A 72,089-nucleotide genomic window follows, 5' to 3' on the forward strand; every position below is an offset into this window, starting at 1 on the left:
AAACAGGATTTAGACCTTGTTTTTGAAAAAATGTTTATTTCTGTATTTCATGATTGCAACTTGCTGAAAAGTGTCAACAGTGTTCCTTTCATCGAGTTTAAACAGTACAACGAAATGGTACTTAACAGAGTGACCTTGTTTTTGAAAAACGGTTTATTTCTGTATTACATGATTGCAACTTGCTGAAAAGTGTCAACAGTGTTCCTATTATCCTGATTAAGCAGTACAGCAAAAATGGTACTTACAGAGTCCATCAAACATGATTTAGGCTTTGTTTGTGAAAAACTGTTTATTTCTGTATTTCATGATTGCAACTTGCTGAAAAGTGTCAACAATGTTCCTTTCATCGAGATTAAACAGTACAGCAAAATGGTACTTAGAGAGTGAATCAAACATGACTTAGACCTTGTTTTTGAAAAAATGTTTATTTCTGTATTTCATGATTGCAACTTGCTGAAAAGTGTCAACAGTGTTCCTTTCATCGAGTTTAAACAGTACAACGAAATGGTACTTAACAGAGTGACCTTGTTTTTGAAAAATGGTTTATTTCTGTATTACATGATTGCAACTTGCTGAAAAGTGTCAACAGTGTTCCTATCATCCTGATTAAGCAGTACAGCAAAAATGGAACTTACAGAGTCCATCAAACATGATTTAGGCCTTGTTTGTGAAAAACTGTTTATTTCTGTATTTCATGATTGCAACTTGCTGAAAAGTGTCAACAATGTTCCTTTCATCGAGATTAAACAGTACAGCAAAATGGTACTTACAGAATGACTTAGACCTTGTTTTTGAAAAACTGTTTATTTCTGTATTTTATGATTGCAACTTGCTGAAAAGTGTCAACAGTGTTCTTTTCATCGAGTGTAAAGAGTACAGCAAAATGGTAATTACAGCGTGACTCAAACATGATTTAGACCTTGATTATGAAAAACTGTTTATTGCTGTATTTCATGATTGCAACTTGCTGAAGTGTCAACAATGTTCCTTTCATCGAGTTTAAACAGTACAGCAAAATGGTACTTACAGAGTGACTCAAACATGATTTAGACCTTGATTATGAAAACCTGATTATATCTGTACTTCATGATTGCAGCTTGCTGAAGTGTCAACAATGTTCCTTTCATCGAGTTCAAACAGTACAGCAAATGGTGCTTACAGAGTGACTCAAACATGATTTAGACCTTGTTTATGAAAAACTGATTTTTTCTGTATTTCATGATTGCAGCTTGCTGAAAAGTGTCAACAATGTTCCTTTCATCGAGTTTAAACAGTACAGCAAAATGGTAATTACAGAGTCACTCAAACATGATCTAGACCTTGTTTATGAAAAACGTTTTATTTTTGTATTTCATGATTGCAAATTGCTGAAAAGTGTCAACAGTGTTCCTATCATCCTGATTAAGGAGTATTTGCAAAATGGTACTTACAGAGTCCCTCAAACATGATTTAGGCCTTGTTTGTGAAAAACTATTTATTTCGGTATTTCATGATTGCAACCTCCTGAAAAGTGTCAACAATGTTTATTTCATCGATATTAAACAGTACAGCAAAATGTTACTTACAGAATGACTTAGACCTTGTTTTTGAAATACTGTTTATTTCTCTATTTCATGATTGCAACTTGCTGAAAAGTGTCAACAGTGTTCCTTTCATCGAGATTAAACAGTACAGCAAAATGGTACTTACAGAGTGACTCAAACATGACTTAGAACTTGTTTTTGAAAAACTGTTTATTTCTGTATTTCATGATTGCAACTTGCTGAAAAGTGTCAACAGTGTTCTTTTCATCGAGTTTAAACAGTACAGCAAAATGGTACTTAACAGAGTGACCTTGTTTTTGAAAAACTGTTTATTTCTGTATTTCATGATTGCAACTTGCTGAAAAGTGTCAACAGTGTTCCTATAATCTGGATTAGGCAGTACAGCAAAAATGGTTCTTACAGAGTGACTCAAACATGATTGAGACCTTGTTCATGAAAAATTTATTATTTCTGTATTTCATGATTGCAACTTGCTGAAAAGTGTCAACAATGTTCCTTTCATCGAGTTTAAACATTACAGCAAATGGTACTTACAGAGTGACTCAAACATGATTTAGACCTTGTTTATGAAAAACTGATTATTTCTGTATTTCATGATTGCAGCTTGCTGAAAAGTGTCAACAATGTTCCTTTCATCGTGTTTAAACAGTACAGCAAAATGGTAATTACAGAGTGACCCAAACATGATTTAGACGTTGTTTATGAAAAACTGTTTATTTCTGTATTTCATAATTGCAACTTGCTGATAAGTGTCAACAGTGTTCCTATAATCTGGATTAGGCAGTACAGCAGAAATGGTACTTACAGAGTGACTCAAACATGATTTAGACCTTGTTTATGAAAAACTGATTATTTCTGTATTTCATGATTGCAACTTGCTGAAAAGTGTCAACAATGTTCCTTTAATCGAGTTTAAACAGTACAGCAAAATGGTACTTACAGAGTGACTCAAACATGATTTAGACCTTGATTATGAAAACCTGATTATTTCTGTACTTCATGATTGCAGCTTGCTGAAAAGTGTCAACAATGTTCCTTTCATCGAGTTCAAACAGTACAGCAAATGGTGCTTACAGAGTGACTCAAACATGATTTAGACCTTGTTTATGAAAAACTGATTTTTTCTGTATTTCATGATTGCAGCTTGCTGAAAAGTGTCAATAATGTTCCTTTCATCGAGTTTAAACAGTACAGCAAAATGGTAATTACAGTGTGACTCAAACATGATCTAGACCTTGTTTATGAAAAACTGTTTATTTCTGTATTTCATGATTGCAACTTGCTGAAAAGTGTCAACAGTGTTCTTTTCATCGAGTTTAAACAGTACAACAAAATGGTACTTAACAGAGTGACCTTGTTTTTGAAAAACTGTTTATTTCTGTATTTCATGATTGCAACTTGCTGAAAAGTGTCAACAGTGTTCCTATAATCTGGATTAGGCAGTACAGCAAAAATGGTTCTTACAGAGTGACTCAAACATGATTGAGACCTTGTTCATGAAAAATTTATTATTTCTGTATTTCATGATTGCAACTTGCTGAAAAGTGTCAACAATGTTCCTTTCATCGAGTTTAAACAGTACAGCAAATGGTACTTACAGAGTGACTCAAACATGATTTAGACCTTGTTTATGAAAAACTGATTATTTCTGTATTTCATGATTGCAACTTGCTGAAAAGTGTCAACAATGTTCCTTTAATCGAGTTTAAACAGTACAGCAAAATGGTACTTACAGAGTGACTCAAACATGATCTAGACCTTGTTTATGAAAAACTGTTTATTTCTGTATTTCATGATTGCAACTTGCTGAAAAGTGTGAACAGTGTTCCTATCATCTGGAATAAGCAGTACAGCAAAAATGGTACTTACAGAGTGACTCAAACATGATCTAGACCTTGTTTATGAAAAACAGATTATTTCTGTATTTCATGATTTCAACGTGCTGAAAAGTGTCAACAAGGCTACTTTCATCGAGTTTAAACAGTACAGCAAAATGGTACTTACAGAGTGACTCAAACATTATCTAGACCTTGTTTATGAAAAACTTTTTATTTCTGTATTTCATGATTGCAACTTGCTGACAAGTGTCAACAGTGTTCCTATCATCTGGATTAAGCAGTACAGCAAAAATGGTACTTAGAGTGACTCAAACATGATTTAGACCTTGTTTATGAAAAACTGATTATTTCTGTATTTCATGATTGCAACTTGCTGAAAAGTGTCAACAGTCTTCATATAATATGGATTAGGTAGTACAGCAAAGATGGTACTTACAGAGTGACTCAAACATGATTTAGACCTTGTTTATGAAAAACTGATTATTTCTGTATTTCATGATTGCAACTTGCTGAAAAGTGTCAACAATGTTCCTTTCATCGAGTTCAAACAGTACAGCAAATGGTACTTACAGAGTGACTCAAACATGATTTAGACCTTGTTTATGAAAAACGGTTTATTTCTGTATTTCATGATTGCAACTTGCTGAAAAGTGTCAACAGTGTTCCTATCATCTGGAATAAGCAGTACAGCTAAAATGGTACTTACAGAGTGACTCAAACATGATCTAGACCTTGTTTATGAAAAACAGATTATTTCTGTATTTCATGATTGCAAAGTGCTGAAAAGTGTCAACAATGTTCCTTTCATCGAGTTTAAACAGTACAGCAAAATGGTACTTACAGAGCGCATCAAACATGATTTTGACCTTGTTTATGGAAAACGTCCAGAGAACCGGAAGTTTCGTGACTGATGCTGTCTGTGCAAGGAACAGGACCCCTCAACAAGCTCCGGCTGGCCTCCTCCAACCTCCAGCTGCCCATCCCTCATCACATCTCCGTGGACTTTGTCACTGGTCTCCCCCCGTCTGATGGCAACACAGCCATCCTGACCAATGTGGATCGCATTTACATGGCTGCCCACTTCATTCCTGTCTCCAAGTTACCCTCTGCCAAGGAGACGGCCCAGCTCATGGTGCAGCATGTCTTCTGGATCCATGGACTGCCCGTGGACATGGTCTCTGACCGCAGCCCTCAGTTCTTGTCCCGGTTCTGGAAGGCGTTCTGCACCCTCATTGGGTCATCGGCCAGCCTGTCCTCCGGGTTCCACCCCCAGTCTAACGGCCAGTCGGAGCGAGCTAATCAGGACCTCGAGACCACCCTGTGCCACCTGGAGCCAGCAGTTGGTGTGGGTGGAATATGCACGCAACACTCTTCCCTGCATAGCTCGGCAAATTTGTCAGAGGAGCGGCAGACGGGGTGAGAGAGAATGAGAGAGCAGCATCCTGGAGTGCTGGATAGGAGGGCGCATGTAAATGATGCGCTGAATGCACCATTTACCACGGCAGAGATGAAAAGGGCAATAGGTAAGGCTGGGTTACCTTCACCTGGGAAAGATGAGGTGTGCTATGTTATGTTGTCCCATCTTAGTGATGAGGCACTGGATAAGGCTTGGGTGTTGAACAACACAGTGTGGGAGGAGGGGAAACTACCAGGCAGTTGGAAGGAGGCAGTAGTGGTACTAATCCGGAAGCCAGGGAAGGACCCAACGATGCCAACAAGCTATTGGCAAATAGCTTTAATATCACATGTATGTAATATTATGGAATGTATAATTACAGAGAGGCTCTTGCTTCCTGGAGAGCAGGGGGCTAGTATCGCCACATCAGAGTGGGTTCAGGAAGGGAAGGGGAACTATGGACCCAGTGCTCTGCTTAGAATTATTATTATTTTTTAATTTATTGAAACTTTATTTAACTAGGCAAGTCATTTAAGAACAAATTCTTATTTACAATGACGGCCTACCCCGGCCAAACCTGGACAATGCTGGGCCAATTGTGCGCCACCCTATGGGACTCCAAATCACGGCCGGATATGATTCAGCCTGGATTCAAACCAGGGACTGTAGCAACACCTCTTGCACTGAAATGCAGTGCCTTAGACCGCTGCGCCACTCGGAAGCAGAGGTCAGGAAGGCTCAGGTGAACAAGGAGACTGTTGTAGCTGTCTTTTTTATGTGGAGAAGGCGTATGATATGATGTGGAAGGAGGGATTGTTAATCAAGCTTGATATCAGGGGGTTGGAGGAAGAACGTACAACTGGATAAAGGATTTCCTGTCTGGAAGGTCTATCCAGGTGAGGGTGGGAAAGTCACTATCAGGCAGCTACTTGGTGGATAACGATACACCACCGGGGAGCGTGATTAGTCCTCGGTTGTTCGCAATCATGATCAATGATGTTTACTCTGAGGTACAGCCAGATATTGGTAAGTCATTATTTGCATGGGGCCTTATGGAAGAGGGGAAGAAATGTGCTATACATAGTCAGGAAGGTACAGGAAGCAATTGATGAGGTAGAGTGGTGGGCATTAATGTGGGGATTTAGGTTCTCTGTATAGAAAACTCAAGACAGTGTTCTTTACCAGGAGGAAGGTGGGAGATGAGGTATGCTTGAGGTTATATGGGAGAAACTTGGAGAGGGTGGGGACCTTCAGGTTCCTAGCGGTATACTTTGACACTAGACTGACAGGGGCAGAACACATTGAGAGAGTGGCGGGAAAGTGTAAGAAGGTGCTAAATGTGATGCGCTCTCTGACGGGGAAGGAGTGGGGGGCTGGGCGTTCCTCATTGAGGACCATGTATGTTGCATTGATCAGATCTGTAATAGACTATGGCAGTATAGCATATGGTTTGGTAGCCTGGACATCATTGAAAAGGCTAGATGTCATACAGGGGAAAGGACATGAAGTGGGGCGGTTCGGACGTCCCCAGTGGCTGCAGTACAGGTGGAGATGGGGGATATACCATTGGAGATTAGGAGACAGCAGCTGGCAATGAATTATTAGGTCAACCTACAGGGACATGGGGTGTCTCATCCTGCAAAAAGGATTTTACAGGCATGCTGGGAACATGAGCGAAGACAGAACACGAGCTTTGGGTGGGTGGGTAATATCCAGGCCAAGGAGATGGTACTGTATGGAAGGGAATTCAGTCCAACGGTAGCTATTTTTGTAAATCCACTGTGGCTACTCCTGCCTCCAGTAGTTGATCTAGAAGTGTTGGAGAGACTACAGAAAGATAGGGAGGGTGTTGCTCCATCTGATTTGTTTAAGAGACGTCTGGATACTGTGTATTAGGATTTTGTGGCCATTTACACAGATGGTTCAAAAGATCCAAGGACAGGACGTACTGGGTCAGCATTTGTAGTGCAGGAATGTGGGGTGGAAGTCAGAAAACGTATTACAGATCCTCTGGCTGTATATACGGCGGAGCTGATGGCCATACCGTTGGCCTTGCAGTGGGTGGAGGAAGTCAAGCCAGACAGAGTAGTTATTTGCTCTGATTCATGTGCAGTGTTAATAAGTCTCCAGTCCTTTAGGTCACGTAGTAGACAAGATCTGTTTTATGAGGTGCTACAAACCCATGGCAGGATTAGACAGATACAATGTACTTGGGTCCCAGCCCATGTGGGGGTGGAGGGGAACGAGGTAGTTGATGTACTGGCTAAACAAGCACTTAGAAGTGGGAATGTTAATGTTGTAGTTTCAATGAGCAAGGCAGAGGAAAAAAGTATGCTATGGACAGTGATGGTGCAGAGATGGCAGGAGCAGTGGAATAAAGATACTAAGGGCAGGCATTTATTTCAAGTACAGAGGAAAGTCGGGAGGGGACAGAAGAGAGGAGGCTATTTTTACAAGATTAAGGGTGGGACACAGCCAGTTGAATAAGTCCTTAAATGTGATAGGGAAGCATCCAACTGGAAAGTGTGTTATCTATTTTAAGAGCAACGGGGCTGGCAGGTAGGATTTAGTTTCTCCCTATCGCTGGCCCACACTCCAGTACAGTAGGTGGCGGTAATGCACCATAACGTTGGATGCCAACCGCCGATACAAATTGAAAGAAGAAAAAACATGGCGGACAGCCACTAGCTCAATCCACAAACATTTCAAAGCAAGGTAAACAGACTCTAATATATTGTTTACACGCTATCCTCTTTTTAACAAACACATGTTTTAGCTGGTATTTATTGATGCAGGCCAACGACAGATAGCTAACATAAAGTATTCCCGTTAGCATGCTGTGTTGACGGAGCTAGCTATCTGTTGTTCGAGCATGCCCATGTTATTAGCTTGGAGGTAGGTACCTCTTATCCTCACTCTTAAATACATATATTTGCTGGCTGAATTTCTTGCTACCGTGATGATTTGCTTGGCTTTTGCCACTGGGGAGTCCCATGTGTTGGCTTTGTGTTTTGAATGGAACCATTTATCTTATCCTAGCTAGGCTAATTTAAAAATCGGTATTTTAGTCATATTAAACGGACAAATGATGGTAGCCAATTTTCCTTATAGATAATACAGCATTGACGTGGGTCATTATCAATAATAGTGGTAGTAGAAGCGAGCTGGTCTGTCCTACCTAGTAGTTAATGACGCTATTTTTTTTCTGGGAAGGAAAAAGGAAGGAGCTGGTCGACATCCCCTTGACGCAATGAAAAAGGCGCACTTCTATTGAGAGAACCAACTGAATACACGTTTGAAGACTTATGATCTTTTAAGGTTTTTAATTGCATATTATGATTATTGTTTTTTGTCTCATTCTCCATTTCTATAGCCTAGTATTACATATTTGAAACCGTTATAGCCTAGTATTGCATCTTTTAAACCGTTATTTATGACCACTTGTCAGTCCAATGTAAACTTAGCTAATGGTAGCTAGCATGCACACTTACAGTAACCGAGTTTATGCTTAATTTAGAAGTCTATTTGATTGCCTGCTGAAATGATGTAGCTAGCTACTTTGCTAGCTTGATACACTTACTGATGCAGTGCTGCTGGTGTGTATGAATAGTCAGCAATCTGTTATTCTAAACCAATTAAGGAGAAAACTGAAAGGCTGCATATATCTTGAAATGGTTGATGTGTTTAGTGTGGCTACTTGGTAAATATGCATTAATTAGTCAATTTGCCTTTATCTGCTATTAATTTCAATGTCCTGGCTGCATGCATTTTATAAACAGAGGATTTGTGAGTAGCTATGACTGCTGTGTTTTGATGCTAAACAAATCTAGTCTACTTTGAGGACCAATATAATTTCAGCCACTTGTTTGTTTGTCTGACCTAATGACCTGTGTGTCGTAGCCAACTGGTAGTTAACCTAGGCTCAGGGTTAGGGGCCAAAGCCTCTCAAGTCAAGGAAAGCCAGCCAGACATCCCCTGCCTGGTCACCGTTGTAAATAAGATTTTGTTCTTAACTGTTAGTTAAATAAAATAAAATTCATTCAAGGTGTACTGTGTCATAAAAAACACTGACTTTAGATTATTTTTAAGATCCAAAACAGATGGTGACCACTTGAAATGAATACCCTATATTGGCTATAATGTTACCCATTCTGTTTTTCCAGTCTGGGTCCTCTTGTTTTGTCAATACCCCAACAGGGGTGAGTTTTCTGATTCTCCCAGAGCTGCTGTGTCAACAGTGATCCCTGAGTGTGTTTGGGTGGGTGACTGAGGTCTGCTGACAGCTGGGGCCACCTCTTTGTTGTACCCTGTCATCTGCCTCCAACGCCAACCCCCTGCCTGGCCGACAGAAGGGGAGAGCGTTAAGCGCGAATCTGTGGGGAAGTCAACCTGAGCATCCACAAATGAAGTTAGTCATTTCCAAATGAAACACGGTCTATATGTTGGAGTTCATGTTTTTTGAAACGTATAAGTAAGAAATTGTATGAATTTTGACCATTACAGGAGGCCAAGTGACAAAGATATTTCAGTCAATTGTATTTCATGGCTTTTCAAAAGGGGGGGGCATGGCCTAAGGTTGGAAGGTATCCAGAGTTTTATACTGTCAGTGTTTCCCTTATATGCATTCAGCAGCGAGTCAAAACTGCTGCTAAATCGTGGCCGCCACTGCAAAAAAAAAATACGTTTATTACATGCATGAGCTGAAATAAAAGATCCCAGAAATGGTCCATATGCACAAAAAGCTTATTTCTCTAAAATGTTATGGACAAATTTGTTAATATCCCTGTTAGTCAGAATTTGTCCTTTGCCAAGATAATCCATCCATCCACCTGACAGGTGTGGCATATCAAGAAGCTTGCAGTACGTCCAACCGGCCTCAACCACAGGCCACATGTATTGTGTCGTGTGGGTGAGCGGTTTGCTGATGTCAACGTTGTGAACAGAGTGCCCCATGGTAGTGGTGGGGTTATGGTATGGGCAGACATAAGCTACGGACAACAAACACAATTGCATTTTATCAATGGCAATTTGAATACACAGAGACACTGATGAGATTGTGAGGGCCATCGTTGTGCCATTCATCCGTCACCATCCTCTCATGTTTCAGCATAATGCCTGGCCCCAGGTTGCAAGGATCTGTACACAATCCCTGGAAGCTGAAAATGTCCCAGTTCTTCCATGGCCTGCATACTCACAGGACATGTCATCCATTGAGCATGTTTGGGATGCTCTGGAACGTGTATGACAGTGTGTTCCAGTTCCCCGCCAATATCCAGAAACTTTGCACAGCCATTGAAGAGGAGTGGGACAACATTGCACAGGCCACAATCAACAGCTTTATCAACTCTATGTGAAGGCGATGTGTCGCGCTGCACACCAGATACTGACAGGTTCTGACCCACGCCACTACTTCTTTTTTTTTTAAGTATCTGTGACCAACGGATGCATATCTGTATTCCCCGTTATGTGAAATTCATAATTGGGGCCCAATGAATTTATTTAAATTGACTGATTTGCTTTACTGTAACTCAGTAAAATCTTTGAAATGGTTGCATGTTGCAACCATTTACCCCATTACCCCACCACCACCACCTTGTGGCACTCTGTTCACAACATTGACATCTGCAAACCGCTTGCCCACACAACGCCATACACGCTTGTCTGCCATCTGCTCGGTACAGTTGAATCTGGGATTCATCCATAAAGAGCACACTTCTCTGTTGTGCCAGTGGCCATCGGAGGTGAGCATTTGCCTTCTGAGGTCGGTTACGACGCCGAACTGCAGTCAGGTCAAGACCCTGGTGAGGACAACAAGCATGCAGACGAGCTTCCCTGAGACGGTTTCTGACAGTTTGTGCAGAAATTCTTTCTTTCACCAGCTGTCCAGGTGGCTAGTTTCAGACGATTCCACAGGTGAAGAAGTCGTGGGCTAGCGTGGTTACACGTGGTCTGTGATTTGTGAGGCCAGTTGGACGTACTGCCAAATTCTCTAAAACAAGTTTGGAGGCAGCTTATGGTAGAGAAATTAACATTAAATTCTCTGGCAACAGCTCTGGTGGACATTCCTGCAGTCAGCATTCCAATTGCACACTCCCTCAACTTGAGACATCTGTGGCATTGTGTTGTGTGACAAAACTGCACATTTTGGAATGGCCTTCTATTGCCCCCAGCACAAGGTGCACCTGTGTAATGATCATACTGTTTAATCAGCTTCTTGATATGCCACCCCTGTCAGGTGGATGGATTACTTTAGCAAAGTAGAATTGCTCACTAACAGGGAAGTAAAACTTGTGGACAGAATTTGAGAGAAAAGCTTTTTGTGCGTATGGGTAATTTCTGGGATCTTTTATTTCAGCTCATCTTTTATTTCAACACGTTACATGTTGCATTTATATTTTTGTTCAGTATACATGTCATTTCTCAAAATCAATATCTATCTTACATATTGTTTTATGTCCTCCGGATTTGAGAAGAAAGATAAGTTCAACAGTGAGCCTGTCAGTTTGCCTTAGTTCTCACACAGCATCCACCCTAGCTGACGCGATGCTATTTTCAAGATTTTTTTAGCACATTTCTTCTCTGGCCATTTGTTGATTTAGTTACCCTAATCTTGGTCATCCTACAGGAGTAAAAACTCCAACAACCTTTTAATGGATTATGATAGAGACGTGGTTTGGACCATTGGCTTTCTTAGGGGAGTATACACAAGTAACATACCCATTGGTCAAAAGATTAACCTTTTATTGGACACCATAGACTATAACATCCATAACTGTAATTTTTGCTTCATTTCTCCAACATGCCAATATTTAGAAGTCAGTTATTTCGGGGTTATACACTTCCCCTAAGGGGTACTATAGACATACACATCAAAACTTTCATTTCTATTTTGTTTGTCCATTCTGTTAGAAATTAAATTTATATTTTTGCGTGCAAATGTAATGTCCATAATGCTGGAATCACCCTTAAAAGGCTAACCAGGCTAGCACTAGTATAGGCTACACCAGACTGGCTTCTTGAACACAATAATGTACAAGAAAGGTCCAAATCACACCTAACATGAAGAGGGAAGTATCAAATGGTTTGTGTTTGCTTCAATGTTTTTTCCCCTCTCGTTTCCCTTTAGAGTGGACTATTGTGTCTTGAACTTAGTCAGTATTACTGGAGCATGAAGAAGCCAGTGCCACAAAAAGGTAATGTCATGTTAAGAAATGGAATGCAATTGTCCATTTGAAAAGCATAATCTACATCTTCAAAGGATGCTGCTCAAGAAGGGTCCTCTATTAAGCCTACTTTAATGTGTGTATAGACGTCTCAGATGCTGATGTGATACTTTGGCCTTGCACATCTCATTGACTGTTTTTTCTAGTTATGAATAGATAGTTTCATTGAATGGTGTCGGCTAGCCTTTGAGGTTAAGTGTGTCTCTGAAATGTTGTGCCCTGCTCTCTCCTCTAGCTATTGAGTGGAAAGATGGCAGGCGGATCAAGCATGCCCGAAGTGGTCGTCCCTCCCGGGTCCCATCGCAGTACCAAGGAGGTACATTACCACACACACCAACTTTCTCAGATGAATCACTGCTGAATGAAAACAACATTCTGAATCAAACACATTCATATTCAGTTATAACCAGGGGTTGGAACCAAAATTATTTTCCAATTGTTTCGTTCTGAACAGCACCACCATTTTTTTCGTTTTCATTCCACTGTTCCGACCAGCAAAATAAAGTTCTGAACTGGTTCGAATCCCCAAAAAATACTGCTTTATATTGTTATTTTCTGTTCCTTTTTTAACCTGTTAAATCTTTTTATTTTTTTTACATTTAGCTCATTAAATTAATGCGACTGAAATTTTGCGGGGTGGGGAGAGAGCAAGAGAGGGTTGAGGAGGAGGCTTGAAGCGCTGGGCATCTTATGACATGCATTATCTGGGTCCCCAGAATTATTTTTTATTTATTTATTTCACCTTTATTTAACCAGGTAAGCAAGTTGAGAACAAGTTCTCATTTACAATTGCGACCTGGCCAAGATAAAGCAAAGCACTTCGACAACATACAAAAACACAGAGTTACACATGGAGTAAAACAACATACAATCAATGATGCAGTAGAAAAAAAATAAGACTATATACAATTTGAGCAAATGATGTGAGATAAGGGAGGTAAAGGCAAAAAAGGCCATGGTGGCAAAGTAAATAAAGTATAGCAAGTAAAACACTGGAATGGTAGATTTGTACTTTGAAGAAAGTTCAAAGTTAAAATATAAATAATATGCTGCAAAGGAGCAAAATAAATAAAATAAATAAATACAGTAGGGGAAGAGGTAGTAGTTTGGGCTAAATTATAGATGGGCTATGTACAGGTGCAGTGATCTGGGAGCTGCTCTGATAGCTGGTGCTTAAAGCTAGTGAGGGAGATAAGTGTTTCCAGTTTCAGAGATTTTTGTAGTTCGTTCCAGTCATTGGCAGCAGAGAACTGGAAGGAGAGACGACCAAAGGAGGAGTTGGCTTTAGGGGTAACCAGAGAGATATACCTGCTGGAGCGCGTGCTACAGGTGGGTGCTGCTATGGTGACCAGTGAGCGGAGATAAGGGGGGACTTTACCTAGCAGGGTCTTGTAGATGACCTGGAGCCAATGTGTTTGGCGACGATTATGAAGCGAAGGCCAGCCAACGAGAGCGTACAGGTCGCAGTGGTGGGTAGTATATGGGGCTTTGGTGACAAAATGGATGGCACTGTGATAGACTGCATCCAGCTTGTTGAGTAGGGTATTGGAGGCTATTTTGTAAATGACATCGCCGAAGTCGAGGATTGGTAGGATGGTCAGTTTTACGAGGGTATGTTTGGCAGCATGAGTGGAGGATGCTTTGTTGCGAAATAGGAAGCCAATTCTAGATTTAACTTTGGATTGGAGATGATTGATGTGAGTCTGGAAGGAGAGTTTACAATCTAACCAGACACCTAGGTATTTGTAGTTGTCCACAAATTCTAAGTTAGAACCGTCCAGAGAAGTGATGCTGGACAGGCGGGCAGGTGCAGGCAGCGATCGGTTGAAGAGCATGCATTTAGTTTTACTTGTGTTTAGGAGCAGTTGGAGACCACGGAAGGAGAGTTGAATGGCATTGAAGCTCGTCTGGAGGGTTGTTAACACAGTGTCCAAAGAAGGGCCAGAAGTATACAGAATGGTGTCGTCTGCGTAGAGGTGGATCAGAGATTTACCAGCAGCAAGAGCAACATCATTGATGTATACAGAGAAAAGAGTTGGCCCAAGAATTGAACCCTGTGGTACCCCCATAGAGACTGCCAGAGGTCCGGACAGCAGGCCCTCCGATTTGACACACTGAACTCTGTCAGAGAAGTAGTTGGTGAACCAGGCGACGCAATCGTTTGAGAAACCAAGGCTACTGAGTCTGCCGATGAGGATGTGGTGATTAACAGAGTCAAAAGCTTTGGCCAGGTCAATGAATACGGCAGCACAGTATTGTTTCTTATCGATGGCGGTTACGATGTCGTTTAGGACCTTGAGCGTGGCTGAGGTGCACCCATGACCAGCTCTGAAACCAGATTGCATAGCGGAGAGTGTGCGGTGGGATTCGAAATGGTCGGTAATCTGTTTGTTGACTTGGCTTTCGAAGACCTTAGAAAGGCAGGGTAGGATGGATATAGGTCTGTAGCAATTTGGGTCAAGAGTGTCACCTCCTTTGAAGAGGGGGATGACAGCAGCTACTTTCCAATCTAATGGTATCTCATACGACACGAGAGGTTGAACAGGCTAGTAATAGGGGTTGCAATAATTTCGGCAGATAATTTTAGAAAGAAAGGGTCCAGATTGTCAAGCACAGCTGATTTGTAGGGGTCCAGATTTTGCAGCTTTTTCAGAACATCAGCTGAATGGATTTGGGAGAAGGAGAAATGCGGGAGGCTTGGGCGAGTAGCTGTGGGGGGTGCAGTGCTGTTGAATGCAGTAGGGGTAGTTAGGTGGAAAGCATGGCCAGCCGTACAAAAGTGCTTATTGAAATTCTCAATTATAGTGGGCGTATCGGTGGTGACAGAGTTTCCTATCCTCAGTGCAGTGGGCAGTTGGGAGGAGGTGTTCTTATTCTCCATGGACTTTACAATGTCCCAGAACTTTTTAGAGTTTGAGTTGCAGGAAGCAAATTTCTGTTTGAAAAAGCTAGCCTTGGCGTTTCTAACTGCCTGTGAGTATTGGTTTCTAACTTCCCTGAAAAGTTGCATATCGCGGGGGCAGTTCGATGCTAATGCAGAACGCCACAGGATATTTTTGTGTTGGTTAAGGGCAGTCAGGTCTGGGGAGAACCAAGGGCTATATCTGTTCCTGGTTCTAAATTTCTTGAAAGGGGCATGCTTATTTAAGATGGTGAGGAAGGCATTTAAAAAAAATAACCAGGCATCCTCTACTGACGGGATGAGGTCAATATCCTTCCAGGATACAAGGCCAGGTCGATTAGAAAGACTTGCTCGTTGAAATGTTTCAGGGAGCGTTTGACAGTGATGAGTGGAGGTCGTTTGACCGCTGACCCATTACGGGTGCAGGCAATGAGGCAGTGATCGCTGAGATCTTGGTTGAAAACAGCAGTGGTGTATATTGAGGGCATGTTGGTTTGGATGATATCTATGAGGGTGCCAGTGTTTGCGGCTTTGGGGTTGTACCTGGTGGGTTCATTAATAATTTGTGTGAGATTGAGGGCATCAAGCTTGGATTGTAGGATGGCTGGGGTGTTAAGCATGTCCCAGTTTAGGTCACCTAGTAGCACGAGCTCTGAAGATAGATGGGGGGCAGTCAGTTCACATATGGTGTCCAGAGCACAGCTAGGGGCCGAGGGGGGTCTATAGCAGGCGGCAACGGTGAGAGACTTGTTTTTGGAGAGGTGGATTTTTAAAAGTAGAAGTTCAAATTGTTTGGGTACAGACCTGGATAGCAGGACAGAACTCTGCAGGCTATCTCTGCAGTAGATTGCAGCACCGCCCCCTTTGGTCGTTCTATCTTGTCTGAAAACGTTGTAGTTAGGGATAAAGATTTCAGAGTTTTTGGTGGACTTCCTAAGCCAAGATTCAGAATCAGCTAGGACATCCGGGTTGGCAGAGTGTGCTAAAGCAGTGAATAAAACAAACTTAGGGAGGAGGCTTCTAATGTTAACATGCATGAAACCAAGGTTATTACGGTTACAGAAGTCATCAAAAGAGAGCGCCTGGGGAGTAGGAGTGGAGCCAGGCACTGCAGGGCCTGGATTCACCGCTACATCACCAGAGGAGCAGAGAAGAATAAGTATGAGGGTACAGCTAAAAGCTATAAGAATTGGTTGTCTGTGACGTCCACAATAGAGAGAAAAAGGAGCAGGTTTCTGGGGGTGATAAAATAGCTTCAAGGTATAATGTACAGACAAAGGTATGGTGGGATGTGAGTACAGAGGAGGTAAACCTAGGCATTTAGTGATGATGAGAGAGATATTGTCTCTAGAAACATCATTGAAACCAGAAGATGTCATAGTATGTGTGGGTGGAGGAACTGAGAGGTTGGATAAGGTATAATGAGCAGGGCTAGAGGCTCTACAGAGAAATAAGCCAATAAACACTAACCAGAACAGCAATGGACATTGCATATTGACATTAAGGAGAGGCATGCTTAGCCGAGTGATCAAAGGGTCCAGTGAGATTCAGACAGCTAGCCGGGCCATAGGTAGCAAGCTGGTGGAAGATATGGAGGGAGGTCTGTTTTTAGCCACGTGCGTTTCCGTCTGTGGGTTAGTGGGTTTCCGTGTGGAAGGGGGGACCTGTCCAAGTTGGCAAAATAGTTAGTTATAGTGGCCCAAGAAAAATGTCCGATAGACCTATTCAGATCGCAGCCGATAAGACAGCTAACGATTAGCCGGCCGCAGATGGGCGATCAGGTTACGTGGCGACGGAGGGGCCAGTTGGATAACTCCCTCGGGCAGATAACGTCGGTGGTCCAGTCGTGAAGACCCGATGGGGCTCCGCATCGGCAGTAAAAAGGGTCAGGATAGGTGATTGTAGCCCAGGAGACACTTCAGCTGGCTAGCTCAGGAAAAGCCCACGAGTGGCTGACGGAGCTCTTCAGCTGGCTAGCTCCGTAATAATGTGTGTTAATTCCGTGACCGACGTTGCCAATAGTCACTCAGGTAGCAGCTAGTTAGCTGCAAGATCCAGGTGTAAATGTCCAGAGCCTGCGGTAGAAATCGGGGAAAGGAGAGAGAATAGGTCCGGTATGCTCTGGTCTGAGTCGCGCTGTACAAAAACTGGCGATAGCTTTTCGAGCTAATGGATAGCTGAGGACAGCTAACCGTGGCTAGCTGAACTCCAACGTTAGCCAGTGAAAATGGCTAACCTCTGGCTAGCTTCTGTTGTGGAATTCAGATGAGGTAAATAATACTTAATTTTTTTAAATTGGTGAGGCGGGTTGCAGGAGAGTGCTTTGAGGTTGAGTTTTTAGAAGAAAAAAATGTAAAAAGATAAGTGAAGAAAAATATGTAAATATATATATACACGGGACACGACAAGAGGAGGATAGGGGACGTCTGAACTGCTACGCCATCTTGGATCAAAAAAAATTATACTTAGGAGGAGCGGCTTCTATAGAGGAACTTTGAATGTCCTTTGACCTATATAGCTAAAAAGCTTGAGCTAGATGGTTAACAAGCTTGTGTGCGCAAAGCGGCACCAGAATTAAAAACATGTCTTACCTTTTTTGTAGTTAATAAATCTAACGCGAAACGTGATAACTAGGCCTATAGTATCCTTATCTAGCATTGGAAAAAGTTAATCTGTTCTTCTCTTGCTAATTAAAAATCTATCTCCCTATCATCTGAATCACGCTTGTAATGTCAGTACAGTAGCCTATGCTTCGGAGGGGCAGGTAGGCTACTCACACACAGGCAAAGATTTTCAGCTTGCAAGCAGATACTGGAATATGTTTTTGAGTGACTGAGTGAGGGCTTTACTTAGATTGTTTTGAAATATTGGTTCTGTTCCGGAACAGTACGGATCACTTTCTAACCCGTTTCTGTTCCTTGAATGTCATTGTTTTCGGTTCTGTTCCCTGAACCGGTTCCAACTCCTGGTTATAACACTGTTCTAAAGGCGTCAGCATGCTTCAGTTCGGGCTGGCGGCTAGCCGAAGTCAGCTAGGCGAACCGAACAAGTGTGCTAAGCATTTTACCTTAAAATACCTTTGCTTGAAAAATGAGAAGAAAGCGGCTGTTTGTACTGTTTGTCCATTTTGAGACGCTGTAGCCAGTATACACTTCCTCAAAAAAAGTCAGAATTAGTCTAAGTTAACTCAAGAAATCTGTAATTAATTTCAATGTTTTTGCAGAGGTGATCTTAGTCACGCAATTTTACATCTAACTAAGATATTTGGTTCAGTATTTCTCAATGAAAAAGTGTGCATGAAAATGAGTCGTCTCTCGTTGAATGACAGCAAAGACTACTGAAGAATCCCTACTGTTCACCAACGAAGGGGTGTAGACTTTGGCTACCGACTTCGGCTTGCTTCAAGAAAAAAATGTGCCCCCGAACAAAAAAACCTTACTGAAGTTCAAAACGAACAAACACGTCCCAAAATGTTGTCATAATATATGCACGAACTCTTCCGAAACGGTTTCGGCTGGGAAGGATGGGGACACCTTAACACTAGCCCATACCATAACACTGAACCCCAAAACCCCACCCATTCACACAAAAACAGAACGGTAGACAACATGAAGCAGCCATTGTGCTTTTTCTGTTCCACAGGGCACTTCAGTTGGGACAAATACCTGAAGGAAACAGGTGCTAGTGCTGCACCTGCCCACTGCTTCAGACAGGTAAGCCCCCCCCTAATCAGACTACAGTATATCCTCCTCACCAAAATCTCATGTCAGGGCATGCTACTACCCTATGTGAAACTTCTGCTCCTGAAATTATTTTAAGCCATTCCAAACCAGGGCATTTACAGAGTTTGTAAGAATTATGACCAACAAGCAATATGAGATATAAGTTAACCCTGGCAGCCAAAGTCTCACCAGTGACAATGAGCAGCATCTATATGTAGCTCAGGAAGACCAACATCTTAACCAATGTTCCCTCTAAGCTGCTTGACCCACAAATAGCTAATTTATCAGCAATGGGGGAGTGATCCTACAAGAGCAAAAAACCTGTATATTTCTAGTCTTCTTTGAAAAGTGGGTCAGTGTTGTATTTTGAGACGGGCTTGAATATGCAAAGAAGCTAATGGGTGGCCTGCGTTTTTGTCTGGTTCTCTGTATGGTAATAATAATTAATTAATGTTATTTTGTAAAGTGGTTTCTTCCATCATGCAACACAATGTTCAGTCACCTATTTGGTGTTTAGGCTACAAACCATTATTTGGTGACTTGAGCTTTTGGACGGGTACAAAATCTGTCCTCCTGGTCTGAAGGACAAGTTGCTAAAAGGTTAATGTCAAGTCCTATGACTGTAGGATATATATAATATAAGAAATCAATAGCTATTTCCATGTTGCTCCATTGGTTTTGTTTGTAGGCCTTTTTGATAGGTCTATATTATGCCCTAATAGCCTGCTTGGCCACTGACTAAAACTGTAATTAAAGCGGGTACAGCCAGTGTTCACAGTAAACGTGTGCAAGTTGCACAGAATGCTCACAACATTCACATTTCCACTCACAAGACCTGAAATTTGCTAAGTGGCGGGATTTTTTTTAGGGAACCATTAGGCTAAGAAGAAATTCCCTCTTGGGTCGAGGGGTGACACTGATTTCAAGTTGCGTGCAGGGCTACCTCATCACCACAGCGTGAGTTCAACTCACCTTCGATACTTAGTCTTGCTTGATGCTGTCTTCCTATCTCAGCATGTTGAATCTGTCCAGTATCATTGCATGCCTCTGACATTCCCCTACCTCTCCAGGGTGCAACTCCTCCAGTGAATGAGTTCAAGGCGGGCATGAAGCTGGAGGCGCAGGACCCTCGGAATACAACGTCAACCTGTATTGCTACAGTGGTGGGCCTGACGGGATCGCGTCTGCGTCTGCGCCTTGACGGCTCCGACAATAAGAACGACTTCTGGCGCCTGGTGGACTCGTCTGAAATCCAGCCTATCGGCAACTGCGAGAAGAACACGGGCATGCTGCAGCCGCCATTGGGTGAGGCGGAGAGAAAAACACATTTTCACACAGTCTCACATACACACACACACAGTCAGACACTCGATACTACATACCCATTATGGATATGATGCACCCTATTTTTTAAAATCTTGGATCTTTAAATTGTTTGCTATCACACAGTGCTACTTATCTTCCTCAGTTAGGTTTACACCAGACTGATATATACTGGGGTCTATTTATTAGTGCACACTGTAGCAAAATGTTTTGCAATGGAAAATATTTTTGTAAATAAACGAGAGTTTCTTATTGGACAAATTAATGTAAGTCCCTCCCTGTTTTGGCCCATTTGCATCCATTTGGTTTCTAGGCTGTATTTATTTTTCAGGCTGTATCACAAACGGCCGTGATTGAGAGTCCCATAGGGCGGCGCACAATTGGCCCAGCGTCGTCCGGGTTTGGCCGTTGTAGGCCGTCATTGTAAATAAGAATTTGTTCTTAACTGACATGCCTAGTTAAAAAGGTTAAAAAAAAAACTGAGTCTGTATTTCTCCCACAGGCTTCCGTCTGAACGCATCCTCCTGGCCCATGTTCCTTCTAAAAACACTCAATGGAGCCGAAATGGCCCCAGCACGCATCTTTCACAAGGTACCTGTCACAAAGCAGCACACGCTCTCCATATTGACCTGTTTATAAGGCATACCTGTACACATATACACACTCCCTTTCCCAGCATATACACCTATGTAGCTAAACTTTCCATTGATGGCCATTTGTATTTATGGCTGCAGATAACCTGATTAAAGTTAACGGTAGAATTAACACAATAACTGGCTTATGGAAGCACTTCTCTAAGTGAGAGGTATATTATATATTTCTTGTATGGCTTCCAGGGCGAACCCCCCACCAAAACAAATCACCATTCGGCACTAACTAATTTTTATTCAAGCATTTGGAACAACACAAATAAATAATCATACCTTTTAAAACTATATAAATCTAAAAATATATACAAAAATAAGACTCATAAATATCAAAAAGAAGTAACAAAGACAAATGGAAACAAATGTGTGTTGATTTGGCACTCGAGCATCAATACATTACCCATCCCCCAACACTGTCAACCAAGAGTCAAGACTTAACCAGTTCACCTTGGTGGTGTGCAGACTGGTTTTATATTATTCTTAACGATTTCGCATAAACCAGAAAAAAATGCAACAATATGTCTGTGAAACTATATATTCACAGTATAATGAATGAATTGTGGTTTAATTGGTAGCATTTCGTAGTGTGACTGATTTGACTAATTACATTATTACTGTACAAAGTTAGAGGTGCGCTATTTGATAGATTCCCCCGCTCCCCCTACCTCGGGCTTCCAGTGGGGAGACCTGAGGTCAACCTACCCCCGCCTCTCTCCCCATCTCATACTTCTGAGCGGGAGACCTTCCCAGGCAGTAGCCTGCCTAGCTAACAAACTAGAATCAGGGCGCCCACACCGACAAGGTTAATTGACACACAGTCCCACACGGTGACATGTATTCTTGGCCATCGTGCCATGGCTGTGTCAGAGTCGATTGTAAGTTAAACTTGTGTATTCCTTTATGGGTAGTGTGATGCCCAAGATACATTTTACTTGCTGGCATTAGCGGCCGTTAGAATCTGTTTCTTTTTCCTTTGTATTTTTGTCGGAATTAAACAGGATATAATGATGACTACATGAAATATGTCCTGCATGTAATGGACATTAAGAACTGGTCTTGCGATTTTATATATATATATCGATTTTATATATATGCGATTTTATATATATATATTTTAATTCCATAGGGTTCACATACTTTTTCTTGCCACTGTATATGTGTATGTATGTATGTGTGTATATATATATATATATATATAAAATACAGTGGCAAGAAAAAGTATGTGAACCCTATGGAATTCAAATTTTAACAGATCTTCATCTAAGTCACAACAATATAGACAAACACAGTGTGCTTAAACTAACACACAAATTATTGTATTTTTGTTGTTTATGTTGAATACATAATTTAACCTCTCTAGGGGAGGTGGGACGAAATCGTCCCACACTATTCAACAGCCAGTGAGAAATCAGAGCGCCAAATTTAAAACCACAAAATGTCATAATTCAAAGTTCTCAAACATAGGACTATTTTACACCATTTTATAGATACACTTCTCCTGAATCGAACCACGTTGTCCGATTTCCAAAAGGCTTTACAGCGAAAGCAAAACATTAGATTATGTTAGTGTAACCGATGTGAAATGGCTAGTTAGTTAGCGGTGGTGCGCGCTAATAGCGTTTCAATCAGTGACGTCACTCGCTCTGAGACCTGAAGTGGTTGTTCCCCTTGCGTTGCAAGAGCCGCGGCTTTTGTGGCGTGATGGGTAACGATGCTTCGTGGGTGTCAGTTGTTGATGTGTGCAAGGGTCCCTGGTTCGAGCCCAGGTTGGGGCGAAGAGAGGGACGGAACCTACACTGTTACATTGGTGCCGTGACCCGGATCATTGGTTGCTGCGGAAAAGGAGGAGGTCAAAAGGGGGGTGAGTGTAACCGATGTGAAATGGCTAGTTAGTTAGCGGTGGTGCGCGCTAATAGCATTTCAATCAGTGACGTCACTCGCTCTGAGACCTGAAGGGGTTGTTACCCTTGCGTTGCAAGGGCCGCGGCTTTTGTTGCGCGATGGGTAACGATGCTTCGTGGGTGTCAGTTGTTGATGTGTGCAAGGGTCCCTGGTTCGAGCCCAGGTTGGGGCGAAGAGAGGGACGGAACCTACACTGTTACATTAGGAGAGTACATAGACACAAATAATCACACAGCCATTTTCTAAGCAAGCATATATGTCACATAAACCCAAACCACAGCTAAATGCAGCACTAACCTTTGATGATCTTCATCAGATGACACTCCTAGGACATTGTGTTATACAATACATGCATGTTTTGTTCAATCAAATTCATATTTATATCAAAAACCAGCTTTTTACATTAGCATGTGATGTTCAGAACTAGCATACCCACCCAAAACTTCCGGTGAATTTACTAAATTACTCATGATAAACGTTGACAAAATACATAACAATTATTTTAAGAATTATAGATACAGAACTCCTTTATGCAATCGCTATGTCCGATTTTTAAAATAGCTTTTCGGCGAAAGCACATTTTGCAATATTCTGAGTACATGGCTCGGCCATCACGGCTAGCTATTTTGACATCCGCCAACTTCGGGGTCACCTAAACTCAGAATTACTATTAGAAAAATTGGATTACCTTTGCTGTTCTTCGTCAGAATGCACTCCCAGGACTTCTACATCAACAACAAATGTAGTTTTGGTTCCAAATAATCCATAGTTATATCCAAATACCTCCGTTTTGTTCGTGCGTTCAGGTCACTATCCGAAGGGTATTTCGTGACAAAAAAAATTCTAAATATTCCATTACCGTACTTAGAAGCATGTCAAACGCTGTTTAAAATCAATTTTTATGCTATTTTTCTTGTAAAATAGCGATAATATTCCAACCGTGCAACGTTGTATTCATTTGAAGAGTGAAAGAAAAAAATGGAGAAGTCTCGTGAACGCGCATCTCCAGTCTCACTGTCCCCAGGCTGACCACTTACAAACTCTGCTCTTATACTTTGCCCAGAGACAGCAGACACCCCATTCCACTTTCTGGCGGCTTTAGAGAGCCAATGGAAGCCTTAGAAAGTGTCACGTTACAGCACAGATGCTGTAATGTAGATAGAGATGCAACAGAAGGACAACAAATTGTCAGACAGGGCACTTCCTGTATGGAATGTTCTCAGGTTTTGGCCTGCCATACGAGTTCTGTTATACTCACAGACACCATTCAAACAGTTTTAGAAACGTTAGAGTGTTTTCTATCCAAATCTACTAATTATATGCATATTCTAGTTTCTGGGCAGGAGTAGTAACCAGATTAAATCGGTATGTTTTTTATCCGGCTGTGAAAATGCTGCCCCCTATCCCAAAGAAGTTAAACATTCACAGTGGAGGTTTTAAAAAGTATGTGAACCCCTAGGCTAATGACTTCTCCAAATGGTAATTGGAGTCAGGAGTCAACGAACCTGGAGTCGAATCAATGAGACGAGATTGGAGATTTTGGTTAGAGCTACCCTGACCCATAAAAACACTCACAAAATTTGAGTTTGTTATTCATAAGAAGCATTGCCTGATGTGAACCGTGCCTCGAACAAAAGAGATGTCAGAAGACCTAAGATTAAGAATTGTTGCCTTGCATAAACCTGGAAAGGGTTACAAAAGTATCTCTAAAAGTCAGTCCACGGTAAGACAAATGGTCTATAATTTGAGAAATTTCAGCACTGTTGCTACTCTCTCTAGGAGTGGCCGTCCTGCAAAGATGACTGCAAGACCACAGCGCAGAATGCTCAATGAGGTTAAGAAGAATACAAGAGTGTCAGCTAAAGACTTACAGAAATCTCTGGAAGATGCTATCATCTCTATTGACGAGTCTACAATACATAAAACACTAAACAAGAATGGTGTTCATTGGAGGACACCATGGAAGAAGCCACTGCTGCCCAAAAAAAGAAACATCTGAAGTTCGCAAAAGAGCACCTGGATGTTGCAAAATATTCTGTGGACAGATGAAACTAAAGTTGTTGTTTGGAAGGAACACGCAACACTGTGTGTGGAGGAAAAAAGGCACAGCACACCAACATCAAAACCTCATCCCAACTGTAAACAATGGTGGAGGGAGCATGATGGTTTGGGGCTGCTTTGCAGCCTCAGGGCCTGGACAGCTTGCTATCATCGATGGAAAAATGAATTCCCAAGTTTATCAAGACATTTTGCAGGATAATGTAAGGCTATCTGTCCACCAATTGAAGCGCAACAGGACAACAACCCAAAGACAGAAGTAAATCAACAACAGAATGGCTTGAACAGAAGAAAATATGCCTTCTGCAGGTCAGTCTGACCTCAACCAGATTGAGATGCTGTGGCATAACCTCGAGAGCGGTTCACACCAGACAACCCAAGAATATTGCTAAACTGAAAAAGTTTTGTAAAGAGGAATGGTCCAAAATTCCTCCTGACTGTGCAAGTCTGATCCACAACTACAGAAAACATTTGGTTGAGGTTATTGCTGCCAAAGGAGGGTCAACCTGTTATTACATCCAAGGGTTCACATACTTTTTCCAACCTGCACTGTGAGTGTTTACACAGTGTGTTCAATAAAGACATGAACAATTATAATTGTTTGTGTTATTAGTTTAAGCAGACTGTGTTTGTCTATTGTTGTGACCTAGATGAAGATCAGATACCAATTTATGCAGAAATCCAGGTAATTATAAAGGGTTCACATACAATTGTATCCATTAAACTGAGCAGGCTGGGCTGACATGCTTATAGCCTTGCTAGGACTTTCTAAATGTGAGCATGCATTTATAAGATTGTGCTGTTATTATTTCTATTATCTATTATTGCAACTTTTTTTCTGACTGTTTTCCCTGTGTTATTGGTTAGTTCTCTTAAAAAGCACCCTCATAGATATTTATGTTATCATGGGACTACCCTCATTTCCCTCTGGCCAACGCCAGGGTGTGCATTAGGGTGCAAAACTGCGTCATGAGTCAGGGAGATGGTCCGATGGTCTTAGTGACAACAGACCTAGATATGGGGGGAGGTTTTAGTGGATGGAATATTAGGACAATTGAAAGTTTACAAAGTTGCAGCTACGGTATGCTTAACAATGCAAATATTATGGTACAGCTATATTGACACTTAATCATCATGGTGCTTTTTAATGGTAAGTTTACAAACATTGGTTGTGGTATAATTGAAACTTGGGTATCATTATGGTAAGTGGGGAAATGAGTATAGCCAGTTATAATTGTAATGGCTTAGCAGATCATAAAAAATATATGTTTTTACATGGCTAAAAGAGAAAGAAACGCATTCTACAAATATAGATGAGGTTGGGTGGAAAATATGCTATTGGACCAAAAATAGATATGTCTAATTCATCTATATGGGGCAAATAATGATGATCCAAACTTCTTTGAAAATGTATACAATAATCTATTCAGCTCACAAGCAACAAATTAATCTATTATTATGGTGGGAGGTAATAATACGGTTTTAAGTACCTCAATGGATCGTACAGGAAATCACTCTACAAACTATCCTCCTCAAGCACTTAAGGAGACCTGAACTAGTGGTTTGAACTAGTGGTTATATGTAGGCTGAAAAACCCTGACCTAGTGAGATATACATGAAGGAGGCTTAATCAAGCTAGCCGTCTTGATTACTTCCTAGTAAAAGTTTTGAAAAAAGTGTTAATAGGAGAACGAATGCAATCGGACCTCCATCTAATTGGCCTCCTTATAACTCTACAGAATTTCCACGTGGACAGGGATATTGGACATTTTATCAAAGCCTATTTGATCATTTGTTCTTAACTAAGACAAAATAATTCATAAATGACTTTTTTTTCACAAAATAGGTACGGCAGTTCCCTTACTGTATGGGACACTTACATGTACCTTTAGAGGCCATTCAATACAATACTCATCATTAAAACAAAAGCAGTTTAGGTCAAAAGAGACTAATAAAGGAAATAGAGAAAGTAACAGCACAGGCATATGGTTATGGACACTGTACTATAGAGGCACAAAAGGAAAAACCAAAAGAAATGGAGGTAGTTATTCAAGAACGATCAAGTGTAATGTATTACAAAAATATAGCGAATTGGATGGAAAATTGTGAGAGAAAAAAGATTGAATCTTCAACATAGAAATGCTACCAATAAGAATTTAAAGAAACTCGTTACAAATGATGGAGTCATCCATGATTCACCAAATTATATTTTGAAAGAGGAAGCAAAATATTTTAAGCAAATGTTTTATTTTCAGTCTCCTCCATTTCCACTGAATGATGTTAACTGTAAGGATTTCTTTAATAATAATAATAATGTAAAATTAGGAAATTTACAGAAAGACCTGTGTGAAGGCCAACTTACAGAAGAGAAACTTTTTGAGACAAAATCTTTTCAGTCAGGAAAAACACCAGGGCTTGATGGTATACCAGTAGAGGTATATCAGACCTTTTTTTGATGTCCTCAAAGATCCATTATTAGCATGTTTTAATTACTCCTATACAAATGGTAGACTTTCAGGTACTCACCAAGAAGGTCTGATTTCATTACTACTAAAACAGGACCAAGGTGGTAAGTATAAAGATCCAGTCCATTTAAAAAACTGGAGGCCTCTTACACTTCAATGTTGTGATGCGAAAATCCTAGTGAAATGCATAGCACATAGAATAAAAAAACTCGATCAGACAGGTATTTTTACATGGACAATATATTGGAGATAATATACAACAATTACTTGAAACAATTGAACATTATGAAACATCAAAGATACCAGGCCTGGTCTTCAGAGCAGTTTTTGAAAAGGTGTTTGATAAAGTACGACTAGAATTTATAAATAAATGCCTGGATTACTTTCATTTTGGTGAATCTCTTATATAATGGGTTAAAGTTATGTACAGCAACCCCAATAGTAGATAATGGTTACTGCTCAGAAAGTATTGGGCTTTTAAGAGGAGTAAAACAAGGCTGTTTTTTGTCTCCATACATATTATGGCCATTGAAATGCTAGCTATTAAAATTAGATCCAACAACATCATCAAGGGGATAGAAATCCAGGGGATAAAAACAAAAGTGTCAATGTTTGCCGATGACTCTAGTTTTTTCTTAAGTCCGCAATCTGGATCCCTACACAGTCTCATTGAAGATCTTGATCACTTTTCTATCCTCACTGTAATAAAAACTAATGACAAGTGTTGGATATATTACGTTTTGGATCGTTAAAAAAATTGTGTTTACACTACCTTGTAGTTTACCAATAAAATAGATGTACTTGGTATTCACATCTCAAAAAATATAAATTAACTTACCACAATCAATTTCAATAGAATGTTAGCAAAAATAAAGATTCTGCAACTTAGTTGCCTAGTTAAATAAAGGTTCAATAAAATAAAATATGGAGAGGTAAATACTTGGTTCTATCGTAGTTTACTTACTTACTTACTAATGGCACTGCCTATTCCAGACGACTCGTTTTTTAAATCATATGAAGAAAAACATTTATTTTATTTGGAATGCTAAGCCAGACAAAATTAAACGTGCCTATTTACAGTTGAAGTCGGAAGTTTACATACACCTTAGCCAAATACATTTATACTCAGTTTTTCACAATTCCTGACATTTAATCTCAGTAAAAATTCCCTGTCTTAGGTCAGTTAGGATCACCACTTTATTTTAAGAATATGAAATGTCAGAATAATAGTAGAGAGAATTATTTACTTCAGCTTTTAATTATTTCATCACATTCCCAGTGGGTCAGAAGTTTACATACACTCAATTAGTATTTGGTAGCATTGCCTTTAAATTGTTTAACTTGTGTCAAACGTTTCGGGTAGCCTTCCACAAGCTTCCCACAATAAGTTGGGTGAATTTTGGCCCATTCCTCCTGACAGAGCTGGTGTAACTGAGTCAGGTTTGTAGCCCTCCTTGCTCTCACATGCTTTTTCAGTTCTGCCCACACATTTTCTAGGTTTGAGGTCAGGCCTTTGTGATGTCCTCTCCAATACCTTGACTTTGTTGTCCTTAAGCCATTTTGCCACAACTTTGGAAGTATACTTGGGGTCATTGTCCATTTGGAAGACCCATTTGCGACCAAGCTTTAACTTCCTGACTGATGTTTTGAGATGTTGCTTCAATATATCCACATAATTTTCCTTCTCATGATACTTACTTACTAAGTAAGTATCATTAGTTATTTTGTGAAGTGCACCAGTCTCTCCTGCAGCAAAGCATCCCCACAACATTGTCATGACGTTGGCCTGTGGGTAGGGGTTATGACCCCCCCCATGAATACCTTTCTCCCCTCTCTCTCTTGACTCTATTTGAAGGACTCTTGAATAGCCTTTGTTAAACATAGAGAGTCTGGGAACATCAAACGGTGGGGGGAAAATGCGTTGGTACTTAACCTCTCTGGGCTAGGGGATTCGTGGCGCGTTATTCAAATACCTTAGAAATGCTATTACTTCAATTTCTCAAACATATGACTATTTTACAGCATTTTAAAGACAAGACTCTCGTTAATCTAACCACACTGTCCGATTTCAAAAAGGCTTTACAACGAAAGCAAAACATTAGATTATGTCAGCAGAGTACCCAGCCAGAAATAATCAGACACCCATTTTTCAAGCTAGCATATAATGTCACATAAACCCAAACCACAGCTAAATGCAGCACTAACCTTTGATGATCTTCATCAGATGACAATCCTAGGACATTATGTTATACAATACATGCATGTCTGTTCAATCAAGTTCATATTTATATCAAAAAACAGCTTTTTACATTAGCAGGTGACTAGCATGTGACTAGCATTCCCACCGAACACTTCCGGTGAATTTACAAAATTACTCACGATAAACGTTCACAAAAAACATAACAATTATTTTAAGAATTATAGATACAGAACTCCTCTATGCACTCGATGTCCGATTTTTAAAATAGCTTTTCGGTGAAAGCACATTTTGCAATATTCTAAGTAGATAGCCCGGCATCACAGGGCTAGCTATTTAGACACCCAGCAAGTTTAGCACTCACCAAAGTCAGATTTACTATAAGAAAAATGTTATTACCTTTGCTGTCTTCATCAGAATGCACTCCCAGGACTTCTACTTCAATAACAAATGTTGGTTTGGTCCCAAATAATCCATTGTTATATCCAAATAGCGGCATTTTGTTTGTGCGTTCAAGACACTATCCGAAAGGGTAAATAAGGGTTACGAGCACGACGCATTTTGTGACCAAAAAATTCTAAATATTCCATTACCGTACTTCGAAGCATGTCAACCGCTGTTTAAAATCAATTTTTATGCCATTTTTCTCGTAAAAAAGCGATAATATTCCGACCGGGAAATCGTTTTTTATTACAAAGAGAGTGAAAGTAAAAGCATGCTATCCCCTCATGCACGAGCCTCAGTCTGATGGCCCTCTGATAGAGCACTTGCCAAACGCGCTAGTGTGTTTCAGCCTGGGCCTTGAATTACGTCATTCAGCTTTTTCCCGGGTTCTGAGAGCCTATGGGAGCCGTAGGAAGTGTCACGTCATGCCAGAGATCCCCTGTTTTTGGTAGAGATGATCAAGGAGGGCAAGAAATGGTCAGACAGGCCACTTCCTGTAAGGAATCTTCTCAGGTTTTGGCCTGCCAAATGAGTTCTGTTATACTCACAGACACCATTCAAACAGTTTTAGAAACTTTAGGGTGTTTTCTACCTTTGATGATCTTCATCAGATGACACTCCTAGGACATCATGTTATACAATACATGTATGTTTTGCTCGATAAAGTTCATATTTATATCCAAAAACAGCATTTTACATTGGCACGTGATGTTCAGAAAATGTATTCCAACCAAAACTTTCGGTGAATATGCACATCAATTTACAAAAATACTCATCATAAACGTTGATCAAATTTAAAACAGTTATTGAAAGAATTATAGATACACTACTCCTTGACGCAACCGCTTTGTCAGATTTCAAAATAACTTTACGGAGAAAGCACATTGTTCAATATTCTGAGTACATAGCTCAGCCATCGAAGCAAGCTATACAGCTACCCGCCAAGTTCTGGCATCAACAAAACTCTGAATTAGTATTACAAATATTCTCTTACCTTTGCTGATCTTCGTCAGAATGCACTCCGAGGACTCCTACTTCCACAAGAAATGTTCGTTTTATTCGAAATACTCCATCTTTATGTCCAAATACCTCCGTTTTGTTCGTGCGTACAGATCACTATCCAAAAGGCGTGTGTAAAATAAGAGACAAAAAGTCAAATAGTTCCTTTACCGTTCGTAGAAACATGTCAAACGATATTTACAATCACTCCTTAGGGTCTTTTTAAATTAAAACATTGATAATATTCCAACCGGACAATAGTGTATTCATTCCAGGAGAAAAAGAATGAGCGGCGCTCCAAACGTGAACACGCAGTAAACAGCTCCCAGGCAGTCCACTGATAAACTGAGCTGCTGTTCTTTGCCCAGTAAGAGGAGATGCATGAAAGACGTTTCTAAAGGCTGTTGACAGCCAACGGAAGCCTTAGGAAGTGCAAAATGACCCCACAGACACTGTAGTTTGAATAGACATCTAAGAAGAACTACAAATCACTTCCTGGTTGGATTTTTTTCTCAGGTTTTTGCCTGCCATATGAGTTCTGTTATACTCACAGACATCATTCAAACAGTTTTAGAAACTTCAGAGTGTTTTCTATTCAAATCTACTAATAATATGCATATCTTAGTTTCTGGGAGTGCGTAGGAGGCAGTTTACTCTGGGCACGTCAGTCATCCAAGCGACTCAATACTGCCACCATCCATAAGAAGTTAACAAGAAATTTGTGGAGTGGTTGAAAAACAAGTTTTAATGACTCCAACCTAAGTGTATGTAAACTTCTGACTTCAACTGTATATAATGCATATGAGTTTGGGGGCTAAAATGATTAAATGTTAAAGCTTTAAACCTCTCACTAAAAGCTTCACTCATACATAAATTATACTTATATCCAAAATGGTTCTCCAGTAGATTTTTAAGGCAGGCTCATCCTTTGTTCAAAAATGGCCTTTTTCTCTTTATATAGATTACAACTTCTCATTTCCGTGAAATTGAAAATTATATTTTGTTTAAAGCATCACCCTTTCTTAAACAAGCCATACAATTTCAGTTTTATCCTCCAGAAAAGATATAACAAATGTTAAGGTTAAATTCAAATATACTGATTAATAAATTAAATATTCTTTATGGATTCTTTTTGTTTTATTAATTGTATTGTTTTATTTATTAATGATATTATGAATAGAAACGGAGGAGTTATGTCACATATGCAGCTATCGAAAATATATGGGAATCTGCTCAATCAAAATTTACAATCAACTGATTGCAGCATTACCACAAAAATGGAGGAGGCAAGTGGAAAAGGGAGAAGGTAGGAAACCCTTTCTGACTGCCATTTATTAAAGATACAAATTGGCTGAAAGGAACTGGAATAAATAGAAAAATATAACAGTTTCATTTGAGGACAAAAATGTTGACAGCTGCGCCATACAGGTTGCAAAATTAATGGGAAGAGATTTTTGATGAACCGATTCCATGGCACATTGTTTATGAACTGGTACAAAAAAACAACACTTGATTGAACACTTAGTTTTTCAATTTAAATTATTATATCAAATTCTTGCGACCAAGAGAATACTATATACACTGCTCAAAAAAATAAAGGGAACACTAAAATAACACATCCTAGATCTGAATAAATGAAATAATCTTATTAAATACTTTTTTCTTTACATAGTTGAATGTGCTGACAACAAAATCACACAAAATAATCAATGGAAATCCAATTTATCAACCCATGGAGGTCTGGATTTGGAGTCACACTCAAAATTAAAGTGGAAAACCACACTACAGGCTGATCCAACTTTGATGTAATGTCCTTAAAACAAGTCAAAATTAGGCTCAGTAGTGTGTGTGGCCTCCACGTGCCTGTATGACCTCTCTACAACGCCTGGGCATGCTCCTGATGAGGTGGCGGATGGTTTCCTGAGGGATCTCCTCCCAGACCTGGACTAAAGCATCCGCCAACTCCTGGACAGTCTGTGGTGCAACGTGGCGTTGGTGGATGGAGCGAGACATGATGTCCCAGATGTGCTCAATTGGATTCAGGTCTGGGGAACGGGCGGGCCAGTAAATGGCATCAATGCCTTCCTCTTGCAGGAACTGCTGACACACTCCAGCCACATGAGGTCTAGCATTGTCTTGCATTAGGAGGAACCCAGGGCCAACCGCACCAGCATATGGTCTCACAAGGGGTCTGAGGATCTCATCTTGGTACCAAATGGCAGTCAGGCTACCTCTGGCGAGCACATGGAGGGCTGTGTGGCCCCCCCAAAGAAATGCCACCCCACACCATGACTGACCTACCGCCAAACCGGTCATGCTGGAGGATGTTGCAGGCAGCAGAATGTTCTCCACGGCGTCTCTAGACTGTCACGTCTGTCATGTGCTCAGTGTGAATCTGCTTTCATCTGTGAAGAGCACAGGACGCCAGTGGCGAATTTGCCAATCTTGGTGTTCTCTGGCAAATGCCAAACGTCCTGCACGGTGTTGGGCTGTAAGAACAACCCCCACCTGTGGACGTCGGGCCCTCATACCACCCTCATGGAGTCTGTTTCTGACCGTTTGAGCAGACACATGCACATTTGTGGCCTGCTGGAGGTCATTTTGCAGGGCTCTGGCAGTGCTCCTCCTGCTCCTCCTTGCACAAAGGCGGAGGTAGCGGTCCTGCTGCTAGGTTGTTGCCCTCCTACGGCCTCCTCCACGTCTCCTGATGTACTGGCCTGTCTCCTGGTAGCGCCTCCATGCTCTGGACACTACGCTGACAGACACAGCAAACCTTCTTGCCACAGATCACATTGATGTGCCATCCTGGATGAGCTGCACTACCTGAGCCACTTGTGTGGGTTTTAGACTCCGTCTCATGCTACCACTAGAGTGAAAGCACCAGCCAGGAAGCATAGGAACTGAGAAGTGGTCTGTGGTCCCCACCTGCAGAACCACTCCTTTATTGGGGGTGTCTTGCTAATTGCCTATAATTTCCACCTGTTGTCTATTCCATTTGCACAACAGCATGTGAAATTTATTGTCAATCAGTGTTGCTTCCTAAGTGGACAGTTTGATTTCACAGAAGTGTGATTGACTTGGAGTTACATTGTGTTGTTTAAGTGTTCCCTTTATTTTTTTGCGCAGTATATTTGGGGCATACAACAATCTCAGCTCTGTAGATTTTGCTTCGAAGAGACAGAATCAATAGAGGCAATACCAGAATAAATGATCTATATATCTAGTTTCTGGTCACAGGTTCAGGAATGATTAAAAAAAAAATCACAATATGCACTTTAAATTACCCTTACAAATAGCAGTGTTGGGTGATTTGGAAAGCCATAGTCAGTCAATAAATAATATAATAATACTCGTAGGAAAGGTTTTCATCTTTAGCTCACAATCTGTGGATACTATACGATTAAAAAGGAAAACAATTATGTGAAACAGCACAATTGAAAAATATATGGCACACAAACGAGGGTGGTCTATGGTGATAGGTGGGATGGGCTGAGAGGCTCTTTAATCCCAACCCTCAGCCACTATGTTTGGCAATGTTATGTGACTGCTTTATGTTAAAGTACCATGTATGCAAAATGTGTATGTAAAATGTATATGAATATGTACAATGTATGTATATATAGCAGAAAAGCTATAAAAAAATATATATTTTTCCTCCAAAGAGGGGAGGGGGTGTTGGTGGAGGGGTTAATAATATAAAAAATGCAAAAAAAGACAGCAGCAACTCTTCCTGTGGTCCAGCAAAATTAAGACAGTTATACGATTTTAATAACATTACAATACATTCATAACAGAATTCACAACACACTGTGTGCCCTAAGGCCCATACTCCACTACCACATATCTAACAACACAAAATCCATGTGTACTTGTGCGTATTGTTAGGTTCTTATTTTTCAGAGTAAATAACCCACGGACACTAGAGAAGCTTTATTCTTCTCAGAGGTTCTGTTCAGCTGAAATCAGACAGCAAAACATTTCAGACATCACAGTTTATATACATCCCACTTAACTTACATCTAGATGTTCCGCTAGCGGAACACCTGCTCCAATATCCAATGATGGGCGGGGCGCGAAATACAAAGTCCTCGAAAATCCGAAAACTTCAATTTTTCAAACATATGACTATTTTACACCATTTTAAAGACAAGACTCTCCTTTATCTAACCACACTGTCCGATTTCAAAAAGGCTTCACAACGAAAGCAAAACATTAGATTATGTCAGGAGAGTACCCAGCCAGAAATAATCAGACACCCATTTTTCAAGCTAGCATATAATGTCACAAAAAACAAAACCACAGCTAAATGCAGCACTAACCTTTGATGATCTTCATCAGATGACACTCCTAGGACATTATGTTATACAATACATGCATGTTTTGTTCAATCAAGTTCATATTTATATAAAAAAACAGCTTTTTACATTAGCATGTGACGTTCAGAACTAGCATACCCACCGAAATTTCTGGTGAATTTACTAAATTACTCACGATAAACGTTCACAAAAAACATAATTATTTTAAGAATTATAGATACAGAACTCCTTTATGCAATCGCTGTGTCCGATTTTAAAATAGCTTTTCGGTGAAAGCACATTTTGCAATATTCTGAGTAGATAGCTCGCCATCACGGGCTAGCTATTTTGACACCCACCAAGTTTGGCCATCACCAAACTCACATTTACTATAAGAAAAATTGGATTACCTTTGCTGTTCTTCGTCAGAATGCACTCCCAGGACTTCTACTTCAATGACAAATGTTGGTTTGGTTCCAAATAATCCATATTTATATCCAAATAGCGGCGTTTTGTTGTGCGTTCAAGACACTATCCGAAGGGTGACGAAGGGTTACGCGCCCGGCGCGTTTCGTGACAAAACATTTCAAAATATTCCATTACCGTACTTCGAAGCATGTCAAACGCTGCGATAATATTCCGACCGGGAGTCGTTGTTTTCGTTCAAAGACTGAAAATAAAAACATGGTGTCGGCTCGTGCACGCGCCCCCAGTCTCATTGTTCTCAGATCGACCACTATCCAAATGCACTACTGTTTTTCAGCCATGGCCTGCAAAGTCATCATTCACCGTTCTGCCGCCTTCTGAGAGCCTATGGGAGCCGTAGGAAGTGTCACGTTACAGCAGAGATCCTCAGTTTTCAATAAAGAGAGTGTAGAAGGCCAAGAAATGGTCAGAGAGGGCACTTCCTGTAAGGAATCTTCTCAGGTTTTGGCCTGCCAAATGAGTTCTGTTATACTCACAGACACCATTCAAACTGTTTTAGAAACGTTGGAGTGTTTTCTATCCAAAGCTAATAATTATATGCATATTCTAGTTTCTGGGCAGGAGTAATAATCAGATTAAATCGGGTACGTTTTTTATCCGGCCGTGAAAATACTGCCCCCTATCCATAACAAGTTAAGACACTCCTCTTTCTCTCCAATCCTTACATTTTATGGCTCTACAGGAAGCTAATAAAGAGGGTAGGATTCCAAACATTTATTCCTCTTACGAGAATCTGTCCTCACCTCCTGACCTCAACCCCTCTTTCATCTAATACACAGATGTCCATCTGTCTTCCCTATATCAACCCATCGCTCTCCTCTCCTCCATCAAACACATTCCAAAGCATTCTGTCTTTCTTCAGAGAACCATTAACTTCTAACATAATCTCTTTCATTTACTATCATTCATTTAATATCTCAATGTTCAAAGTTTAGCCGATTCCAGCAGTATGTTATCATGTGTGTATTGTATGGATGTTTCTTTGCCTATGTTTGTGTTGCTTGTTGAATGTCCTTCCCTATAAGCGTGCTGAAAGTCTGTTGTCAATTTGTTTACTGTAAAATAGTGTCATGACATTGCCCTCTTTGGGTTTTCTATGCACCCTCCCCCTACCCAGGCTCTGTGAGAGCGGTCGTAAATTCCTAAAAGAATGGCCTGCCTCATGGCCACAGTTTTGAGACAGAATGGGTTTCATAGAAAGAACCCAGGAATTCTTCCACCTCACAGGACTGGAGAACCAAACGACATTTATGTTCTGGAGAAGGTATAAAAGATCGGTGAAGAATCCAGCTACGAACTGGTCCGTTTGGTACAATTTTGTGAAACTCATGAGAGACAATACGGCCACATTACCATGGCGCTGTTTATATAATAGCCTCAGTTGTGAGACTTACCTTTTAATGGTTGTATACAATGAATGAATAAGGATAAAGCTATTTGGAATATGTTGTGATGCTTGTCAGATGTTAATGTGAGAGAATTGTATTTCTGTTTAAAGTTTCATCAAGTCATCGGCACGCCCCCATGAACAGACGGGACCTGGCGTCATGAGACAGCCCTTTTCTGTTATTCCGAATACAACCCCCACCCAGGGTTTCTATCACCAGACCGGGCTTACCTCCATTACAAGTGGCTAAAGGTTGGAGACCAGCTTACCTCGATAATGAGAGGGCCAAGGTTTGACCATGCATTCCTCGTTCTGAACTTTAACCATACCACGTGGTTAAACTCTTAGACTATTGATACCGACAGAATAATAACAAGTCTTTGATATTAATTACTAGTCTGCAGCTAGGAATTGGGTATCATTGAACGCGAAGACTGACGAAACATCTGTCCTATAACAACATTAATGAATGTCACTTTGAAATATCCATTCAATCCCAGAGAGAGAGAGAGAACGCGAGGACAAAACTCTGCAACAGAAACAAACTTTTCAACAAAGATCCCGACGACACACTGAGCGTAAATATATATATTGATTGCAATTGTTCCCGAATGAGTGAGCGTTCATATGCAAAGGATTAGCATTTCAAATGTTATAATTATCAACTCGTATCAATCCTTTGTCTAACAAGCCGCCATGCTGGTTTAGCCCACTAGGGCACATTCCTTTTATCATTTCTTTGTAACGATACCTACTGTTTGTTATGCATTTCTGTGAATTATTTAGTTAGTAAATAAATGATTTTAAGACAATTGATGTATGGAGGACTCATAGTGAAGACTGGGTTCGTGCAGATAACCAACAATTTACGACGTTTGGAATGAGACTGACGAGGTAAAGAATACATCATTAATCCGAAGACTAATAGATCAGATATTATGATATCTGAAAGTTAAATTAGGAAAATTATAACTTTGTAATCTGAATATTTTCCCTGGTGCCCTGACTTCCTAGTTAATTACAGTTACACAATTAATCAGTTTAATCGCATAATAATTACAGAGTTATTTGATAAATATGTCTTCAGTTTAATGATGCCAAAGACACGACAATAGCATTGTATCTGGTCAAACCCAATTTTTTCCTAAACTTTACTAACAGGATGATTGGTCAGCTATTTGAGCCAGTTAATGGGGCTTTACTTTTCTTAGGTAGCGGAATGACTTTTGCTTCCCTCCAGGCCTGAGGGCACACACTTTCTAGTAGGCTTAAATTGAAGATATTGCAAATAGGAGTGGCAATATTGTCCCCTATTATCGTCAGTAATCCATCCAAGTTGTCAGATCCCAGTAATCCATCCAAGTTGTCAGATCCCGGTGGCTCTTCCACACTCACCATTGGGATCACAAGATCATACGTGATCATATACATTTGCCAACTAAATAAAAGCTTCTGAACAATTTCACATTTCATCTGGATAATCCCACATTTACCCACCTCCCTTCCCCTCGTACCCCAGCAGGAGCCCCCGGTCCCAGAGCAGAACTCCTTCCAGGTGGGCATGAAGCTGGAGGCAGTGGACCGCAAGAACCCCCACTTCATCTGCCCGGCCACGGTGGGGGCGTTGCGTGGCGTGGAGGTGCTCGTCACCTTCGATGGCTGGCGGGGTGCTTTCGACTACTACTGCCGCTACGACTCCCGGGACATCTTCCCCGTGGGCTGGTGCTCTCTCACCGGGGACAACCTGCAGCCGCCCGGCACCAAAGGTCTGTGCGTGTCTGTGTGTATGTACAGTAGGTGTGTTTGTTTGTCACCCTGTAGACTTGTCAGCTATTTGTACCTGTGGTGTAAGAGTTGGAAAAGAATAGAGAGTGTAGGAGAGGACAGCAGTGCAGCAGATTGAGGGTGGGTTTTCCACCGCTGAAGGGTAAGTTGAAATGAAGAAATGGCAATATAACATTTTAGATACCCTCCTGTTAGCCACAGTGACAAAAGTGCTTTTTTAAATCTAATTTCCTGCAATTCTACACATTTTGCTATGGTTTATGCTATCTGAGGGACTCTGAAATTATAACAAAGTCAATGGCGGCCCCAAGACAAAAATGCTCCTGAATGCATAATTTTGACATTTTTTGATTTTCCCTGATTGTCTAGCTTGTATATAGGTGATTGTTAGTTCTCAAAGATAATCTTATTAAAAAATATATAGGTCCATTATCTTTTCTACATACAGTGCATTTGGAAAGTATTCAGACCCCTTAACTTTTTCCAAATTTTGTTACGTTACAGCCTTTTTAAAATGGATGAAACATTTTGCAAATGTATTAAAAAATGTGCATAAGCATTCAGACCCTTTACCCTGTACTTTGTTGAAGCACCTTTGGCAGCAATTACAGCCTCAAGTCTTCTTCGGTATGACGCTAGAAGCTTGGCCCACCTGTATTTGGGGAGTTTTTCCCATTCTTCTCTGCAGACCCTCTCAAGCTCTGTCAGGTTGGATGGGGTGTGTCACTGCAGAGCTATTTTCAGGTCTTTCAAGAGTTGTTCGATCGGGTTCCGGGCTCTGGCTGGGCCACAACGAGCATTCATAGACTTGTCTCAAAGCCACTAATGCGTTGTCTTGGATGTGTGCTTAGGGTTGTTGACCTGTTAGAAGGTGAACCTTCGCCCCAGTCTGAGGTCCTGAGAATCTTCTTTCTCATGGTCTGAGAGTCCTTTAGGACAGAGTGACAGGGTTCTTAGTCACCTCCCCGACCAAGGCCCTTCTCCCCCGATTGCTCAGTTTTGCCGGACGGCCAGCTCTAGGAAGAGTCTTGGTGGTTCCAAACTTCTTCCATTTAAGAATGATGGAGGCCACTGTATTCTTGGGGACCTTCAATGCTTCAGCCATTTTTTGATACCCTTCTCCAGATCTCTGCCTTGACACAATCCTGTCTTGGAGCTCTACGGACAATTCCTTCGACCTCATGGCTTGGTTTTTGCTCTGACATGCATTGTCAGTTGTAGAGAGTGTAGGAGACATCTGTCTTTATATAGACAGATGTGTGCCTTTCCAAATCATGTCTAATCAATTGAATTTACCACAGGTGGGCTCCAATCAAGTTGTTGAAACATCTCAAGGATGATCAATGGAAACAGGATGCACCTGAGCTCAATTTTGAGTCTCATAGCGAAGGGTCTGAATACTTATGTAAATAAGGTGTCTGTTTTTGTTTTTTAATACATTTGCTAACATTTATAAAACCTGTTTTTGCTTTGTCATTATGGGGTATTGTGTGTAGATTTATGATAATTTTTATTTAATCGATTTTAGATTAAGGCAGTAACATAACAAAATGTGGAAAAAGTCAAGGGGTCTGAATACATTCCGAATGCACTGTAGTTTATATCTAGTTTTAGTCGTTTAATAAGTTTACACTGAAAATGTTTTTCCATTTGAAATTATATAAGCAATATACAGTACCAGTCAAAAGTTAATCAGCAAAGCACCATCACACCACCACGCTTCACGGTGGGAACTACACATGCGGAGAGCATCTGTTCACCTAAGCTGCGTGCCACAAAGACACAGTGGTTGGAACCAAAAAACATTCCTGTGGCGGTCCTCATTAAAGCCAGTTTCATCATAGTGGTTGAGGGATTTTGAGAATGCACTTGAAGAAGCTTTCTTTAAATTTTCCGGATTGACTGACCTTCATGTCTTAAAGTAATGATGGACTGTCATTTCCCTTTGCTTATTTGAGCTGTTCTTGCTATAATATGGACTTGGTATTTTACCAAATAGGGCTATCTTCTGTATACCACCTCTGCCTTGTCACAACACAACTGATTGGCTCAAACAAATTAAAACCTCTACAGGATCGGTGTGTCCCCCACGGGACGGTTGAGCTAATGTAGGCTAGCGGGATTAACATGAGGTTGTAAGTAACAAGAACATTTTCCAGGACATAGACATATCTGATATTGGGAGAAAGCTTAAATTCTTGTTAATCTAACTGCACACCAATTCACATCAGCTATTACAGTAAAATAATACCATGCTATTGTTTGAGAGTGCACAGTTATGAACTTGAAAATGTATTAATAAACAAATTAGTGACATTTGGGTAGTCTTGATATAACATTTTGAACAGAAATGCAATGGTTCATTGGATCAGTCTACAACTTTGCACATATACTGCTGCCATCTAGTGGCCAAAATCAAAATTTAGCCTGGGCTGGAATAATACATTATGGCCTTTTTCTTGCATTTACATTTACATTTAAGTCATTTAGCAGACGCTCTTATCCAGAGCGACTTACAAATTGGATGGATTTCAAAGATGATGGTACAAAAAAAACTTTATTATCTTTTACAAGATCTAATGTGTTATATTCTCCTAATTTAACATTTCCACAAACTTCAAAGTGTTTCCTTTCAAACAGTATCAAGAACATACATATCCTTGCTTCAGGTCCTTAGCTACAGGCAGTTAGATTTGGGTATGTCATTTTAGGCGAAAATTGAAAAAAAGGGTCCGACCCTTAAGTTAAGAAGGAAAGAAATTCCACAAATTCACTTTTAACAAGGCGCACCTGTTAATTGAAATGCATTCCAGGTGACTACCTCATGTAGCTGGTTGAGAGAATGCCAAGTGTGCAAAGCTGTCATGAAGGCAAAGGGTGGCTACTTTGAAGAATCTAAATATCTGTTTAATACTTTTTTTTGGTTAGTACATGATTCCATATGTGTTATTTTGTAGTTTTAATGTATTCACTATTATTCTACAATGTAGAAAATAGTACAAATAAAGACAAATCCTTGAATGAGTAGGTGTGTCCAAACTTTTGACTGGTACTGTATATATACACTACCATTCAAAAGTTGGGGTCACTTAGAAATGTCCTTGTTTTTTGAAAGAAAAGCATTTTTGTCCATTTAAGATATCAAATTGATAAATACAGTGTAGACATTGTTAATGTTGTAAATGACTATTGTAGCTGGAAACAGCAGATTTTTTATGTAATATCTACATAGGCGTACAGAGGCCATTATCAGCAACCATCACTCCTGTGTTCCAATGGCACATTGTGTTAGCTAATCCAAGTTTATAATTTTAAAAGGCTAACTGATCATTGACAACAGTGAAGAGGTGACTCCGGGATGCTGGCCTTCTAGGCAGAGTTGCAAAGAAAAAGTAATATCTCAGCCTTCCCAATAAGAAGAAAATATTAAGATGGGCCAAAGAGGACACACTGGACAGAGGAACTCTGCCTAGAAGGCCAGCATCCCAGAGTCGTCTCTTCACTGATGACATTGAGACTGGTGTTTTGCGTGTAATATTTAATGAAGCTGCCAGTTGAGGACTTGTAAGGGGTCTGTTTCTCAAACTAGACACACTAATGTACTTGTCCTCTTGCTCAGTTGTGTACCAAGGCCTCTCACTCCGCTTTCTATTCTGGTTAGAGACAGTTTGCGCTGTTCTGTGAAGGGAGTAGTACACAGCGTTGTACGAGATCTTCAGTTTCTTGGCAATTTTTGATTTGGATAGCATAACTGCGTCTGTCAAACAGGTGCTCCTGTCTGCATCAACAGCCCGCTGCCTCGTCCATGCACTGGCAGATGATGTGCATAGGATCGTTCTAGAGGGGCTTAAATCAGGCTGAACCTTTTGCCCTGGCTTTTGTTGAGTATACTAACAACACCGATGTAGCACAGTTGTTTTGTGTATGTCTGTTATTTTGATGGAAAGGAATTTAAACGAGCTGCTGGCACGGATTCCCCTCGAAGGACACACCACCGGGGACATCATATTCACAAAGCTGGAAGAATTGTTTACGCAGCATGCCTGTCATTCGAAAAAGTGAATATTGTGGTTACCGACTGGGCTCCTTTTATGGTGGGCAGACACGGCCTGGTCAGCAGTTTAAAGGATATTGCCCCCCAAATGAATGGCTTGCACTATCTTATCCATCAGAGTGTGCTGTGTGCCAGACTAAACGATGAGCTAAAAGATGTAATGGATAAAGTAATGCGCATAATCAACTTTGTCAGGGAGACATCAAACTTTATTGGTCACATACACGTGGTTAGCAGATGTTAATGCGAGTGTAGTGAAATGCTTGTGCTTCTAGTCCTGACAGTGCAGTAATATCGAACAAGTCATCTAACAATTCCACAACTACCTAATACACACATCTAAATAAAGGGATGGAATAACAATATACATATAAATATATGGATGAGCAATGACCGAGCGGCATAGGCAAGATGCAATAGATGGTGTAAACGACACTATATACATATGAGATGAGTAATGCAAGATATGTAAACATTATTAAAGTGACTAGTGATCCTTTTATTAAACAACAAATGTTGGTTTGGTTCCAAATAATCCATAGTAATATACAAATAGCGGCGTTTTGTTCGTGCGTTCAAGACACTATCCGAAGGGTGACGCGCCCGGCGCGTTTCGTGACCAAAAAATTCAAAATATTCCATTACCGTACTTCAAAGCATGTCAAACGCTGTTTGAAATCAATTTTTATGCGATTTTTCTCGTAAAATAGCGATAATATTCCGACCGGGAGTCGTTTTCGTTCAAAGACTGAGAAAGTAAAATGGACTCTTCACGTGCACGCGCGCACCCGTCTCATTGTTCTCAGATCGACCACTTACCAAATGCGCTACTGTTTTTCAGCCATTAACTGCAGAGTCATCATTCAACGTTCTGGCGCCTTCTGAGAGCCTATGGGAGCCTTAGAAAGTGTCACGTTACAGCAGAGATCCTTTGTTTTGGATAGAGATGACAAAGAAGGCCAAGAAATGGTCAGAGAGGGCGCTTCCTGTTTGGAATCTTCTCAGGTTTTGGCCTGCCATATGAGTTCTGTTATACTCACAGACACCATTCAAACAGTTTTAGAAACTGTAGGGTGTTTTCTATCCAAATCAAACAATTATATGCATATTCTAGTTACTGGGCAGGAGTAGTAACCAGATTAAATCGGGTGCGTTTTTTATCCGGCCGTGCAAATACTGCCCCCTATCCCCAACAGGTTAACCTCTCTGGGCTAGGTGGGACGTTTGCGTCCCACCCTAGTCAACAGCCAGTGGAATCCCGTGGCGCGATATTCAAATACCTTAGAAATGCTATTACTTCAATTTCTCAAACATATGACTATTTTACAGCATTTTAAAGACAAGACTCTCGTTAATCTAACCACACTGTCCGATTTCAAAAAGGCTTTACAACGAAAGCAAAACATTAAGATTGTCAGCAGAGTACCCAGCCAGAAATAATCAGACACCATTTTTCAAGCTAGCATATGTCACAAAAACCAAAACCACAGCTAAATGCAGCACTAACCTTTGATGATCTTCATCAGATGACACTCCTAGGACATTATGTTATACAATACATGCATGTTTTGTTCAATCAAGTTCATATTTATATCAAAAACCAGCTTTTTACATTAGCATGTGACTAGCATGTGACTAGCATTCCCACCGAACACTTCCGGTGAATTTACTAAATTACTCACGATAAACGTTCACAAAAAACATCAATTATTTTAAGAATTATAGATACAGAACTCCTTTATGCAATCGCGGTGTCCGATTTTAAAATAGCTTTTCGGTGAAAGCACATTTTGCAATATTCTGAGTAGATAGCCCGGCCATCACAGGCTAGCTATTTTGACACCCACCAAGTTTGGTACTCACCAAACTCAGATTTACTATAAGAAAAATTGGATTACCTTTGCTGTTCTTCGTCAGAATGCACTCCCAGGACTTCTACTTAAAGTGGCCAATGATTTCGAGTCTGTATGTAGGCAGCAGCCTCTCTGCGTTAGTAATGGCTGTTTAAGAGTCTGATGGCATGTTTTTCAGTCTCTCGGTCCCAGCATTGATGCACCTGTACTGACCTCACCTTCTGGATGGTAGCGGGGTGAACAGGCAGTGGCTCGGGTGGTTGTTGTCCGTGATGATCTTTTTGGCCTTCCTGTGACATCGGGTGCTGTAGGTGTCTTGGAGGGCAGGTCGTTTTCCCCCTGTGATGCGTTGTGCAGACCGCACCACCCTCTGGAGAGCCTTGCGGTTGTGGGCGGTGCAGTTGCCGTACCAGGCGTTGATACAGCCCGACAGGATGCTCTCAATTGTGCATCTGCAAGAGTTTGTGAGGGTTTTAGGTGACAAGCCACATTTCTTCAGCCTCCTGAGGTTGAAGAGGCGCTGCTGTGCCTTCTTCACCAGACTGTCTGTGAGGTTGGACCATTCCAGTTTGTCCGTGATGTGTACTCCGAGGAACTGCTGCTGTCCTGTCGGTGTGGATAGGGGGGTGCTCCCTCTGCTGTTTCATGAAGTCCACGATCATCTTTTTTGTTTTGTTGAGGTTGATTGAGAGGTTGTTTTCCTGACACCACACTCTGAGTGCCCTCACCTCCTGTCTCGTTGTTGTTGGTAATCAAGCCCACTACTGTTGTCGTCAGCAAACTTGATGATTGAGTTGGAGGTGTGCATGGCCACAGTCATAGGTGAACTGGGAGTACAGGAGGGGGCTGAGCATGCACCCTTGTGGGGCCCCATTGTTGAGGATCAGTGAAGTGGAGATGTTTCCTACCTTCACCACCTGGGGGCGGCCTGTCAGGAAGTCCAGGACCCAATTGCACAGAGCGGGGTTGAGAACCAGGGCCTCAAGCTTAATGATGAGCTTGGAGGGTACTATGGTGTTGAATGCTGAGCTGTAGTCAATGAACAGCATTCTTACATAGGTATTCCACTTGTCCAAATGGGATAGGGCAGTGTGCAGTGGGATGACGATTGCATTGTCTGTGAACCTATTGGGGCGGTATGCAAATTGAAGTGGGTTAGGGTGGCAGGTAAGTTCGAGGTGATTATGATCCTTGACTAGTCTCTCAAAGTACTTCATGATGACAGAAGTGAGTGCTATAGGGCGATAGTCATTTAGTTCAGTTTCCTTAAGCCTTCTTGTGTACAGGAACAATGGTGGCCATCTTGAAGCATGTGTGGACAGCAGACTGGGATAGGGAGAGATTGAATATGTCCGTAAACACACCAGTTTAGTTTGTTTAGTTTGTCTGGAAGCAAGCACCCAACACCGTCTTTTCCGCAAGCTTGTGACAGAATCGCTGGCTGAGTAAAGGAAAAGCGCTGGAGTGGTTCTGTGAGCTGCATGACCAGATTGTCGGTTTTCTCAGGAAAAAGATAAATATGTGAAGCAGCTGACCACCTTCGCATCTGGAAAATTAGGATTTCCTCTCTGTTCTTTTTGGGCTGACCTGTTCTGTCACTTTAAACGGGTTAAATCTGCAGTCACAAGGAAGAGGGAAAACAGTCGCGGACATGGTGGAAAAACTTGAGGCCTTTACTAGGAAGCTTAGGGAGTTCGATTTTGACACTTCATCTGGAAGGCTGCGCTTACACACGTTGAAGAATCAGGAGTGCCATGTCCCTGAGTGCGTTTTCAGTGGCAAGCTCAGAGGAATACAGCACAATAAAGAAACTTGCATTTTATGTGCTAACAATGTTTGGATCAACTTACACCTGCGAGTCTTCCTTTTCCTCTATGAGCACAATCTAGACTCACGACAGAAACTGGATTCCACACGTCAATCGAGGACAGCCTGCGCATCAAAATCACATCCAACAAGATCGTGTCCAAGGATAAATGCAACTTTTCCCATTGAGTAAGTAACTTAGTAGCCTATATGACTTAGCAAATACTAAGTACTTATCCAAGGCTATTTAGGTCTCATGCTGACAGTATTTTCTGTTCTGTCATTACAGGAGCAGGCTATCCCGAGACTCCTGATAGACATTCAGACACAGACATTTGCAGACGTCACCTTTTTTTCTTTACATTATTGTTTTATGTAGGATGCTACATTTTTGTCCAGTTGCCATTGTAAGCAGACCCAATTGGAAAAACAAAAAAAGCCTACCTCAGCCAAGTTATTTTATGTAAGGCTCGGAAGAAATAGGCTGCAAATAAGCTCTCTCGTTTATAAAGTCAAATTCAAATGAAGATTATCTATTCCTGTGCGCCACTTGCATAACAAGTTAGCTAGGTTATAATTTCAACACCAGGCGCTGTTCACCTATTGATTGCGCTGTGGTCGCAGCTTTACGTTTCAGCACCACAAAATGGTCCATTGACTGTCTCTTCTCTTCAATGTTAAAATCCTTCTTTTTGCATCGCGGGTCTGATGGGGGTGTGTCGGATAAGGTGGAGGTGATATTATCCATAACTAGCCTCTCAAAGCACTTCATGATGATGTAAGTACTACTGGGCGATAGTCATTTCGTTCAGTTACCTTCACTTTCTTGGGTACAGGAACAATAGTGGACATCTTGAAGCAAGTCTGGACAACAGACTGGGATAGGGAAAGATTGAATATGTCTGTAAACACACCAGCCAGCTGGTCTGCACATGTTCTGGGTGTATTGCTACACCATCCAAAGCCTAATTAATAACTTCACCATGCTCAAAGGGATATTCAGTGTTTGCCTTGTAAAAAATTGGTGCCCTTCTTTGCATCATGTCTCGCTCCATCCACCAACGCCACGTTGCACCACAGACTGTCCAGGAGTTGGCGGATGCTTTAGTTCAGGTCTGGGAGGAGATCCCTCAGGAGACCATCCGCCACCTCATCAGGAGCATGCCCAGGCGTTGTAGGGAGGTCATACAGGCACGTGGAGGCCACACACACTACTGAGCCTCATTTTGACTTGTTTTAAGGACATTACATCAAAGTTGGATCAGCCTGTAGTGTGGTTTTCCACTTTAATTTTGAGTGTGACTCCAAATCCAGACCTCCATGGGTTGATAAATTGGATTTCCATTGATTATTTTTGTGTGATTTTGTTGTCAGCACATTCAACTATGTAAAGAAAAAAGTATTTAATAAGATTATTTCTTTCATTCAGATCTAGGATGTGTTGTTTAAGTGTTCCCTTTATTTTTTTGAGCAGTATATTTGGAAATACTCTCAAAGTATTTGAAAATACACTGACTCAAATACACTCCCATGCATTTAACCCAGGTATTTGAAAATAGTATTTGAAATAAGTATTTGGAAATACTCTACCAAATTGTAATTGAGAGTATTTTTTTTTTTTTTTTTTTTACAAATCACCATTCAAATACTCAAATAAAAGTAATTGTTTTAATCTGTGTATTTGAAAATACTCAAAAACACAGAAAAAGTATTTTTAAATACCAGATACTCAAATACACATGTATTTGAACCCAGGTCTGGTATATTGCCCCATAGGCTAAGTCATGTGTTAAGTGCGAGTGTCCGCATTCATGTTTGACTTTGCATGCTGTGGTTGCTTCATACACATTAGGCAGTGTGTGATTTAGACTTGGCATGGCTCCTAATAACGGAAGGGTGTGTTCTACAGGGTGTGAGGTTTAAAGATAAATGTTAACACCATATCTGACAGCTGTCGGCAGTTTGTGTCTTTATTGCAACTACTCTTATTTCCCAGGCAGTGTCAGCATTTTCTGCTTGATGGGCCTCTGTAGACTACTAGTTTGCTTTTTCTTCTGGTGAGAATTGCACAGAGATTACAACGAGAGAGAGTTAATTGTCTGTGGTTTATGAGGAATTTGGTCTTGTCCGATCCCCATTGGCGAGGCCTTGCAAGTGTATCAAAACTCAAGGAAGGAAGTGTGCAGAGAGGACGAGTCACACGGGTAACTTAGTGCAGAGGAACTCTACTGTCTACTTTCACTGTCTTTGTCTGTCTGTCTGGGCTTGTTTGGGTTGTAAAATCAGAACCACTTCACAAAGAAGCCCCTGTTGTGGAAGGTCTGTATTTGTTTGTCTCACCCTTTACCGTGTGTGTGCATGAAGTGACAAGGGTGCTGGTTTCTTGGTATCATTAATTGCAAGATCTGCCATTGATATCTATCTCGGTGAAGAATTCTCTCAATTCCATTCAAAGGGCTTTATTGGCATGAGAAACATACTGTATGTTTACATTGCCAAAGCAAGTGAATCTATAATAAACAAAAGTAAAATAAACAATCCGAAAAGAAGGGTAAATATTAAACTCACAAAAGTTTCAAAAGAGTAGAGACATTTCAAATGTTATATTATGGCTATGTATGGAGTTGTAACAATGTACAAAAGGGAAAAATAAATAAACAGAAATATGGGTTACATTTATAATGGTGTTTTGTGTTTTACTGGTTTCCCTTTTTCTTGTGGCAACAGGTCACACATCTTGCTGCTGTGATGGCACACTGTGGTATTTCAGCAAATAGACATGGGAATTTATTTTTAAAAAATGGATTTGTTTTTGAATTTATACAAATTTGATTTGTTTTCGAATTCTTTGTAGATCGGTGTAATCTGAGGGAAATATGTGTCTCTAATATGATCGTACATTTGTTAGGAAGTGCAGCTCGGTTTCCACCTCATTTTGTGTGCAGTGAGCACATAGCCCACAAAATGAGGTGGAAACCGAGCTGCACTTCCTAGAGCCAGGTCTGCCTACGGTGGCCTCTCAATAGCAGGGCTATGCTCACTGAATCTGGGTCTAGTTGTGTTGCTGTCCTGGGGCTCTGTGTGGTCTGTTTGTGAACAGAGCCCCAGGACCTGCTTGCTGAGGGGACTCTTCTCTAGGTTAATCTCTCTATAGGTGATGGTTTTGTTATGGAAAGTTTGGTATTGATACACCATCCAATTAATAATTAATAACTTCGCCATCCTCAAAGGGATATTCAATGTCAGCTTTTTAAAATTTATTTAAAAAAAATTAACCAATCTACCAATAGGTGCCCTTTGCGAGGCATTGGGAAATCTTGGTCAGTGGTCTTGGTGGTTGAAATTCACTTCTCGACTGAGGGACCTTACCATTATCTGTATGTGTGGGGCACAGAGATGTAATCATTTTAAAATAATGTTAAACACTATTATTGCACACATATAACTTATTATGTGACTTAAGAACATTTTTACTCCTGAACTTATTTAGGCTTACCATAACAAAGGGGTTGAATACTTATTGACTCAAGACATTTCAGCTTTTCATTTTTTAGTTACCTGTGGTGCTGATGTTTAAGCTGAGGCAGGTATAGTTTGTTGTGTGCTCTAGGTCAACGGTGTCTAGATGGAATTTGTATATGTAGTCCTGGCAACACTCTTTCTCCCTCTGTCTCTCATCCTTCCCTATGAAGGCAGGGCAGTAACATAGTGTAACACCACTCCAGCTGTGTTGTTGTTAGAGGCATCACTTGATCAGTGGCTGTTTATGTCATGATATTGATTAAGTCGCTGCTCTTTCCTGGTTTGTTATGTGTTATTGTGTATTACCAAACAGTCATGGGGTCAATTTGATGCTACTTCCTGAGTCTGACATTCATTGTTTCCTGCCAGGCTGCATTTGAATCAATGAAGGAAATAATGAATTACATAACTTGAATGAATATATTGATCTCTAGACTAGAGGATAAATTGCATTTGTTTGATTCCTTAAGATCCTATTTTAACTTTTTTTTTTACACTCCCCCTATCTCTTTCTCTCTGGGGACAGCAGTGCAACCCAAGACCCTCGGTTGCCTTTCAGACGGTAGCGAGGGAACAGCCATGCACCCCATGCCAGGACAGCCGCCTGGCCAACGGGGACGCAAGCCAGGCTGCAGGAAAGCCAAGCTGACAGGGCCCTGGGGCCAGAAGGGTGCCGGAGTAGGACCACAGGCCCCCCCGCCCGGAAAGGGACTGGAGCCTATCAAGGTTCCCAAGAAGAGAGGCCCCAAACCGGGGAATAAGGTACAGACCAAGGACCCGGGTTGGGGAGTCATGGTTGGGGAGGGTGGGAGGGGTAGGGTTGGATGTTTCATCCTGTGTCGCAGCATCCAAATACTCTTTTATAATAACGACCTTATTGGTCAAAAGTTGAACTAAAGTCAAGAATTCACTTCTATTCTAATTCCACTGCTACTGAGAAAAGTAATGTTGCCCTCCAATTGACAACTAGAGTGGTTGACTTAAGTGTCCTCTCACTCCTCCTCTGTGTTTAGTTGGGCTGGGCGAAGAGAGAAGGCTGGCTGGAGGGTGCCATGGCAGGCCCAGGGCGACCTGTGTCCCGGCCCAGAGGGAGGCTGCCAGCCAACTGGGCCCAGAGGATGGCCCTGCAGGAGGGACAAGTGGAGTCTGTCAAGATCCCCAAAAAGAGAGGGCCCAAGCCCGGCAGCAAGGTAACCAAACACACACACAATTATATTTTAAGGTTTTTATGGATGAGCGCATACCACCCCACTAAACATTGTGTATGTGTGTCTGTGTGAACAGAGAAAACAGCGGGTGGTGTCCAACCCCGTGCCCGTTTCCCCCAACAGCAGTATGCCAGAGCCAGACACCAGCACGGTGCCCCTGGACAACGCCACCATCCCCAGCACCGCCTTGCATGCTGCCACAGGTACACACACACAAAGTAGTACTTCATCACTGCAATTAATACTCATATGGATTTCTGTGGAGCGCAATGCAACTTTTATTATGAATACTTGTATGCCCTCGGACATCCTTGTGAGTCAATTATCGATGAAAATGTAGTATTTGTTAAATATGTTTGGAGCATTAAGTCGAATCTGCCTTTTTCAGCCGGAGTGGTATACATGCTGAATGTTTGATGCCTCTGTGTTCGTGACTGCCTGCATCTACCTACGTGTCCCACAGTGTGTGTATACCTGAACAAGTATGGGAAGGTGGGACCCCACTTGGATGGGCGGCGGGTGCAGCAGCTGCCCGACCACTTTGGCCCAGGCCGGGCTTCCTCGGTGCTACAGCAGTGTGTCCAGGCCTGTGTGGACTGTGCCCACAACCAGAGCTCTGTCTTCTCCTGCCTCAAGCCAGGTCACGGAGGAGAGGTCATATCAGGTAAGGTCTGGGACTTGTACCTGCTTTCTGTATGTGCTATTTTCTCTATACACTTTATTAGAAGTTTGGTTATAGAGATAATCAAATAGTCTTTGCATTTCCTTAAAAAATATGATTTTTCCTTCATTTATTTCAAGCCTCCCTGTGCACTACATCAGGACCAGTTGTTAAAACAGACTGGTAGATCCATTTTTTCCTGAAATTGATCAAACCAAAGCTCTATATCTCCTCTTCACTTGGCATTGCTGCTACATGTGAGGAACCGTATTGGCTATCTGAGCCTAACCCTTGCCCTCTGTGTCCCATGCAGCCCACTTTGACCAGCAGCACCATACCCTCACCCTGCCCACGGTCAACAACGTCACATACATCCTGCACTTCCTGGAGAAACTCTGTCACAACCTCTACTGTGACCCTCTGTTTGGGAGCCAGCCCATCCCCAGAGGGGGCCTGCATTACAACAGCTACGCCTACCCAGGTCAACACACACACACATACATACACACACTGTGCTGGGGCATAACCTTGGCTTTTCTGTTGATTCAGGACAAAAAAGGGTTGTCTTTCTTTTTGGCCTTTTCAACATTGTAACAGTGTCGATTTGAGTCCAGTATGTATGTATTTACTTTTCACTCCTCACTGTTTCTCTTTTCTGATACGACTCCCTTCAGAAAGGAGAAGTTTTAGGGAGGGCCTCACGACGGGTCCAGGAAGAGGCTCCAAGCGGTTCCTTCAAGAATCCTACTACAGCCCCCTCCCCCACAAGCTGGGGGGAGGGGGCTGCCTCTCCTCAGAAGGTACAGCTCCTTAGGAAATCCTTAACACTTCATTTAAAATAACTTGGTTGATAAAAATAGAAACATGCACCTCTAATGGGACAAACAAAAGGAAAACATTTGTGTACAAACAAAAACTCTTATTTTAGGGTGTAGCTAGGACTGTGGAGTTCAGCCAGTTTTTGTATTGCAAAAGTCTACCGGTCTCACGGTAATTGACTGTTAATTAACAGAAACACGTTTAGCATCTCCAGCTAGGCCTCCACGAATACAAGCTGCATACAAGCCACATACAAGCTGCTGATGAGCATGCCTTTGGAACATCTACATTTAAAAAATGTAGATGTTCCAAAGGCTCGTGCATCAGCAGCTAGTATCTTGTCAGCTAAGTGAACAAGCCTACAGCATGGAGCATAGCCAGATAACATACAGTATGCCAACTCACATTCTATCCTTCTGAAATATATTTTCTTCAAATCATAATGTTTCTTTAGACCTGACTAAAATAAATAATGGATTTTTTGTGATGGTGTATACTAAATTGAATATACACCATCACAAAAAATCCATTATTTATTTTAGTTAGGTCTAAAGAAACATAATATGAAGAAAATGTATTTCAGAAGAACAGAATGTGAGTTGGCATACTGTATGTTATCTGGCTGTGCTCCATGCCATAGGCTGTAGGCTTGTTCATTTAGCTGTCAAGATATGCTTATAAATCCCGTGCCATTATTTTGTATTATATGATTTTATATAATTCAACTTAGCTAAATTAAATAGAAAGGATATTTTTCCCATTCCAGAGTGGTTATGTTGAGCGTAAAAGTGAACCTTTGAAACAGGTCCTATATGCTAGGTTTAGAGTTATTTGGCAACTGTAGTTGTGAATGATACAAACCTTAGAATGTCTTACAAATCAAAACATATGGGCTGCATGATGTGACTATAGGCTGTTATGATTTGAGAAAGTCGTACAAAAAAGCTTGCACTGTTTCTTGCCTCTGGCTGCACAGCTGTTCTCTCATAAAGTGATCATATTTTTACCCATCAGACAATTCTCAATTTAATCTTGTCTTTACTAATATGTACAATTTGTTTAGATTTAGAATGGCTCATTATCAAATGGGCAGGGGAAAAAGTACATGTCATCTGCATGCACTCGAATAGCGAATGGAGGCCGTGCACTTTCCCACCAATACGTTTTTCAATGATGCCTGGTAGACTACTTCAGTTTTATAGCAGAGGCAAGCAAAATCTGTTTGGGAACATTGATGGTAACATGTTTTCACAACAAAACATATTTCACTAAACTGTTGACAGCCCCTCTGCACATTTGAGAAATGAATAAATGAGAGAGGGGAGGAGGTGGAATCGGATGGTAGTCTGTATAGCGAAAGGTAATGTCACCCAATTAGTTATGAAAATATAAAAATTCCCTATTAACTGGATAATCAAATACAAATTCACTATAATTGTAGGCTTATCTGTAAACAGCCCTGCACAACCCACAGCATCACCTAGGGCTATATATTCTCCCAGACTCGTGGATAGACATTTTGGAGCATAGCATAAGGTAACCAGTCCATCCAGTATGCATAATAATACAGTCCACACTCAAAGGCGATTACTCAAATTTGTATAGGCTAGACCAATTATGTTTTTTTGCCATGTGTAATATGTGGTAGGCTATGTATTGTGTAACGGCACAATCATCATTTTAATTCAGGTATTTTTCGGGCTTGGGCTCAAACTAATGCATAAGCTCTAAAATGCGTATTGGTGTTTTGAATGAATCATCACCTTAGAAGCGCTGTCCATTTTGTTATGTTAGGCTTTGAAACAACATCCACAACAACAATGTTTTACACTCAGTTTCAACCTGCTGTTGAACTTCTTTCTTCAAATTGATCATCACAGTGAGGTGAGTTTTAAAAGCACAATACTGTTCTGATAGTAAGTGTTTGATGTGATTTTCGATATCATTTGCATTGATGTCAGAGTGGTTAGAGGGACAATAGAGCCCTGTGTACCAGGCCATTAGGACATAAGAGATTACCAAGACTCAACAGTCGCATGGAATTTTACTGCGATCAGACCTCAAGACTGCCGGTGTAGCGGTAATACGGTCACCGCAACAGCCCTAGGTGTAGCCAGTCATGTCCCACTAAGCAAACTTTTTGACTACAGTTAAACTACAGGCTATAGGTGTGTCACTTGGGCCTTGTCATTGACTCTCCATGTTGTTCCAGGTGAGCCCTTCCTCATGGAGAATGGTGTAGGGGGGTCGGAGCACTTAAAGAAGAGCCCCCTGTCCCCGGGCTCGACAGGGCAGCCTCTGGGCCTGCGGTTCCCCACCAAGTTGCTACATCTCAACTCTTCAGGTAGGGGATCATCTTTAATGCAGTGCATGTCATTAAAGGCAAAAATGATATTGTCCAGTGGATTTTTCATTTTTAGCCAAGCTAATTGATGGATTGTGTATGGCTTTACGGTAACACTTTAGATGGAGTTGCTCGTCATTCCATAATAACAAACCCCACTGGTGATTGGTGACTAATGTTCCTCTGTATCTCTACCCTGACCCGCCATCCGACACAGGCTCTGAGCGTTTCAGAGAGAGCCCCCGGCCCAGTGGCCAGGACCCCAACCTGTGGACGGTGGAGGACGTCATGCAGTTCATCAGAGACATAGACCCCCTACTGGCCCCCCACGCAGATCTCTTCAGAAAACACGTATGTATCTACAGAATTGAATAGAACAGTAGTATCCTATTGCATCTCTATGTACATGTCAGCCTGACAGCACAATCAGCATAGAAGGACACTTATACAGTGCATTCGGAAAGTATTCACCCCCCTTGACTTTTTCCACATTTTGCCTTATTCTAAAATGTATTAATCTTTTTTCCCTCTCATCAAGCTACACACAATACTCCATAATGACAAAGCAAGAACAGGTTTTTATGAACATTTTCCAAATTCATTTTTTTTTTTTTATGAATTTACATAAGTATTCAGACCCTTTACTCAGTACTCAAGTCTTCTTGGGTATGACGCTACAAGCTTGACACACCTGTATTTAGGGAGTTTCTCCCATTCTTCTCTGCAGATCCTCTCAAGCTCTGTCAGGTTGGATGGGGAGCGTCGCGGCACAGCTATTTTTAGGTCTCTCCAGAGATGTTCGATTGGGTTCAAGTCTGGGCTCTCGCTGGGCCACTCAAGGACATTCAGAGACTTGTCCCGAAGCCACTCCTGAGTCTTGGTGGTTCCAAACTTCTTTCATTTAAGATGGATGGAGGCCACTGTGTTCTTGGGGACCTTCATGCTGCAAAATTTCTTTGGTAATCGTTCCCAGATCTGTGCCTTGACACAATCCTGTCTTGGAGCTCTACGGACAATTCCTTTGACCTCATAGCTTGGTTTTTGCTCTGACATGCACTGTCAACTGTGGGACCTTATATAGACAGGTGTGTGCCTTTCCAAATCATGTCCAATCAATTGAATTTACCACAGGTGGACTCCAATGAAGTTGTAGAAACATCTCAAGGATGATCAATGGAAACAGGATGCACCTGAGCTCAATTTTGAGTTTCATAGCAAAGGGTCTGAATACTTATGTAAATAAGGTATTTCTGTTTTTGTTTTTTAATACATTTGCAAACATTTATAAAAGCTGTTTTTGCTTTGTCATTATGGGGTATTGTGTGTAGATTGATGAGGGAAAAAATAATTTAATCCCTTCTAGAGTAAGGCTGTAACGTGGAAAAAGTCAAGGGGTGTGAATACTTTCCGAATGAACTGTATGTTATGCCATTGTTTTTAGTGGAAGGAGTTTTTTATTCTTAAGTTTTTTGTTGAGTTTATAACCTCCATAGCAAATTCAAATATTATCCCACTCCTATGTGTTGCAGGAGATTGATGGCAAAGCCCTCCTGTTACTACGCAGCGACATGATGATGAAATACATGGGCTTGAAGCTCGGGCCTGCCCTCAAACTCACATTCCACATCGACAGGTTCAAACATGGACGCCCTTATTGAGCTCGTCAGCGTCCCCCCCACCCCGCAACCCTGCTACTACTACTCACCCCCCCACAGGATATAATGCACTGCGTACTACTGGACTGACCATCACATGTAGCTTCCGCCACTCGGCTATGATACCTAGTGTCATATCCCCCTCCCTTTCTCTGCCGCATCTAAGAAGCCCTGTGGCGAACTTCTGTTATTTAGATTTTATTTCTGTTGTGTGGCACAATCCAGCCCAAGGCAGCATGGGATATGCAGACTGACTGACTCGCCCACATATCCTCCTCATCCATCATGTTACTCGCCTGTTTTTCTATTGAATATTCTCTTACAACAACCGCTACCAATGATGCCCTCCCTGTGTGTAGCCATTTTTTACTGTAATGGCCATTTTAGGCCAGAGTTTTTATTACATTCTTTCTTTTTGTTTGATCAAGTGCATTTCCTTTTTGTACCCTCCCTGAAAATAAGGACTTGCATTAAGCCGTTTTGTATTAAATATGTATACTGAACAAAAATATAAATGCAACATGTAAAGTGTTGGTCCCATGTTTCATGGGCTGAAATAAAAGATCCCATAAATGTTCCATACGCACAAAAGCTTATTTCTCTCAAATCCTTTTTAGTGAGCATTTTTAATTTGCCAAGATAATCTATCCAGGTGTAGCATATCAAGAAGCTGATTAAACAGCATGATCATTACACAGGTGCACCTTGTGCTGGGGACAATAAAGGCAACTCTAAGATGCACTGTTTTGCCACAGATGTCTCGTTTTGAGGGAGCGTTCAATTGGCATGCTGACTGCAGGAATGTCCACCTATAGCTGTTGCCAGATAATTTAATGTTCATTTCTCTACCATACGCCGCCGCCGTCATTTTAGAGAATTTGTCAGTACGTCCAACCGGCCTCACAACCGCAGACCACGTGTAACCACACCAGCCCAGGACCTCCACATCTGACTTCTTCACCTGTGGGATCGTCTGCGACCAGCCACCCGGACAGCTGATGAAACTGTGGGTTTACACAACTGAAGAATTTCTGCACATTCTGTCAGAAACCGTCTCAGGGAAGCTCATCTTTGTGCTCATCGTCCTCACCAGTGTCTTCACCTGACAGCAGTTATGCACCGTATCTGACTTCAGTAGGCAAATGCTCACCTTTGATGGTCACTAGCACGCTGGACAAGTGTGCTCTTCACAGATGAATCCCAGGTTTCAACTGTACCGGGCAGATGGCAGATAGCGTGTGTGGTGTCATGTGGGCGAGCGGTTTGCTGATGTCATTGTGAACAGAGTGCCCCATGGTAGCATTGGGGTTAGGGTATGGACAGGCATAAGCTACAGACAACGAACACAATTGCATTTTATCGTGACGAAAGGCCCATTGTCGTGCCATTCATCCGCTGTCATGATAATGCACGGCCCCATGTCGCAAAGATATGTACACAGTTCCTGGAAGATGAAAATGTCCCAGTTCTTCCATGGCCTGCATACTCACCAGACATGTCACCCATTGAGCCTGTTTGGGATGCTCTGGATTGACGTGTACGACACAGTGTTCCAGTTCCCACCAATATCCAGCAACTTCGCACAGCCATTGAAGAGTGGGACAACATTCCACAGACCATAATCAACAGCTTGATCAGCTCTTTGCAAAGGAGATGTCTCGCGTTGCATGAGGCAAATGGTGGTCACACCAGATACTGACTGGTTTTCTGATCCACGCCCCTACCTTTTTTTTTAAAGCTATCTGTATTGCCAGTCATGTGTAATCTATAGATTAGGGATTTCCTTTATATGAACTGTAAAGTCTTTGAAATTGTTGCATGTTGCATTTATATTTTTGTTCAGTGTAATTAATTCCAGAAAAAAAACACTAGGTTTCTCCCAGCTGTTTGGGAGTTGTTGTTTGGAGGCATGGTTTTCAAGCAGTATGACACACTACATTATCAAAACACATTATACTGTGCTGAAGAAATACTGACATGATAAACTTGCTTTTATCTTGTTATGGATGTTTACAATGACTGTCGTTATTTGTACTTTTTACATTTTTATACTATATTATTAGAGTTGAGAGCTTTATCATACGCATTAATGTTCAATAAATATATAATAAATGTTGGTATCTGTCAGTCATACTTTCTTAATTTGTAAACAGTATTGGCATAGCATTAACTTATTTAGCCAACATCCAAATAGCGGTTTTTGGGCAGTGTTGGAGTTGGAACTGTGTTAGAGCTGTCAAATCCACAAGCGGCTCCTGGCAATATACCTAAAGCGGACATTGCCATTAAGATAAATCCCCATTAAGCCTTTTTTTTTTTTACAAGTTCGAACACTGGAATGTGAGGATTATAGGCTGATAGAAGTCCTCATTTTGTTTAATGATTTTCATTTGGAGTGTAATTTCTATATGGCCTACACTTTCTGGTTCTGAACTTCTAACACAAGTGGGATGGGTGTGTCTTCATGAAAATGATCAAGAACAGCTGCTCACCGATTTGACATCTCCACACAGTTACACCTTGATTTTCGACATTAATACTTGATCTGATTGAATCTAGGCCAAAGTCTCAAGATGAGTGAATAGCATGAAGAGTTATGCAGTAATTGTTTTTGTACATTTTCAGTTTTGGTATAGTGGCTCAAGATTGAGTAAATATTGCTCCAGGAAATGTTTGATGGACGACAGTTGACCGACAGAGGGCAGGTGAGTTCCATCCATCCAGATTTACTCAGTCCTGTCTTCTCGATTCCTCTCCTTGAGGCTCAGGCACATGTTCTGCCATGAGTCATTTAGTCTGAATTGGAGACCCAATTTAACTCACAATCATATTGGACATACTATTTGCATATTTGTTTTTCCTTTGAGGTGTAACAAGTGATGCTACAAGTTAATTAGCCCATATGTTGCGTAACACCTGGGTGCTTATTGAATTTAGTACCTCTTTTCTGACTGGTGAGCTAGATTCTCCAAAGCAAATTGTAACATAATTCTTACATCAAAGTTAGCCTATTATTTTCACGTTTCCCTGACTAAATAGCTAGAAAAGTGATAATCATTTGAAGTGATAGTTATTCCAATGAATTAAAGTGTGAATGAGAGTTAGGCCTGTATGCATGAAGTATCGATTGCAGCAGAAGCATTAAAAGTACAGATGTAACCACATCCTCACTGCAAAAACAGGAAAGTGCATGTGAGGGTTAACTGACCAAACCCACTGATCAGTGCCGATTAGGGAGGTTTGTGTATGTGCATGCGTGTCAGTTAGACTTGTTCCTGTGTGTGTATCTGTGTGCCTGTGTGCAAGACAATTATGACAAGATCAAGGGTATAGGCTATATTTGTTGATGTCTAGTAGTAGCCACGGTGTCATTCGTGAAAAAATAGCTATTTATAGACCTCCCAGCTCCTTGCACATCATGTGAGTTTCACAAACACTGAACAAACATGAGTGAGTCAGGTTTAAACTGCTGAAAGGGAGGCGAGCAGAGACAGTGGCGTTAACAGAATGCCATCTGACTCACCCACAGTTTTAGCTAACTGATGGTGGCATTCTCGTGGGGATGCCAGAGACTTTTAGGAAAGACCCAAATAGGAAATTCCCTGCCCATTGAGCAAAATTACGTTGAAAATATGTATTATAGACGTATTTTCCAGACGTTGAAATAAGGTTCATTTTCGGTTCTGATGAAAGCTGAAAATATGTGTTTTCCAAACGTTGAAAATATGTATTTTCCAGACTTTGAAACCGGATGCAGAACACATCGGTGTAGGATTCTATTGCATTGACACACTACTCAGCCTGTACTCCACACAGACCTAAACAATCAGAGCAGCTGTATGCCTATATGCAAATAGACCATTGTCATACAGTGCATTCGGAAAGTATTCAGACTCCTTGACTTAATCCACATTTTGTTACATCACAGCCTTATTTTAGACTGGATTAAATAAATAAAAAATCCTCATCAATCTACCCCATGATGACAAAACAAAAACAGGTTTTTAGAATTTGAGCAAAGGTATATACACTACCGGTCAATAGTTTTACAACACCTAATCATTCAAGGGTTTTTCTTTATTTTTACTATTTTCTACATTGTTGAATAATAGTGAAGACATCAAAACTATGAGAAAACCCATATGGAATTATGTAGTAACAAAAAAGTGTTTATTTTATATATATTTATATTTGAGATTCTTCAAAGTAGCCACCTTGATGACAGCTTTGCACACGCTTGGCATTCTCTCAACCAGCTTCATGAGGTAGTCACCTGGAATGCATTTCAATTAACAGGTGTGCCTTGTTAAGTTAATTTGAGGAATTTATGTCCTTCTTAATGCGTTTAAGCCAATCAGTTGTGTTGTGACAAACTAGGGGTGGTATACAGAAGACAGCCCTATTTGGTAAAAGACCAAGTCCATATTATAGCAAGAACAGCTCAAATAAGCAAAGACAAACGACAGTCCATCATTACTTTAAGACGTGAAGGTCAGTCAATACGTAAGATTTCAAGAACTTTGTGCAGTCGCAAAAACCATCAAGCGCAATGATGAAACTGGCTCTCATGAGGACCGCCACAGGAAAGGAAGACCCAGAGTTACCTCTGCTGCAGAGGATATGTTTGTTAGCGTTAACTGCACCTCAAAATGCAGCCCAAATAAAGGCTTCACAGAGTTCAAGTAACAGACACATCTCAACATCAACTGTTCAGAGGGGACTGCATAAATCAGGCCTTCATGGTCAAATTGCTGCAAAGAAACCACTACTAAAGGACACCAATAATAAGAAGAGACTTGATTGGGCCAAGAAACACGAGCAATGGACATTAGACCGGTGGTAATCTGTCCTTAGATCTGATGAGTCCAAATTTGAGAGGTGTGATGGTGTTGGGGTGCTTGGCTGGTGACACTGTCGGTGATTTATTTAGAATTCAAGGCACATTTAACCAGCATGGCAACCACAGCATTCTGCACGGATACGCCATCCCATCTGGTTTGCGCTTAGTGAGACTATAATTATTTTTCAACAGGACAATGACCCAACACACCTCCAGGCTGTGTAAGGGCTATTTGACCAAGAAGAAGAGTGATGGAGTGCTGCATCAGATGACCTGGCCTTCACAATCACCCAACCTCAACCCAATTGAGATGGTTTGGGATGAGTTGGACTGCAGAGTGAAGGAAAAGCATCCAACAAGTGCTCAGCATATGTGGGAACTCCTTCAAGACTGTTGGAAAAGCATTCCAGGTGAAGCTGGTTGAGAGAATGCCAAGAGTATGCAATGCTGTCATCAAGGCAAAGGGTGGCTACTTTGAAGAATCTAAAATCTAAAATATATTTTGATTTGTTTAACACTTTTTTGGTTACAACAGTACATGATTCCATATGTGTTATTTCATAGTTGTGATGTCTTCACTATTATTCTACAATGTAATAATAGTAAAAATTAAGAAAAACCCATGAATGAGTAGGTGTGTCCAAACTTTTGACTGGTACTGTATATACTAAGCGGTGTCAGAGGAAGGCCCAAAAAATTGTCAAAGACTCCAGTCACCCAAGTCATAGACTGTTCTCTCAAGCAGTACCGGAGTGCCAAGTCTAAGACCAAAAGGCTCCTTAAAAAACTTCTTCAGGCAAAGGTCTATTTTTCTCCATTTCTGCCTGACTGACGTGCTCAAAGTAAACTGCCTATTTGTCAGGCCCCGAAGCCAGGATATGCATATAATTGGTACCATTGGAAAGAAAACACTCTGAAGTTTGTAGAAATGTTAAAATAATGTAGGACACTATAACACAATAGATATGGTAGGAGAAAATCCAAAGAAAAACCAACCAGAATTATTTTTTTTGAGAGCCCATGCTCTTCCAATAGAACATTTAAGGAAAAAGTTTAATATAGCTCCCAGTATGTGATTCCTATGGCTTCCACTGGATGTCAGTAGTCTGTTCAAGGTTTCAGGCTTGTTTCTTCCTAAACAAGGAAAAATTATTAGTTTTAGTGCTGGGACACAGACTTGGAAATAAGTCTATGCGCGCGCGACGAAGAGGACGTGCACCTGCTAATATCGTTTTCCTATTGAACATATTTCTTTCCATATGAAATATTATAATTTAATTACATTTTAGGGTATCTGAGGATTAAGTAGAAATGTATTTTGACTTGTTTTAACAAAGTTTAGCGGTAGCTTTTTTGATTCCTTTCTCTGCATGTTGAATGAGTGGATTACCGTAATTTCCGGACTATTAAGCGCACCTGAATATAAGCCGCACCCACTGAATTAAAAAAAATATATTATTTTGAACATAAATAAGCCGCACATGTCTATAAGCCGCAGGTGCCTACCGGTACATTGAAACAAATGAACTTTACACAGGCTTTAACGTAACACGGCTTGTAACAAAAATAAATAGGCTTTAACGAAACACGGCTTGTAACAAAAATAAATAGGCTTTAACGAAACACGGCTTGTAACAAAAAATAAAAAATTAGCAGTAAACAGTAGCCTACCAAGAAAGTCATTAGTCACTATCTTCCTCCTCCTGTGCACTGAAACCATCTCCTTCGGTGTCGGAGTTGAATAGCCTCAGAATTGCTTCATCCTATATTGGATCGTTTTCATTGTCGCTCTCGTGACTTTCATCCGGAGGCAAATCCCCCGCTGAGCCCTCTTCAACACGCAGCAGTCCAGCCTTTTGAAATCCGTTGATGATAGCGTGGAGCATTGTCAAAAAATCCACTGTCAGGACCCACTGGCAGACTTGACCATAAGTTGCTCTTCGCATGCGGGCCGTTTTAGTGAAGGATTTCTCCCCACTTGTCATCCAAGCCTCCCACTGAACACGGAGCGCCACCTTAAATGCACGATTTACACTGATGTCGAGTGGCTGCAAATACTTTTTTGTACCCCCAGGAATCAGGGTGACAAAATGACTACCGTAATCAGAATGATGGGAAGTTCGAGAGCGCTCGATTTAATCGAAACAGTAAACAAAAAAGTTGTTTGACCGTAACCCGTTCGGCAATTTCATTGGTCTAATGAAAGCTTCATGCCGCCAAAAAACTGAGCACGTCACAGAATGTGTTTAAAAAAAAAAAATGAAAGCGGGAAAAATCCATATATTAGCCGCGTCATTGTTTAAGCCGCGGGGTTCAAAGCCTGGGAAAAAAGTTGCGGCTTATAGTCCGGAAATTACGGTACTCAAATCGATGGTGCCAACTAAACTGACTTTTGGGATATAAATAAGTATTTTATCTTACAAAACGACACTACATGTTGTAGCTGGGACACTTTGGATGACAAATCAGAGGAAGATTTTCAAAAAGTAATTGAATTTTTAATCGCTATTGCTGGTGGAAAAATATTTTGATGTGGGGCGCCGCCCTCAAACAATTGCATGGCATGCTTTTGCTGTAAAGCCTATTGTAATTGGACAGTGCAGTTAGATTAACAAGAATTTAAGCTTTTAACTGATATAAGACACTTGTATGTTCCTAAATGTTTAATATCATAATTTTTATGATTATTTATTTGAATTGCGCACCCTGCAGTTTCACCGGAAGTTGTCCCGCTATCCCTAATTAACAGCTTCTACCCCCAAGCCATAAGACTGCTGAACAATTAATCACATTGACTTAGTTTTTTGACTTGACTTTATTTAGTAAATATTTTCTTAACTCTATTTCTTGAACTGCATTGTTGATTAAGGGCTTGTAAGTATTTCACGGTGAGGTCTACACCGGTTGCATTTGGTGCATGTGACAATTTTTTTTAAATTTGATTTGACTTGATCCCTTAAAATTTGGGATTCGGCTATTTTAGCCACACCCGTTGCTGACAGGTGTATAAAATCGAGCACACAGCCATGCAATCTCCATAGTTAAATATTGGCCTTACTGAAGAGCTCAGTGACTTTCAACATGGCACCGTCATAGGATGCCACCTTTCCAACAAGTCAGTTCTTAGAATTTCTGCCCTGCTAGAGCTGCCCCGATCAACTGTATGTTTTGTTATTGTGAAGTGAAAACGTCTAGGAAGAACAACAGTTCAGCTGCGAAGTGATAGGCCACACAAGCTCACAGAGAACGGGACTTCCAAGTGCTGAAGCACGTAAAAATCATCTGTCCTTGGTTGCAACACTCACTACAGAGTTCCAAACTTCCTCAAGAAGCAACATTAGCACAATAACTGTTTGTCTGGAGCTTCATGAAATGGGTTTCCATGGCCGAGCAACGACACTCAAGCCTAAGATCACCATGTGCAATGCCAGGCATTTGCTGGAGTGGTGTAAAGATCGCCGCTATTGGACAGTGGAAAAGTGTGGAGTGAAGAATCACGCTTCACCACCAGGCAGTACAATGGACGAATCTGGGTTTGGTGGATGCCAGGAGAACGCTACCTGCCCGAATGCATAGTGACAACTGTAAGGTTTGGTGGAGGAATAATGGTCTGGGGCTGTTTTTCATGGTTCGTGCTAGGCCCCTTAGTTCCAGTGAAGGGAAATCTTAACGCTACAGCATATAGAGACATTCTAAACGATTCTGTGCTTCCAACTTTGTGGCAACAGTTTGGGGATGGCCCTTTCCTGTTTCAGCATGACAATGCCCCTGTGCACAAAGCAAAATCCATGCAGAAATGGTTTGTTGAGATTGTTGTGGAAGAACTTGAATGCCTTGCACAGAGCCCTGAACTCAACACCATCAAACATCTTAAGATTAATTCGAACGCCGACTGCGAGTCAGGCCTAATCGCTCAACATCAGTGCCCGACCTCACTAATGCTCTTGTGGCTGAATGGAAGCAAGTCCCTGCAGCAATGTTCCAACATCTAGTGGAAAGCCTTCCCAGAAGAGTGGAGGCTGTTATAGCAGCAAAAGGGGGACCAACTCCATATTAATGCCCATGATTTTGGAATGAGATGTTATACAAGCAGATGTCCACATCATTTTGGTCATGTAGTGTGTCATACGAATTGTCATATGAAATGGATTATGGACATCCAAAAAGTAATACATACCATACCAAACGTAACTTATATTAATTTGAGTGTTCCGGATTTTCGTTTACTATGTTACGTTTACCCCTGAGTCCAGGTTGAGGGCAGTGGTTCTAGCCAGGTGGTGTAGTGAGACAGGTGTGAACACAGCCAGAGAGTTTGACCAAAGGGATAAAGTGTTCAGGCCACCTCTCCCTCTCTGGCGTACCCGATTCATTACAGAATTCCCAGAATACTTTCACTGTCAGCAGAATGAATGTGCTGTAGGGTGCTTTTAAAATTGCCACAGGTCTTGGAATGGATGCTGAATGGAGAGCAACCCCCTCCTTGGGCTCCTGCGACCTTGTTTGTGATGATTGCAGGAACGTGGCTGATCGGTCACATGTCAGCAAGGGTATTATCTCTCAAGGGGAAAAGTAACTCTCACACATACAAACACATTCACATGGCTTCCTCAGGCAGTGAAAACATTTCTGTAAAAGTATAGAAACATGGACGTGAATATTGTGTGAAGCCGTGACGGTGTGGATTTCAAAGCATGGGCATTGCAAGTAATGGGCTAAACAAAGAAGTGAGTTTGAGAAATCAGAAAGTACTAAGAAATAGTTTTCACGTATAAACTTTATATGCCTGAACTCAGAATCAATTGGGATCTCCAAAAATAATATTGGCACACAAACACCAACACAGTGGTGAAGAGGGCAAGACAGTGCCTCTTTCCCCTCAGGAAGATTCGGTATGTTAAACAGCTGCACCATTGAGAGCATCTTGACTGGTTGCATCACCGCTTGGTATGGTTGGCATCCGACCGCAAGGTGCTACAAAGGGTAGTGTGTACGGCCCAGTACATCACTGGGGCCAAGCTCCCTGCCATGCAGGACCTCAATACCAGGCAGTGTCAGAGGAAGGCCGTAGAAATTGTCAGACTTCAGCCACCCAAGTCATAGACTGTTCTCTCTGTTACCGCCTGGCAACCTGTACCGATGTACCAAGTCTAGAACCACCCTGAACACCTTCTACCCCCAAGCCATAAGACTGCTATGTAGTTAGTCTGAGTAGCTATTGGTTAGCTATTTAACTATCTGCATTGACCCTTTTTGCACTAACTCTTTTGACTCATCACATACTCTGCATTCGGACAGTATTCAGATCCCTTGACTTTTTCCGCATTTTGTTACGTTACAGCCTTACTCTTAAATGGATTTTAAAAAATGTCCTCATCAATCTACACACCATACGTACACCATAATTACAAAGCAAAAAACGTTTTTTATTAATGTTTGCAAATGTTTCAAAAATAAAACACTGAAATATCACATTTACATAAGTATTCAGACCCTTTACGCAGTAATTTGTTGAAGTATATTTGGCAGCGATTAAAGCCTTGATTCTTCTTGGGTATGACGCTACAAGCTTGGCACACTTGTATTTGGGGAGTTTCTCCAATTCTTCTCTGCAGATCCTCTCACGATCTGTCAGGTTGGATGGGGAGCGTTGCTGCACAGCTATTTTCAGGTCTCTCCAGAGATGCTCGATCGGGTTCAAGTCCGGGCTCTGGCATTCAGATATTTGTCCCGAAGCCACTACTGTGTTGTCTTGGCTGTGTGCTTAAGGACATCATCCTGTTGGAAGGTGAACTTTCGCCCCAGTCTGAGGTCTTGAGCACTCTGGAGCAGGTTTTCATCAAGGATCTCTGTACTTTGCTCCGTTCATCTTTCACTCGATCCTGACTAGTCTCCCTACCACTGAAAAACATCCCCACAGCATGATGCTACCACCACCATGCTTTACCATAGGGATAGTGCCAGGTTTCCTCCAGACGTGATGCTTGGCATTCAGGCCAAAGAGTTCAATCTTGGTTTCATCAGACCAGAGAATGTTGCTTCTCATAGTCAGAGTCCTTTAGGTGCCTTTGGCAAACTCCAAGCATGCTGTCATGTGCCTTTTACTGAGGACTGGCTTCCATCTGGCCACTCTACCATAAAGCCCAGATTGGTGGAGTGCTGCAGAGATAGTTGTCCTTCTGTAAGGTTCTCCCATCTCCACAGAGGACCTTGGGAGATCTGTCAGAGTGACCGTTGGGTTCTTGGTCACCTTCCTGACCAAGGCCCTTCTCCCTCGATTACACAGTTTGGCCAGACGGACAGTTCTAGGAAGAGTCTTGGTGGTTCCAAACTTCTTCCATTTAAGATGGAGGCCACTGTGTTCTTGGGGGCCTTCAATGCTGCAGAATAGTTTTGATACCCTTCCCCAGATCTGTGCCTCGACACAATTCTGTCTTGGAGCTCCACAGGGAATTGCCTTCGACCTCATGGCTTGGTTTTTGTTCTGACATGTTCTGTCAACTGTGGGACCTTATATAGACAGGTGTGTGCCTTTCCAAATCATGTCCAATCAATTGAATTTACCACAGGTTGACTCCAATGAAGTTGTAGAAACATCTCAAAGATGATCAATGGAAACAGGATGCACCTGAGCTCAATTTCGAGTCTCATAGCAAAGGATCTGAATACTTATGTTAATAAGGTATTTCAGTTTTTATTTTTAATAAATTTGCAAACATTTATAAACACCTGTTTTCGCTTTGTCATTATGGAGTATTGTGTGTAGATTGAGGATTAAAAAAACAAACATTTTAGAATAAGCCAGTAATGTAACAAAATATGGAAAAAGGGAAGGTGTCTCAATACTTTCCGAATACACTGTATCCGAATACACTGTTACTGTTTATTATCTATCCTTTTGCCAATTCACTTTATCGCTACCTATATGTACATATCTACCTCAATTACCTCGTACCCCTGCACATCGACTCGGTACTGGTACCCCGTGTATATATATCACTACTCATTGTGTATTTATTCCTTGTGTTATTATTTGTCTATTTTTCTATTATATAACAAAAAAAAATCTCTGCATTGTTGGGAAGTGTCCGTAAATAAGCATTTCACTATAAGTCTACACCTGTTCGTAAAGAAGCATGTGACAAATACAATTTGATGTCCTCTGAATTATCTCATCTTAGTGAAGCTGCAGTTTGTTTATTTACCTTCTAGGAGAGAGGTTAATTCAGATTCTGGTCCTACAACAACCCTAAAACAACCATTTTCTGCAAATAGTCAGAATGCAGGCATGCATGATAATGCAACCTCCCACATTCAACCAGGCTTTCAGGAACCTGCCCCTGCTATCAATAATTAACTCAGCAGCTGATCATGTTTGTTCCGTCCTAATTCCCGTGAGGCTTCTACTTAGTCATCAAATAATCAACTAAACTACAAACTTCTGGGTCAATGTTTTTTTCTGAATAATATAGTGATAATATAGTCATATAGTAACAATGGGCACTAGTTCCAAAACGAATTTATGTTTGGATAGTGTTATGTAAGAATGTAATGTAGAACATTGTAGTAAAATGGTCCAATCACTACTACATAGTTGAAATCCCTAAATAGGATATTTTAGTTGGACAGAGAGAAGCTTACTCAATGTCATATTTACAAAGGGAATAGCCTACAGCATGAGATACAACTGCAAATAAGGGTGTATAGACGAGAGCCAACGCAATGATTAAAAAATTAACAAAAAACCTTTTGCACAGAATTGCTAGCACTTTATGAGACAGATTATTCAGAGCAAAATACTAGTGTTATCCAGTTAGTATGTTTGATAAGCCTGCAGGCCTGTTCAGCTTTCTTCATCAGAGAGGGGTTGGGGTTGGGGACCACAGCCCATGCGTGACTAGGTATGGCCACTGTGCCCTCATTGGTGCAGGGCCCTGAGATTACACAGAGCTCATGGGAAGCCTCAACACCAGCTGTAGTACCTGGAAATAGAATGCTTGAGCCTGTTCAGGTAAAGTGTAGATAGAATTGACTACCATGTGTAACGGAGAATGAGAAGAATATTAACATTACGCAACATATTTCTAGATGCAACAATCTGATCTTTCAGCTCCAGTGTGATCTCTCAGCCCGTGTGGGGGTGCTGAAGCTAGGAGCAGTTCGAGATACAAATACATAGGCTTGTGTAGAATGGACCAGGTGTAGCAGAGAATAAGAAGAATATTGACACTATGCAATATATTTCTAGATGCAACAATCTGATTATTTCAGCCATAGTGATCTTTCAGCCCCCTAGCTGAAGCTAGGATCTGTTAGAGATACAAATGGATAGGCTTGTGTAGAATGGACCATGTGTAACAGAACGAGAGGAATATTAGCACTATACTTGTTTCCATATGCAACAATGCGATCTGTCTGCCCAAATGAGGGTGCTGAACACTGTTTAGGGGTGGTCCTTGTCAGGAATCCTAGGGCCTCTTAGGGGTAAATCCCACAGAGAAAACCCCATTCACCAAAAACTCCATCCACTTCATTTCAAGAAGTAGTTTTTAATGTAACTTTTTTCACATTGGAGAATTTCCTTGGTGTTTATATGCAGCGTTTTGTTTCTATCAGTCTTTCTCTCCATGTGGGTTTTGAGCTTTGACATATCGAGAAAACAGCAAGCCGACACAGGAAGAAGACAAGTTGCGTAGCTAGCAGTTGTTGTGGGTGAGCTGCCTTGTCTGAGAGAAAGACAAAAACAGAAACAGGCTAACTGTAAACTTCTTCCAGTCATACCCTGCTTAGACTATGTCTAGACTGGCCCCTCTGTAGGAGACCGAGACATAACAAGGGATTGAGTGAGCAAACGGGTGTATGGGACATAATCCCATTTAACTCTGGATGCACAATGATTAAGAAACCACTTTTTTTATTGATGCTGAAGAGGGACCTTGCAATGCAGTGTTTTCAGATATACAGAATGTGGAGCCAGCGGTCTGCCAATTAGTCAACCTGCCTCAGCACAGCCTGCACTGGCGGTTTCCAGGAAGACCCTGTAGACTGGGCATGGATCCTGCAACCTTTACTAAGGATGGTGCCAAGAGGGGCAGCGCAATTGTAGCTTATGCCCCAGCCTTTCTCATGACAACTCAAGTAACCCCACATGCCCTCGGCTGAATCTAGAGTTTTTGTGTTTGGCAAACACAAATGTAAGTTACATTAAGATTAAGTGAGTTTAATTTAGAGCAAACCTCCATTTGATTCCATGTTTCAATTTGGCAGCAAGGGCTAACTTGTTCTACACAATTGAACTACTGAAAATAGATGTCTCTTTTAGAATGAGTTAGACAAAAGCGAGGACTTGTTACTCATCAAGTTGCAAAAACAAATGTAACTTTTTGGGCAACCTGACCAAATGCACATATAAAATGTGAGTTACAGATCTATCATTCTACTGGAAAGCAAGTCTAAGAAACGGTAGATATGTTCTATGTGCGCTATTTCTATGAATCCCGTTTTGTTTTTGCATCTTTTACTTTCGGTTTTGTACACCATCTTCAAACAGCTGAAACAATATTTTTGGTTATGTAAAATATATTTCACAGCAGCTTAGTACAATGATTCTACACTATACTATCTTCTTCTTTTGTCACTAACTGAAATTAGGCGAACTATGAGTTTTAGCAACCAGGAAATTGCGGAGTGATTTCTGCATAATGCAACTTTAACTCTTAGATGTGGAGGTGATATTCCCATAACATGACATCAATTAAGCATTCCAAGCCCTGAGGCAAAATACTAACCCCAACCCCATAGAATACTAAACTCACTTGAATTTAATAGAATTAATATCAGGTGGCTATAACATTGCATAAGGCATGGGATATTTATACAGATTTTTTGTTGTTGAGGAAGCTATGCTTGTATATGCCATTTATTATTGGCACTAACCTATACTCATTTTGCTTCCCCAACCAACCATTAAGTGCATTCTCAGAGCTAATAACTGTTACTAAAGGTGTGTCATACTTCTTTGCCCCTGTGGGGTAGTAATTTACAGGGGATGAATTCAGTTAAACCACCATCAAGGTAAGCGTAGATTAACCCTGGCTCACTCCATCTCCCCCACCACACACCTAGGTCTCACCTACTTTCTACCCAGCAACATATAGAAAAGTTTCCATAGGAACCAGGAAATTCATTCCTCAATCTATTTTTATTAATAGTGTCAGGATGATCAGGAATGCAATGACTAAAACCACAATGTGGGTCCTTCTCCATATCAAAGGTCATGAATTCAGATGAGAAATTCAGCTTTTTGGTGGATAGCAGTGCACCTTTGAGTTTGATCTTAATACACCAGTCATCATTTTCCATGACAGGATTGAGGGCAATTTGCTGCTTACAGCAGTAAATGTCTGTCATCATAAGACTGTGCATAACTTGAAGGAGATAAAGACATTCCTAAGAAACAGGGACACCTTTGAGATAAATGAATTCAGTATTAAGTTATTTAATATCCTGAACCCTGCAGGCTGGAAAGCCCTGAAGTGGCATATTCCCTTTAGCCCCCAGATTGCCTTTAAGTCTTTCATTGCTCCTCTGCAATGAATGTAAAAGCAGGCCACACTTATATCCAGGCCATTTTTATTGATCCTCAAAACCCCCTGTCTTGACCGCAAAGGGAAGATAAAAACCACCAGTAAAGAAAATAATAAATTGGCATAAT

At 41.2% G+C, this 72,089-nt stretch overlaps 2 protein-coding genes across 8 annotated transcripts in view; one reads left to right on the forward strand and one right to left on the reverse strand.

The window, feature by feature from the left end:
• Positions 1-7,412: 7,412 nt before the first annotated feature.
• LOC115175193 (polycomb protein SCMH1) lies at positions 7,413-57,113 on the forward strand. 6 transcript variants are annotated; one of them, XM_029734444.1, is made up of 18 exons: positions 7,413-7,493; positions 7,992-8,096; positions 8,942-9,186; positions 11,905-11,971; positions 12,237-12,317; positions 18,546-18,616; positions 19,696-19,930; positions 20,451-20,539; positions 38,348-38,594; positions 50,375-50,610; positions 50,862-51,038; positions 51,133-51,259; positions 51,520-51,720; positions 52,031-52,198; positions 52,392-52,517; positions 54,749-54,880; positions 55,098-55,231; positions 56,410-57,113. In XM_029734444.1, exons 4-18 carry the CDS (start codon positions 11,947-11,949, stop codon positions 56,536-56,538), a joined length of 2,178 nt encoding a protein of 725 aa, XP_029590304.1. In that variant the 5' UTR covers positions 7,413-7,493; positions 7,992-8,096; positions 8,942-9,186; positions 11,905-11,946; the 3' UTR covers positions 56,539-57,113. The 6 variants fall into 6 exon arrangements, with proteins under 6 accessions (XP_029590304.1, XP_029590328.1, XP_029590316.1 ...); XM_029734468.1 differs by having other exon boundaries at positions 50,378-50,610; XM_029734456.1 differs by having other exon boundaries at positions 9,000-9,186.
• Positions 57,114-71,557: 14,444 nt separating this feature from the next.
• The window catches only part of LOC115175239 (cbp/p300-interacting transactivator 3-like), a 3,342-nt gene continuing 2,810 nt past the window's right edge, over positions 71,558-72,089 (reverse strand). For both annotated transcript variants that reach the window (XM_029734470.1, XM_029734469.1), the window contains exon 2: positions 71,558-72,089. This exon is cut by the window's right edge. The gene's annotated coding sequence lies outside the window, so the exon portion shown is untranslated.

This window comes from Salmo trutta, chromosome 3 (assembly GCF_901001165.1).
Source record: "Salmo trutta chromosome 3, fSalTru1.1, whole genome shotgun sequence".
Lineage (NCBI taxonomy): Eukaryota > Metazoa > Chordata > Actinopteri > Salmoniformes > Salmonidae > Salmo > Salmo trutta.

Bases quoted from the DNA above. Each gene is read 5' to 3' on its own strand.
- LOC115175193 (XM_029734444.1), top strand. From the start codon at position 11,947: ATGAAGAAGCCAGTGCCACAAAAAG. The intron at 50,611-50,861 runs GTACAGACCAAG...CTCTGTGTTTAG, and splicing joins GCCCCAAACCGGGGAATAAG to TTGGGCTGGGCGAAGAGAGA. The intron at 51,721-52,030 runs GTAAGGTCTGGG...TGTCCCATGCAG, and splicing joins CGGAGGAGAGGTCATATCAG to CCCACTTTGACCAGCAGCAC.